Here is a 53494-nt window from a genome sequence, read left to right as displayed (position 1 = left end):
TGGGGTAAAAGTGGTATAATGTTTGTTAGATATTGATGCCAGACACTGCTTCAAGCTCAGGGATCCCCCTACCCTAAAATGGGTATTCTGAGATCTCCCAGGGATGAGCCCAATAATTTTTTCAAATGGGGTTTGATGGTTACTTGAAAACTTTCTTTACTTGAAACAATGATTGCTGATTTGCCAGGTTTGGGGAGGGGGATAGCGAATTTTTTTTAGAACAAACGAGTATAATCTCTTGGGAGATACATATTCTAGTCTTAAATGGTGGTGAATCCATAGAAAACGCAGTTTTGTGAGAAAAATTTGATTTTTGACTGGCTGATTTCCTTTTTGCCTCGAGCCTGACAGGACAAGATAAGGATTTCCGTTAAGACTGGCTCGACGAACATAACGTATAAAGTGGTCAAGGCCTTAGAAAAAGGTCCTTTGGCAGAAGTAAAAAAGGGGCTAGGGTATAAGCACCAGAATAGACTTGAAAAGAGAATCAAGTGTAGTCAGAAAGAGTAGTGCGCATCTAAATAGCGAAAAATAAAAATTTCGATTTGCTTCTTATGATTTATGTTGGGTAGTTTAAACGAGAAACAGTGTATAATCTAGAAAATTATTATTGGTATAAATAATTTCAAAGGTAATGGAGAAATCTGTAAACTTTTTTGACAGATTCTTTTGTATGTATTTTCGAGTTGCTGGCTATTCCCGATCTTTATATATCTTTTTGATCTGGTTGATCTTTATGTATTAATTTCCTCATCTACTTCAGCGTTCGATATTAGGTTTCTCGGCTGTACTTCATAGGAAATGAATTTTTGTTTTCGACATTTGAAAGTTCATGTCTATTGAGATTTGAAGTGAACATAAAAGAAACAAATTGAACTTCTGTAATTAGTTATTTTCTTGCTTTTTCCAAGTTATATCCTTGTGTGTTACAAGTTGTGTGTTGCACTTTTTATGGTTTCCAGGCGTTTACCCCCCCCCCCCCCCAAGAAACCGCCCCAAACGGTAAGAACCCATCCCGCATATTTAACCTTCCGAAAAATACCGGCCCCCTTTCGAGGGGGGGGGAGGGTTTTTCAAATTTTACAATTTGAGTTGAGTTTAGTTGGGAAGTGCTAAGAAGAGTATGCGCATATAGTTCTTGCCAGACAATTTGATCCTTGCTGAAAGGAAATTATTCCAGAAATGTTTTCCTAATTGAAAATCCCCTCAACCCCCCCCCCCCTCCCCCTATAGAAAACTTTCCCGAGAAAAAATGTCAGTATGTTTCCAATAACAAATACTATCTGGAAGTAGTGGACAAGGTACAAAACTTAAAAAGGTACTTGAACTACAATGGGATTCTCTGATTGTTTTGTAGTTTGGGGGAAGGAGGTACCTCAAAGGGTTTATTTTAATGCCTAAAAAACTCCAACTCACATTGATCCATCAGAAAAATAATATAGACTTAGTTCTAAGGGAGAAGCAAGACAAGGGTGAGGTGGAAATTGATGCATAATCCCCAGGGCCATACCCAGGATTTTATTTCGGTAGGGGGTTTTCAAAGGAGATGGGTCAAAAGAAACTTAAAAAAAAAGCCTGAAAAAGTTAACCACAGCCGGTCCAGGAGTGAATTTTTATATCATTTTCTTTCATTTCATTGAATTGCCTCGTTTCATAACAATTTATTTTTCAGGTCCTGGTTGAACTTCGCTGAGGTAAGGATGCTGGGACTGTTTTGAAAAACTGTTCATTTTAGTTCTATTGATTTTTCCTCTCGTAAGTTGTTTTTTCTTATTTGTATTGCTGAGGACGGTCCTTGGACATAGGGCCGAAATATTCGTTCTAATTTGTTTCCCACTGTCTTCAAAAATTCCCTATTGTTCTTCTTGTTTTTGGTGTATGTGATGGAAAGGCAGTGTGGTCTTCGTCGTTATTTACGTCTCGCATATGGGGAGCAGTTGACCAATGCTATATTTTACTTCATTAGTTTAGGCAAAAAACATGCTAATATTATTAACCAGCAAAAGTTCTTGGAATCTTGCAAATTCGAAAATCTTATTCCCAAGTCTTTAAGATTCAGATTACACTTAAATACCCGAAAAGAAGAGCGATTTGCTCATACATTACAATTAAAACATTAATACACATCATTAAAGATAAAAAACAAAAAAGATACATTATTTCCTCTGAAAGGAAATCTCTAGAAAAGTTTTTATTCGAAAATTTGTCTTCTGCTGATTTTATTCAAGTTGCTGGATTGGAAAGAAATTTATTTAGTCATGATTTCCGTTTATCAAGGGAACGACTTATTAAAAAATTGGAAAACCTACGAAAGGAATCATCGATAAATAACCTATTTATTCTCCAAGATTCACTCCTGGACCAGCTAACTTGTCCTCTAGAACGCTTGAACCATTGGAAATTCAAACTCTCGAAAAAGGTCCAAAATTCTCTTTTCTTCCAAAACAAGTTCCTGTGACGGTTTTGATTTCCTCTCTAGAGTCGTCCTTGCACAAATTTTATTCATCTATTTCCAACCCAGACGAAGTTAGGGCTTGTCTTATTGATACTCTTTACAATAATAAAAAAAGGCTAATCCTCCCGCCAATTTAAAACCAGATAATTTGTGTGATCTAAGAATTCTATCCAATCTCCGCAAAGATCCGTCCATTATTATAACTAAAGCAGATAAAAGCAATTCTTTGGTTTTCATGGATACAAAAGATTACGACACAAAAATTTATGCACCTCTAAATGACAAAACTACATATAAAACTATAACCCACGACCATACTGATCAGTTTGCTAACAAGATTATAAAAGAATTAAAAGATCTAAAACAACGTGGTAAAATTACTCCACAATTATATAATACATTTTTCCCCGAGGCAGCTTTTGTCCAAAATTTTATGGTCTACCAAAATTACATAAGCAAGGCATTCCTTTAAGGCCAATTGTAGCTTGTACGAAAGCCCCTGCCTCCAACATTGGAAAATGGTTATGTACAGCCTTCAAACCTTTGCTTTTTTCTCAAAAACCTTATATATGTAATTCAGTCGATTTGGTTGAAAAACTCAAAAACGTAAATATTTCAGAAAATACAATTATCAGTAGCTTTGACATTGTGTCTATTTATACAAATTAGAAAATAAAATAAACGAAAATTATGTCTTAATAGAGATTTCAGCAACAGGATTAGATTGCGACGTTTTAATGACCTTGGTTAAACCTTGTAATAAGTATTCAATGTATTTCCAATTCCGTAATTCTTTCTACCGACAAATAAATGGCTTACCCATGGGTGCGCCTCTTTCAGGGTTACTAGCAAATATTTATGTAGAGCATATTGAAAATTGGGCATTAAATTCAAATTTTTTTAATCATATCTTCTGGGGACGTTACATGGATGACGTAATTTCACTTTGGAACTATGGGGGAAAAGGAACTTAGGGGATTTTTAGATCACCTTAACACATATGATACAGAGGCGCTATTTGGGCCAAATCTTGGGGTGGGCATGAACTCCATCTTGCCCCCCCCCCCCCCCCGGCTCACTTCATGTCACGTAAGAAAAAATGTGGGTTTTGGCAGCATATTGATTGAATATTCTAAGTAAAACGCATTTTCAGCACCCGTGTGTTGCTTGGAAATGTACTGTAGCCGAATGTGCCACACTGACCTCTAAGATTAATTATAAAATCAAAGATCACAATCAACAAGGTTAAGTGATTAAACTGAAAGAGGAAAATTCAACCAGACTACAGGCTCACCTTCCTCAGCAAGCAATTTTCTTATTTAAGTAAGCAATACGTCGGTGAAAGTAATCTTCATTAGCATGCTGAGGGTTGTAACCAAAATCTCGTTTTTCCTTCAGCAGAAATCTTCCGGATCAAATATATTTACAAAAAGGAAAAACATAACAAGAGAAAAAAATATTACAACACTCAAGGTAACAGGGAGAACCGCCAAGGTTTCATCTTTGCAAAATCGTCAACACGCTGGTCGTAGTCAAATTTTTTACAGAATCCTTCTCTGCAAACATCAAAATGAGGTGACTGAGACGATCGTCTCCTGTTGTAGACTCCAGGTAGTTTTTTACTATTTTTAGGCTAGAAAACAAACGCTCATTCCTCGCTGTTGTCACAGGAAGTGTGGCAGCAATACTAAGTACTTTAATTACTTCTGAGTAAGCCACTGGTAATGCCTGAAGATGGTCAACAATGTATAGGAAGTTTTCTGGCTTTTTCTCCTCATCAAGCAAGAAACGCCAAGAGTTTCGTCAGCAAGAAACGCCTGACAATGCCAGCTTGAGATTGCCGTTGGCCTACAATCTGGGGTTCGACCAGTAGAGGATGTCAAGCATCTCTAACTTCCATAAGGTTTATGTGTCTCAAGCATGAAAATGTTTATTTACACATATGATACAGTAAATGCACATAAGATGAGGACAGAAACAGAACAAGAACTGACTCGAGTAATCTAAAACGGTGGCTTATATTCATTAAAACAAGGAAATTTACATCAAAACATTTGACAGGAACTGATCTATTTTAATCTGTCAACTTAGAGAAATTACTGAAAATATTCAGAATTTATTATATTAATATAATCATCTAGGAAATGGGCATTTGACAGAACTTGAGAATTTTATTATGTATCTAACCTACTTTCAAAGTTTACAATGATTAATAGCATATAGCATAATTGCCCAAGGGTCGTCAGGTAATTAACCTCTTTGGTTAATAGGCGTGCAGTAATTTCAAATCAAATGGACAGATTGGATTATTAGGGCTGGCAAAGGGCCCTTTCTGGTAGAAGCTTGGGCCCCCTGGAAAATCTGGGGTGGGCATTTGCCCACCCCTGACCCCCCCCCCCCCAAAATGGCGCCTCTGATATGATAGGAATTAGGAATTTACAGTTTACCTTAGAAATTGAAAATAAAATCTCATTCCTAGATGTTCTAATTACTCGTAACTTAGATGAACTCAATTTTATTATTTACAGAAAACCAACACAAAACAATAGATATTTATATTTTGAATCAAACCACCCCCCACAAGTTAAGAGGTGTCGTAATATCTCTCGTAGATCGTGCCCTGAATATTTGTTCTGATTCCTACATCACAGCTGAACTAAACTTTATCGGGGACATACTTTTTGGAAATGGGTATCCTCTTTTATTTATTAATAATACAATTAACCGTAGAGTGAAAAGACCCTCCCATAAAATAAACGATAATTTACAATGTGAAAATCCCAACAAGCCCCAAAACATAATTTACTTCCCATTTATCTCAAAAATCACTGGAAATCTTAAAAAAGTATGTACAAAAAATAATCTGTATGTTGTATTTACCAACAACTTGAAAATCATAAATCTCCTAGATTCTGGTAAAGATAAGGCTCCAGTTACTCGCCAAAGAGGTGTCTATCAAATACCATGTGACTGTGGCAAATTCTATGTAGGGAGAGCCCACCAGAATTTCGAGAAAGGCCTACAGCAACACAAGGATGATATCACCAGAGCTTATATTCACTAAAACAAGGAAATTTACATCAAAACATTTGACAGGAACTGATCTATTTTAATCTGTCAACTTAGAGAAATTACTGAAAATATTCAGAATTTATTATATTAATATAATCATCTAGGAAATGGGCATTTTGACAGAACTTGAGAATTTTATTATGTATCTAACCTAATTTCAAAGTTTACAATGATTATTAGCATATAGCATAATTACCCAAGGGTCGTCAGGTAATTAACCGCTTTGGTTAATAGGCGTGCAGTAATTTCAAATCAAATGGACAGAATGGATTATTAGGGCTGGCAAAGGGCCCTTTGTGGTAGAAGCTTGGGCCCCCTGGAAAATCTGGGGTGGGCATTTGCCCACCCCTGACATCCCCCCCCCCGAATGGCGCCTCTGATATGATAGGAATTAGGAATTTACAGTTTACCTTAGAAATTAAAATTGCAAATAAAATCTCATTCCTAGATGTTCTAATTACTCGTAACTTAGATGAAGTCAATTTTTTTATTTACAGAAAACCAACACAAAACAATAGATATTTATATTTTGAATCAAACCACCCCCCACAAGTTAAGAGGTGTCGTAATATCTCTCGTAGATCGTGCCCTGAATATTTGTTCTGATTCCTACATCACAGCTGAACTAAACTTTATCGGGGACATACTTTTTGGAAATGGGTATCCTCTTTTATTTATTATTAATACAATTAACCGTAGAGTGAAAAGACCCTCCCATAAAATCAACGATAATTTACAATGTGAAAATCCCAACAAGCCCCCAAACATAATTTACTTCCCATATATCTCAAAAATCACTGGAAATCTTAAAAAAGTATGCACACAAAATAATCTGTATGTTGTATTTACCAACAATTTGAAAATCATAAATCTCCTAAGTTCTGGTAAAGATAAGACTCCAGTTACTCGCCAAAGAGGTGTCTATCAAATACCATGCGACTGTGGCAAATTCTATGTAGGGAGAGCCCACCAGAATTTCGAGAAAGGCCTACAACAACACAAGGATGATATCACCAAAGGTCTGAATTCTAGTAATATTACTTCTGTTTCTTTCGACTCTGCTTAAGTAGCCAGGTTTTCAAAAATCCTAGCCACAAAATACTTTTTGAAGAATCCGCCATTATTAGCAATGATCTAGACATAAAGCAAGTAGTTCGAGAAGCAATTGAAATCAGACTTAAGATTGATAATAATATTTCCTTAAATAGGGATTTAGGAGAATATTCACTGAATGCTTTATGCACAAATTTAATTAAAAATGACCTTACAAAATATTTAAAAAAACCTATAGATATTAACACAGAACCTGTCACAAATAGACCTATAAGATCAGCAGCGAAAAATGCTAGGCTGGTATTAAAAACCTGTTTTTGAATCATTTTCTTTCATTTCATTGAATCGCATCGTTTCATAACAATTTATTTTTCAGTCCTGGTTGAAATTTGCTGAGGTAAGAATGCTGGGTCTGTTTTGAAAAACTGTTCATTTTAGTTTTATTGATTTTGTCCTCTCGTAAGTTGTTTTTTCTTATTTGTATTGCTGAGGATGAGGGCTGAAATATTCATTCTGATTTGTTTCCCACTGTCTTAAAAAATTCCCTATTGTTCTTCTTGTTTTTGGTGTTTGTGATGGAAAGGCAGCGTGGTTTTCGTCGTTATTTATATTTAGCTAAGATCAAAATTGTTGGTACACCCTCTCGGTAAATTTATAGCAAACAGTATTACTGGCTTTCATATAAAGTGAATATACCACTCGATGCCTTTTTATGCTCTTTACAAATATAATAATCGCTTCTACCGGAAATTCAGATTTAAGCACTTTTTGACCTCTTAAAAATGACCTAAATATGGGGTATAAAAAAAGCTGAGAAAATTGGTCTCAAACCTTAAATACTTTTATAACATGGATCTCATACATACTGTTTCATTATAAATCCATTTCTTTTAACGTTATATAATCCACAATCACTGATTTTCCAATGTTAATTTGGATAAATTGATTTTTCCAATGTTATGACGTTTTCTTCTTCCTTGACATTGAATTTTAAATAAAAGCATGCGTTTTTGGTTGAAAATATGAAAGCCGGCTTTTATGAACGCCAGTTATACTGTTTGGTATAGATTTACCTATATTAAATACAGCAATGGTTAGTTTACGTATTTAATATATGCTCTGCTTAACCCCCACCCCCCTGATGTGCAAATATATAGCCTAAATTTGTTTCTAAACTATTACAGATTTGCGATTTCAAATATCCTATTATTTTGTAAAAAAAAACGACCGAAAACGCATGCCTTAAATGAAATTTTGGCAACAAGGAAGAAGGAAATGCCATAACACTGATAAAATTTATTTATCCAATTTAATCATGGAAAATTAGTGCTTGTGGATGGTAATGGTAATGGTAAATGGTAATGGTAAATGGTGATGGTAAATGGTAAGTTTGAGTCCAATGTTTTAAAATCTGAGACCAATGTTTTAAGCCTTTTTTATACCCCATAATTAGGTCATTTTTAAGAGGTCGAAAAGTGCTTAAACCTGAATTTTCGGTAGAAGCGATTATTATATTTGTAAAGAGCATAAAAAAGGCATCTAGTAGTATGGATGTTTGCTATAAATTTACCCCCCTCTCAGTTCCGGTATTCCAAATTTGTCACTATCGATTTTATAATTATAAATGTTTATTCAATACTATTTTAAATATCATGGTGCAAACACAAGAAAAAATTAGAGACTCGTACCTATCCATGCTCAATTTCTGGCGTCTCCTTCTGACTCGCCAACTCCATATTCCTTAAATATAAATCAAATTAAAACACAAGTTTCTAATAAGTCAATTTTATTCAATCAGTAAAGCAGAATGGATAACACGGAAAAAATCCAATTATCGGAGAGCAGCAGGTCACACAAACATAAACACACCAAAGCCGCTTCATAGTATTATAATGATAATGTTATAGATACTTTCTCAATAAGAAAACAAACAGAATAACAAGAAGAGAGAAACTAATTCCAGAATCAAATCCATATGAAAGGACTGTCTGAATTACTAACCAACGTAAAATCAAGAAAAACTCTAGAAAAATAGTCCAACTGTGACCATCATTTTTATCAGCGGTCACGCATCTGTCCGTAAGGTGTACTGTCATATGCTCCTCAAGTTTAGGTGCTTCTTCTAGCTCCTCTTGCTCTCTGGACTCGATGGTTGACTGTCCTCATCTACTGTTGTCACGTAATCCGGCTGTTGTGTTTTGTTGGATCCCCCTTGGCCTGTAAAAAAAAATAATGTACTTCTTTGTCCAGTAAAGAAAAAATCAATGGAAAAGGATGAATTATCGAGCAGAAGGCAAAGTTCTCTACGGCAAATATCCAACCTCAATCTATTTAGCTGTTGAGGTTGAATGTTTATTCAATACTATTTTAAATATCATGGTGCAAACACAAGAAAAAATTAGAGACTCGTACCTATCCATGCTCAATTTCTGGCGTCTCCTTCTGACTCGCCAACTCCATATTCCTTAAATATAAATCAAATTAAAACACAAGTTTCTAATAAGTCAATTTTATTCAATCAGTAAAGCAGAATGGATAACACGGAAAAAATCCAATTATCGGAGAGCAGCAGGTCACACAAACATAAACACACCAAAGCCGCTTCATAGTATTATAATGATAATGTTATAGATACTTTCTCAATAAGAAAACAAACAGAATAACAAGAAGAGAGAAACTAATTCCAGAATCAAATCCATATGAAAGGACTGTCTGAATTACTAACCAATGTAAAATCAAGAAAAACTCTAGAAAAATAGTCCAACTGTGACCATCATTTTTATCAGCGGTCACGCATCTGTCCGTAAGGTGTACTGTCATATGCTCCTCAAGTTTAGGTGCTTCTTCTAGCTCCTCTTGCTCTCTGGACTCGATGGTTGACTGTCCTCATCTACTGTTGTCACGTAATCCGGCTGTTGTGTTTTGTTGGATCCCCCTTGGCCTGTAAAAAAAAATAATGTACTTCTTTGTCCAGTAAAGAAAAAATCAATGGAAAAGGATGAATTATCGAGCAGAAGGCAAAGTTCTCTACGGCAAATATCCAACCTCAATCTATTTAGCAAGGTCAGTTTTGTATAAAAGTGCCCATTAAGTTAGACTTTGATACCAAATAGGTCACAACTTCTCTAATATTCGTAAAGATTGTGAAATTTTTACTGAAAAACCACTAAATAGCAATTACTACTGATAATGCTACCAAGAGCTCTCTGCAGCACCAGGCCACCCGAGGCCAACACAGCTGTGCACACTCCTCCTTCATCCCAGTCTACTCAAAGCCTCCCCATTTAAACCCTCCTGAGAAGTTCCGACTTCCTTTAAATCCTTTGTTACGATGTCATCCCACCCAGGGAAGGCCTGCTTTTTGTTTGACTTAAGATGGGTGGCCAAAAAGTAAGCTATTTGGTAATTTGTTATCTTTCATCCAAAAACATTTCCTGGGCCATCTTAACCTTTTTCTTATTGTGGCCCTAGATAGCAGGATAAAATCATTTTTTCGAACAGCTTATTTTGAAATACAGTCAGTGAAACAGGTACCCAAAGTAATCCGTAGACATTTTCTCTGGAAAAAATCTAACGAATCCTCCTCCTTCATCCGATGAAACCACGTTTCAGAACCAAACTTGACGACTCTCATCAATGTAACATCCAATATTCTAATCTTGGTATGCAGAATTATCTTCCTATTCTTCCAAACTTTTTTTCAGCTGTCCAAAAGATCCCTGGTTCTTGGCTACTCTACTTTTAGCATCTTCACTGCATCTACCATCTTAACCAATATAACTGACCAGGTAAGTGAGCTCATCGACCTAATCGATCTTCTCCTTACCCAATATCAATGCTCTACCCTCTTTAATCCCTATTTTTAAGTGACTTCGTCTTCTTGGCATTAATTTTTAAAACCATTTTTGCACCCTGGACTCTTTAGAACTTTCAAAATTAATCAGTTTCCCTAAAGTTTTCATCAAGGACACTGAAATCATCAGCATAATTTAAGTTTAGGAGTGTTTTACCTTCCCACTGGACTTCACACTCTTTCATATCTCTTGCAGTGTTCTTTAGGGCAAAGTCCTAAGACCGAAACAATCCTAAATAGTCCTAATAGACGGCAGCCGTGTTGTACTTCTGGTTCAATCAAAAAAAAAAAAAAACAGATAATAACCTCATTTCCTGCCAAGACCGTAGCTACGTTGTTCTGGATTATAGCACTAATCACTTTAATGTGATTATCTGGTATACCATACACGGATAATACCTTCATTAAATCTCTTCTATCAGCTGAATCAAACGTTTGCTTATGATTTATAAAACTGAGAATTGAAGGTGTTTGATGACTCAAGTACTTCTCAATTATTAACCTGAGAGTGAAAATTCGGTCGACATATACGCTTCCATCCTTAAACTGTGCTGTTCTGCATTGAAAATATTATCAATACGTCTAAAAACTATCATCGTACCAAGTAAGTCGCTTCCTATAGAAACCGAACAGATGCCTCTATGATCACCACACTCTCTCTCATAACCTACACCTGATGCCTTATTGTTTTTTCTTATCCTTTTTGTACTGTCGCTAATTCTTTCTCAAAAATTAATCTTCCTTCGGGTGCAAATGGTTACAAGCTTTTTTTTCTGTGTCATTTCCTGTAAGTTTATCACGGCTTAGGACATTTTTATATGTTATTTCAATCTCTTTTTAACACTTTCCTTGCCACTAATTGAGGCCATATCTTCAAGATATAGATATATCATTAGATATATCATATATTCAAGATAAATATATCATATCTATCTTCAACTGGGACAACGCTACACTGACTAGTTTCTCTCAATTTTGTCACTTGCCGGCCCAAATTTAGCTATTATACCGTCTGGCTGTATCTTTCGGATCTTTGACAATTTTATTTCTGAACTTGAAATTATATCTTAAAGCTTTATTTACTTTCTTTACATTCCCCTTATTCTAATTTGATCTATAACACACACAGTTCTTGTACTTCTCTTTTTTAACAAACTTAAAGTGTTTTCCCTAATATCCCCAGCTGTGTTTCTAGCTTTCCTCCATAAGACAGCATCTGCTACTTCACAAATTGTTCTGTTTTTTAGACTTTACAGTTTCATATTCCCTTGTTCCTGGAAAGTTTTTCTGAAATTCTAATATTGTACTATATCAACGTCATAACTTCCTTGGAGCTGGGTACCTTTCCAAGATTTCAGCTTTAGATAAACTCTAGACACTACTAGGCCGTGACCTTTACTTTTTAACATCAATAATAGCAATCCCGTTCACCCTAGTATCTAGTTTCAACCCTACCAGTCTTAGATTTACAGTATCGTATTAAATAATGTGGCTGTCTTACCCTCATGCGAGTTCCTTGTTAATTTATGGGCTATTTTGTGTCTAAGCACTGTATTGATTATAACCAGATTTTTAAACCTACAAAACTGTAGCCGTCGATAACAATTACTATTATCCTTTCATAGATCAGATTTAAGTAGCCTAGGATACTATTATTTCCTATTATGACCAGCCTGGGGATGAAGATACCCTAGTAAAATATCATGTTTCTACCTTAGCACCTGTCTATTTATTACTCTAACTGCAAGTAAAACTAGTTTGAATTACTACTGTCCCTATCAGTCAATCCTACAGGAGCATTTACTACTACGAATGATACCTTGCACTGTTTAGAAGAGCAACTAGAGCCCGATTATCAATACCTTCGTAACCTAAGCAAGACTTAGAAGCTCCCTTATTCATCATGAATCTAACTCCCTGGCTATTTACCCTACCCGTCTTGCCTAAGCAAATAAATTAATTCTATCTGACCTGATTTTATGTTTTTGTTCCAGGGATGCAAGTTCGTTCAGCTCCTAACAAATCAAATTTGAAACTTCTATATGTGTCAGTCAAAATTTCAATACAATAGTTTTTCTCTGCCGTTGTTTCTTTATCATTAAAATTATTACGGACACAGAAAAACAAGTGGGCTCCACCTAAGCTAGTAAGGACTTTTATATCTCCTTTAGTCGACGTGAAACTTTTAAGCCATTTTAGAATCGGAGAGAAATTAACCTCTGGGATGTCCAGTTGAATGGAGGATTCTATGGTAGGGTGTAAATTCTTTGCCCTGCCTGGCCATTGCATTGTTTAATATACTTGGCTTATAGAAAATAAATCATAAAACATTTAGTAATAAGAAAATAATAAGTAAAAGTCCTCAAGAATGCACCAAAGGACTTGAAGTGGCAGTTTTGTGCCTTAGAGGAAAGATATTAAAATTATTTTGAGTGCTTTTTCTTTTAAAGGAAATCTTTCCCAAAAAGGGCAATTTTTGAAAAATATTTCCAAGCCTTTTTTCAGCTATGAGACAATTCTTAAAGGAAATTAATTTCCATCTTAATATTATTCCAAAATCGAGCTTCAACGTTGAGCATAAGAAAATATTACGATAGAAGAGAAGAGCAAGAGTAAAGGGTTTACAATTAATATAGGAAATAAATAAATTAAATTACGCGTTGCAAACTTGTAGCCTCCTTCAATAAGAAAACCGCAGCGGAAAGAGGAAAAAAAACAATGAAGCCCATTTCTAATTAATACTTTTCCCTAAAATCTATCCATACAGTCTATTATAGAAGAAAATCTGAAAATGATAAATCGGTTCCCATCATTCTCAAAACTTATCATAGGCAGCGCAATAGTAAACTGCAAAAACAGAACATTAATTTTAGTTTTTTTGTCGACAAAACTAAAGTCACTATGTGTATACTGCTACTAATACTACTGGTTCAGCTATTACTACTGCTGAGGCTAAGTGTATTTAGGTAAAGCTTTCAGGGAATGTTTAGGTGGCTGTTAAACTAAATCAAAAGACACTGTGTTCATGTTTGTTGTCGAAACAAACAATATATGTACCATATATTTCGATATGGAAATATATCCATAGCGGCTAATAGGAAAAAGTTGCAAATTTCAGGGTACATTGAGGGGGATGTTAACTAACCAAAAAGCACTACGATAACGCTACTATCGAGGCTAATGATATTAAGGTGAAAATTTCAGCGAATGTTGAAGAAAAAATTGAATTAAATCAATGCACACTATGCACATGCAGGGTGTCAATAGAGAATATATCCAACATCTAAGGAACAGCTTAGAATATAAAGGCTGCTACTGCTGAGGATATGGAGGTGATAATAATAGGGGATTATGGGGGGGATTTGGATTAATTCAAAACACACTAGGTGCAACAAGGTTGTTAAATGCGAATATTAGCAATATCTTAGGAATGGATTGAACTATTAAGTTGAAAGATACAGGGCATATTGTCCTGGAATGTCGAATAAACCAAAAGTTAACATTTGCAAGCTACTATTGCTACTTTTATGGCTAGTATTGCTACTACTTCAACTGTTATTGCTATTACTGCTACAACTACCACTAAAACTAAGGGGACGAAGGTGAAACTTTCCGGGAATATTAGAGGAATGTTGAACCAAATCGAAGCACACTCGGTGCATGCAAGTTGTCAAATGGGCGTATCAGCAGTATTCCATGAATGGTCTAGGGTATTAAGATGATTAGGGTATTAAGTTTGAAGGCATGTTAAGGGGGATGTTGAACAAATGTAAAGACATTATGAGCATACAGCAACTATTGCTACTACTACTAAAACTGGTGCTGCTGCTACTACTGCAGCTGCTGCTACAACTACTACTGTAAATGCTACTACCACTACGACTATCACTGTTCCTACTGGTACGACTACTACTACTAGTACAACTTGATCTTTGAGCATCACAGTGAAACTGTCAGGGAATATTGAGGAGGATATTGAACTAAATCGAAATACACTATGTCGATACGGGTGATTGAAAGGGTGTAACAGTCGTTTTCCAGGAACAGCTAGAGTATTAAGTTGAAACTTACAGTGTATGCTGAGGTGGATGTTGAGTGACCAGAAGGTATTATGTGCATGCATACTACCACTACTATTTCTACTGCTACTACTAATACTACTACTAAGGCAAAGGGTACAAAGGAGACTTTCTTAGGAAGTGTTAAGGGGGATGTATAATTAACCTCAGACTTGCTAAATGTATACAGGCTGTAAAAATGGCGCATCAGCAGTATCCCAAAAATGGCATAAAATGTTAAATTGAAACTTTCAGGATATGAAGAGACATACGCTAAAAAAAGGCACTATATGCCTACTACTAGTAGCCTACCAGTAGCACTATTACTACCATTAGTAATAGTAACACTACTGCCAATTTTATTAGTACTTCAATTAGAAGGGCTAATAATTTATTAATTAGTAAGGCTTAATAATTATCAAGAGGGCTCATTGATAATGTCTCAAAAACAGCTCAAAGTATTAAGTTGAAACTATAAGGTTAAGAGAAGGGGATGTTGAATTAGACCAAAAAGTCACAACGTGAATACTATTGCTTCTACTACTGCTATTACCATTACTACCTTCTCTAATGCAACTCCAAATACCCCTGCTATTACTTCTGCCTCTATGACAACCACTGTTGCCAATTACTGCTAAAATTTACTAGGAAAAGTTTCAAGGAATGATAAGGGTGGTGTTGAACTGAATCAAAAAGCTCTACGTATATGTGGGTCATCAACAGGGTATATAAGCGATATCCCAGCAATATATTAGGGTATTAGGCAGAATCTTCCGGGGCTACCTACCAATATTACTTCTACTTTTGCTACTACTGTAGACTTACTTTACTTTTAGACTTAAGTCTCCTGCCGGGCACTGCTCGGCGTAGAGAGTGACGCCTGCCTCCTCCACCCACTTCGGTCCATGGCGAGTATTTGCTCTTCGCCCTGTCTGATGTTTGCCATCGCCAAGAACTCGGACAGGCTGTCGGACGAACGTTTCTTCGGTCGGCCGCGAGGTCGCTTCCAACCAACTTTGATAGAGTCGAAGTCATAGATAATCTTTGCGGGCAGATGTGGTGGCATTCGAAGCAGATGCCCGAACCATCGTAAGGTTCGCTCGGCTGCTTGAGTCGAAAACCAAGACTGCTTTGTGAGCTGCAGAAGCTTTTCATTGCTGACAAAGTCGGACCAACGTAGGCCCTCAATCCTCCTCAGACTCTCTGCATTAAATACGTCTATTTTCTTGAGGGTTGCAGCTGATGCTTGCCATGTCTCAGCTCCGTAAAGCATCACAGAGCCGACTAGAGCGTTGAGGATCCGCAGTTTCGTTGTGCGAATGATATTTGGTTTCAAAGTCAAGACATTCCAGGTGGCTATTCGTCGCTCTTCGGTCCATAAGGTTTAGTCTTTCTGACGTCGTCAGCATGTCCATTGGCGCGCGATGGTCGAGATCTTAAAAGGGAATCCGGGTCCGAGGCTATATTGTCACTTTTCGTAGCACTTAATTTTCGGGTGGAGGGTCGCTAGCCCAACCGACCCTAGGCCTGGAATCTGATTAGAGCTAGGTTAAACCTAGGTACTGAGATTCTCGGGGTGGGCTCCACCCGCCACATGAGGTTGCGGCCGTCCTGATCGGGGTGTTTAGTTAGGGGAAAAACCCCATATCCAGAGGCACTTGGTCAGCAGACAGAGTCTGCTGACCACGGCTCTACTACTGTAGAGCCGCAATTATTTGATCCTTGACTAATCGAGACATTCTACTGGTTTAATAGCCTAATACGTACTTGGTAAACTTCGTGATAAACTGCTGAATGCTTCCCACAAAAAAACTTACTTCTAAAAAGAATACTTCTGCTCCTTGGTTTAAAAATTCGACAGATAGTGTCGCACTCATGGTATTTTCTAATGCTGTACTGCTCGTCCTAACACAGATGAAATAGTCCCCGATGATATTGAGGCCATTTTTTGTACACCGCTTCTGCAACCCATGGATCACACTATGGTAAAAGAAAAACCTGAAGCTAAATAACAAAAGAAAATTTTTAAAGAGCCTCTTAATGCATTTGGTGAAGGAAGTGAGAGAGTACAGGCTCAAAAATGCAATAGAGAATGTCGTTTACATGTCAGCTGAAGCTGACATCCGTCCACTATGATGAGTTCATAAGGAATAAAACAACTCCAAAGCTCTTCAAATAATCAAATAAGATAGTAGAAAATGGAGAAGACTACTTCATATATTCTGACGAGTTAATAGGGAATAAAACTTCTCTAAAACCTCTTAAGAGAATCAAATAAGATTCTTGAAAATAGAGCAATTTACTCCATTTGCTATGATGAATGTACAGGGAATAAAACATCAGCAAACCTCTTTAGAGTACGGAACTAGGTACGAGAAAATAGACCAGACTGCTCCGCTCGATATGATGAATTAAAGGTGAATAAAACCTCTGCAAAAAATCCTTAGAGAATAAAAAATAATGCTGAAAACTTGAATAGACTGCTCCATCTGGCAAAAAAATTTACAGGGAACGATACCTTTCTAAATCCTCTTTAGAGAATCAAATAAGATGCATCACTCAGCTCGTTAAGATGAGTTTACAGGGAATACAACATCTACAAAGCTCTCTAGAGAATCAAATAAGATGCTAGAAAATTGTGTAGACTACTTCGTCCATTCTGACGAGATAAAAGGGAATAAAACTTCTCTAAAACCTCTTCAGAGAATCGAATAAGATAATGGAAAATGGAGCAGACTACTCAGTCATATGATTAATTTACGGGGATGAAGAATAAACCTAAAACTAAAAATTAGCCAATTATACACCAACCTTTCAATTACCAGGTACAAACTGAAAGGAAGAATACCTTTTCTTAACCCTTTCGCGACCGATGGGACCTTACAGTCCCGGAATTTAAAAATACTTTGGGCGCTTCTAAATTGATAGATAGAGTGATAAAACCTGTTTCATCGTTTTCCGCCTTTTTTTTGCTTGTCGATTGATGGGTAACAAGTTCAGGTTGTGTTCAGTATGAGTTATTCAGCTGATGGTGAAGTTTTGCTGCTACTTTTTTTCAAAAAAGGTAAGAAGTCGTTTTTTTTATTTGTGATAGCAGGCTAAAGCGTTGTATCAGATCCTCTAACTGACCAGATCCAAAACTGCAATAGCTATTGGTAATGTGTAAGGAAACATTTTGGCATAAAAAAAGTCCGATAAAGCCCTTTGGGCGACTGCTGTAATGGATTCTATTTTTGGGACCTTGCAGTCCCAGTGGACAATGCCTTTGTGTGGTGGCGACATTAAAGTCTCGGTGGTCAAAGTTGATTAGAACGACATTTTCGAAAATTAGCGATTTCTAAAGCAGCAGCACTCTTGGAATTGTTTTATTGCTGTTTATTTTAATTTCCCGTGGTCTGTGACGTTTCTTTTGGATGACCTTGCAGATAAAAAATCAGCAGTCTGCCTCTATCTTTTATTTCTTTTTGTCTTTTATTCACGCCTTTCCCTCTTTTATTCAGGTCAAGATTAAACAAAGAAAAAAAAATTCCTTTTGTTGGTTTCTCTCTCTCTCTCTCTCTCTCTCTCTCTTTCTCTCTCTGTCTCTCTCTCTCTCTTGTATTATTTTATTGTAAAGTTAGATCTTGTTCCAGGCCATGCGAAAGCGAATATCTACCAGTCAATGTACCATACTGAATGTCTTAGAAGAGATGGGAAGCGATCTTAGTGATTTGGATGAAGAGGATGTCTGGTTTCAGCAGTCTGAAGAGATAGAGCTGGATTTACAGGAAAACACCGACACAGAAGACGATGCTATTGAGCAAGACCTGATTGGCATGGCGTTAGCTATATTCTCCCAAGTTCGGACTTACCAAATGCTGGAGAAGACTCGACAGCCACTTTTCCAATCCCAAACGATAGAGATCCTTGGCTTGCTGTGCCTTCAACTTCATCAGCACCTGTTCTGTCTCGTGCAGCTAATCAACCAAAAAAAAATGTTAGACCGCCGGCAAGGAAAGCAAAAGTCAATGAAAGGCAAAGAACATGGAAGAAAGTTGTCGCACAAACCCATCAGTTGAACTTGAAGAGTCCTGAGGCTAATTTAAAGGAAATAGGGCGTGAATCAACTCCTATTTATTTTTTTCTTACCTGCTTGAGTAATGAGCTTCTTCAGCTCCTTGTTTTTCAGTCAAATCTTTATTCTGTTCAGAAGGGCAAGAATCTCAACATAATAGACAATGAACTTAAGGTGTTCTTAGGGATAAATCCATTAATGGGGTACCACCAACTTCCAAGCATGAGGGATTACTGGGCTACTGATCCTGACCTTGGCGTCTCTTTTGTATCGTCAAGGATGTCAAGAAACAGATTCGAAGATATTCTAAGAAACTTGCATGTCAGAGACAACCTGACAATCACAGCTGGCCAGAAAGACAGGCTTTTCAAGCTGCGATCGATGATTGACCTGCTAAACTTCCGCTTCAAGCAGTTAGTGAAGCCTGGAACTTACCTGAGTGTTGACGAATCCATCATTCTTTTCAAAGGACGCTCCACACTAAAGCAATATAACCCAATGAAGCGGATAAAAAGGGGCTATAAGCTTTGGTGCTTAGCCTGCATGAGCGGTTATGTCTACAATTTTGAAGTTTATCAAGGAAAATTCCAAGCTATCAAAGAGGATTTAGGATTTGGACTTGGCGGTAGAGTCGTGAGACAAATGACTGAATGTCTCACCAAGAAAGAGCATATTGTCATTTTTGATAACTTTTTTTCGTCTGTCTCTCTTCTTGAGCAACTTAAGGAAGATGGTATTTTTGCGTGTTGTACTATTCGCTCAAACAGGAAGGGGCTTCCTGTCCTTGCACCCGACAGAGCTTAAATAGAGGAAGCTTCGACCAAAAACATTGTGGTTCAATTGGTTTCTATAAATGGAGGGATTCCAAGACTGTTCTGTTTGCCTCTAACTACCATGGTACAGAGGTAGCCTCTGTAAAAAGAAAGAATTATGATGGATCTACCTCGGTTATCACAGCCCCTCAAGTAGCAAAAGATTATAATGACCATATGGGTGGTGTAGACCTTTCAGACCAGAAAAGGGCAGCATATGGAAGAGATAGAAAGTCGTTAAAATGGTGGCATCGACTTTTTTGGGGTTTTGTTGATTTGACACTCTGTAATGCCCATGTTTTGCACAGTCTCCTTTTTCCCGAAGAAAAATTGACACTGCTCGAGTTTCGGCGAAGGGTCGTGAGAGGACTCGTGTCTGTGCCACAATTGAAGAGGAAAAATGGAAGCACTTTTCAGAAGGCTGTTGCAGTTAACAAGAAAAGACGAGGGAGTTGCGGTGCCTCGGTTCCAGACGATGTCCGTCTTAGTGGTCTGGGCGATCACTGGCCTAAATTTGTTTCTCAACGCTCAAGATGTGAAATGTGTTCTCTAAAGCAAGTTGAATCAATACCACACTCAATATGCTCCAAATGTGGGTGACGTTGTGCGTCAACGAACGGAAGAATTGTTTTGCTGAGTATCATCAATGACTGAGCTTGAATTGGCATTGCAATTGAAGTTTTATATTCTGAATAAACGATTTTTCTTTTACAAAAAATTAACTTGCTCAGCGGGACTTCTCAGTCCCTTCGGCTAGCATTCGGTTAGATTCATTTGCCCAGCGTGACTTCAGAGTCCCGCTTTGAATAGATTTTTTAATGCTCATTTTAGAAGGTTTTTATGAGCATATTCAAGATCAGCGTGTCTTTTTGGTCAGGAATCATATATTTTTCGTCATTTTTTTTTCGAAAAACGAGGGCTTGGTCGTGAAAGAGTTAAACACTCTAAGATTATCAGCAAAATAAGACACTTCTTGACGAGATTTGGCTTGCATTGCCGGACTGCTTTTATAGCTCGTAAGATGCATCTTGTAGGAGGAACTTTGTTAAACTGATGAACAAATTTTAAGTATGGTTGTAGCTTACCGGAAAAAAGAGGGACCAGCTCGACGTTTTTTGAGCCTGGGCTTCTCTGGAGAGTAGGCCAACAGGAAGATGTTAATTTCATAATGGCAGTACTTCCCAAGTAGAATGATACGAGCATCAATGTAGGCGGTACTGCCATGCAAGTGACGACTACCAAAGCAATTGCAAGCATTACTGCTCCAAATCCCAGGAGTGACGCTGAAAACGAGAGTTTGGAATATTAATTCTGAAGAATTTGTAGATAAAGAATAGAATAACATAAAAAAACTTTTTTACAAAATTCACCTTTAATATCATTGTTATGTATTTTTAGTCAACGCGTTCTAAATTACTAAGTTCTTAAATGGAAATCTAAAGTGTTCTTAAATGGACAACACATTCTTGGTTAGGCTTGATTTTGTCAACATGTCCCCTTCATATATTCAGTAAAACCCGACTGCCTTACTGCATTCCTAAGTCGTAGTTGCAGATGCAGCTGCAACCTATTAAAGAGCGAACTACGACCCATAGTAATCGAACATTTATTTACGGGCTTAGGAAAAAAACTGTCTTGCGAGAAAAAAAAATCCTATTGCAGCTGATCCAGGAATGGTACCTAATTGTGGAATATTTAGAGCATTTTGAAGAACAAAGTCTTTGAATTGATGAGCAGAATTTAAAATCTAAGATGTGTGGAATCCGAAAATCGGTAAGATTATTGAAAAGGTGTAGACTTTCTGTTGTCAAATCGAAGAAGTTTAAAATCTAAGAATTTTGTAATTTAGAAATTGTTGGAGTTTCTTGAACAGAGAAGGATTTGAATTGTCAGACTCTAGAAATTTAAAACCTAAAGAATGTGGAATCACGAAGTTTGGTGAGCTTCTTGGAAGGGTTAAGCATTCGAGAGGCAAAAATTTCTATATCTTTCAAATCATAGAATTCAAAGTCCAAGAGGTGCGGATTTTGAAAATAAGCGAGATTCTTAAAAAGGTATTGGCTTTGAGACGTCGTTGAGTTCTATAAATTTACAGACTAAGAATGTTGGAATCAGAAAAATGAGGAATTTCTTGAAAAATGAAGTCTCTGATTGTCAAATTATAGAGTTTAAAGTTTGAACTCTGTAGAATTAGTAAATTTGGCGCTTTTCTTGAAAAATGGTATATTGATGATAATTTGAATGGGGTGTGTCAAGTTCCCGTATTGCCTGTGTTGAGCTTTCTGTATTGATTCAATGGGGTTGTATTTCTGATAAGCTGAGTTTTTTCGTGCTTTGTGTTCAGTTTAATGTCCCGATTAGCTTTGCTTTTTTTTCCTGCCCTTGGTCAGAAGTTAACTTGGTTGGTTGAGCTATCTATCTGGAGCCACCTAATTTGAGTCTAGTGAATCTGGGGTTTACAATGTAGGGATTTTTATCTCGAAGCATTTATGATGAAAGTTGAGGCACTGGGATAAGAGGATTAAGTTTTAGGACCTTTGAGTTCTTATTTTAATTGTCCTGGCTCATTATCTCAATTTATGATTATCCCTAAGTTGAGGAATCTGAAGTGGGCTAACTTTTCAAGTTTAAGTTTTGTTTTGTTAATATGTCATTAGTAGGTTAATTGTTTGCTTTGAGGCTTCCTCGCCTATTCTTAGGTTGCCTATTAACTTTTGTTTGAGTTTAGTGAACCTAGCCTTTGGCGCCTATACTTAGATCCCTCAACTTAGCACCTATTACCTTTTGTTTGAGTTGAGTTAACCTAGCCTTTGGCGACTATACTTAGGTTGCCCATTAACTTTTGTTTGAGTTTAGTGAACCTAGCCTTTGGCGCTTTGAATTTCTGGTGGTATGACATATATGGTGAAACTTCACAAATCGAAATAAGTAGTTTGATTTTGGGCTTATAAAGTTTCCTTTTATTAATTTTCCTGGGTTTAGTTGGCTTTTTTTAGTTATTCTATTTCGTTTTATGATTTTGCCTAGTCTGAGCTATCTGAGGTTGGCTTAGTAAAATCGATTTCTTTCATGAATTGTGTTTTGTCAATTTCTCTTTTTATAATCTTGACTATTTTCTTGTATCTGTGGCGGGCTAATTTAATTGAGGACATGCTGTTTTCGGTTGTCCACGGAGTCCCGTACTGTGCCGGTGCTGAGATTCTCTCATTGAGTCTAGAAGGTTCAATTTCTGACATTTTGAGTTTTTGTGCTTCTTGTTTTTTTTTTTTTTTTTTTTTAATAGTTTGATGTTGTTTTTTGTCCTCGGTAAAAATGGGTTTTAAGTATTTTCTGTTTGAAGGTGGAATGATTTGAATTTTAGAATCTGCTGTTGCAATGAGTTTAATGAATTTAGAGGTGGGTACTTCAAGTTGCATATGCTATATTCTCTACGAGGTTAACAGCGGTTATTTTCGGTGTGTTAGCTTTCTCCCTTGAATTTTCTTGGGTTAATTTCTCATTATATGTTTTTGGCTTCCCTGAGCGTTTTATATGTTTTGACTTATTGGTCGTTTTATGGTTTTGACTATGTTGAAATGTCTTAGCCATGGCTTGATGCCCAGCTTGATTTTAAGTGGGTTAGTTATCCGTGTTATAGTTTTGAGTAGGCTGGTGTGTCTGGTATGGATTAATTCGACGTTTTAGGGTTTAGACTAGGTTGAAATGTCTTAGCCATAGCTTGAGGCCCTACTTGATTTTAAGTGGGTTAGTTTGCCGTGTTATAGATTTGAGCAGGCTGGTGTGTCTGGTATGGATTAATTCGACGTTTTAGGGTTTTGACTAGGTTGATATATCTTTGGTAGGTTAAGTTGTTGTATTATAGTTTTGAGTAGGTTGGGATATTCAATTTGTTTGAGAACTTGGTGTTTGACTTTGGTATGCTGTTTCCTATATTGAGTTATTTGCGTGTGTTGTTTGTGTGTACTGAGTTTCTTTATTTAGTTGTCCTTTATTTAGTTGGTTTTCTGTATTTGACCTTTTGTTTTACGATTTTGCCTATGTTGAGCTGTCTGTGCTCGGTCTAGTATATTCGATTTCAGCGCATTAAGTTTCTTTCATAAATTTTGTCAAGCTAATTTTTGGTTTTATAATTTTTGCCAATGTTGTCTTGTCTGTGGTGGGTTAATTTGCTTTAGCACTTGCTGCGCTTTAGTTTTCAATGCTGAGTTTCCTGTATTGAATGGAGTTTAGTGGATTTAGTGTTAATCTTATTGAGCTTTTTGTGTTGAGCCATTTGTGATGGGTTTCAGGTAGGGAGATATTTGGTTAGAATTTAGCAGTGTTGACTGTTGAGTTGCCCTCTCTCGGTCTCGCTGCTATTTCTATTTATAAAACAAAAACAAAATCATATTAGAGTTAAGAAAATAGATAAAATTTATTGACCGGATTTAATGATCTGAAGCTTCTAGGTTCAAGTGTTTTTGCCGCTCAGTTTTCGTAAGATTTTTGGGGGAATCTCCGAAAATCAGGGGATTATTTGCTAGTTAAGTTTATTAACAAGAACAAAACTTAAAAAATACATACACATATACAAAACATGAAAAACAAAGTCTTTCAACTAAATCTTATAGCCTGCCTATGAACTTGTAAAGGCAAGAGAACTCAACAGTAGAAGTGTAAATAGAATGAACTCTCAGCTGCCATTCTTGGGAGACATTTAACAGCAGCCACTAAGCGGCCTTTGAATCCCTGTGCTGTTTTAAAATCACTTTCTGTGAATAGTCTGCGCGACAGAGGAGTGCACCTAGCACTTTGACAGTAAATCACATTAGTCCAGTTTTTGTTATGAAAATAATCATTCAATGATCTTTTATTGCACCCCCCGGAATTTTGTGCCCCTAGGCATGGGTCTAGTGGACCTATTATTAAATCCTAGCCTGAACAAGGAGCAGAGCGGGGAGAAATTGGGAGCTGGTGCATGTATATCTGTAGCATGGCTCTAGAAAGAGTAAGATAGTATGAATATTTATGCATAAGATTAGAGATGAAAAGAAAATATAAAATTCATTAGAGAGAGTAGAGAGTTGGGACAGGAGGGTGCATATTTTAACTATATTTCCTGCTAAGATGAGGTATCACTAGTAAGTAAAATTAGGCTTGTGGAGAAAGATAAATTCATAGTAGTTGATTAAAGCAGTGGCGTAATATCTTCAAAATCCCTGGGGGGGGGGGAGTTGAAGCAATTTTTGCCAAATCAATTACCAAATCAATGAAAAATGAGCCATGTTGTTTTTGAGCCATGTTGTTTGTTTTTTTCCCCAGGGTTGATTGTATTGACTCAGTGGTCCTAGAATGTCATGAGAGGGCTCAATCTGATGGAAATGAAAAGTTCTAGAGCCCTTTTTAAGAGACCCAAAAATTGGAGGGCACCTAGGCCTCCTCCCACGCCCATTTTTTCCCACAGTCCGGGGTCATTCTTAAGGAATTGGGGCAAAATTTTAGCTTTAGATCAATTTAAGCCAAGATCAATTTTCGTCCGCCATCTTGGATTTCGAGCCAGGTAGCGGCGTTCCGAAGAAAATTTCGCTTGAATAATTGAGCCATATTAGAGCATAGTGTTTCATGCATGTGTGATATAGCTATAATAATCTTGCTGGATTATTCATTTTTCAAATAAACGCCTAGAGAAAAGAGAAAGAGGGAAAGCAAGTCACCAGCAGGACTTTTACCAAACGAGCAACGAATTCTCTAGAAGTGACCAGAGAACAGTGGCAGAAATTCTCAAAAATGTCCGTTGTGGGAAAGTTTTCTTAATCTATGAGGTCGATTGTGTTTGATTTTTGTTTTTTTTAATGAAAATACCAAAAGAGGATAGCCTATTTATCAAAGAAAACACACACAAAAGTATTGTTAGAAGTTTAGGGTGGGAGGGGGGGGGGTTGAAAATCTAGAAGGCAAAACACCCCTTCCATTTCTCAACTGGCACCATCGAGAGAGAAACAAAGGAAATACTAGAATTTTTTTTGACTCGATAATGTTTAACTTTTTTTATTGGATTAACATTTTACACGGTAGAAACAGTCAAGTTAACTTTTTGTTCTTTTTACTGGCTAAAAAATTTTCCTATGTAAGCCAATCAAGTTTTAAAGGGTGGGGTCATTTGCTTCCCTTTCTCTTATAAGCTTAAGAAATAACGTCAGTGTCTTACGAGGATACGTCACAGCCGTAAGCCAATGACACTAATACACTTTTACTTTTACTTCAGAACTATAGGGAAGCAATCTCTCTTTTCTTTTTCGTTAAAGTGTCAAGATGCTGATTACTCTAGTCTATTCGAGATGTGGCTCAACGGAGGTGAAGAATAAAATAAGTTCACTGCTACTACAAAAAATTCTGTTAGGCACCAAGTCGCCTGAGGCCAACACAGCTACGAATACTATCCAGCCTATTCAAAGCCTCCCTCTTTATATCTGTCCAGGATTTTCCCATTTCCCTTACATCTTTTCTAATGACATCCTCCCATCCTGTTCGGGGACGCCCTGCATTTCGTTTGTCCCTAGACGGTTAGCCAACAAAGACAACCTTTGGCAATCTGTCATCCTTCATCCGCAGAACGTAACCTAGCCATCTCAGCCTTTCAGAAGATAGCGACATTTTTACATAATGGCTGGCATACTAAACGGGAAAGAAGGGGTAAAAACTTAGAAATGAATGTGTCACCGCATGTCTGTTGATATCCTTGAAGCCGTGGAGTTAAATATATAGCAGTGAAGAATACTAAACTGGCTGACAGCATCGGAATTTTGTCTCGACAATGTTGATGAAAAACTGCACTGTAAAGCAGAGCTATCAATGCCAATTATAAACAGTATGTTAATGAAAACATTAGCTTTGAAACGATTCCTTTGTAATGTCTCGACAACTATTTGTTCCATATGGTGACACCCTTGAAAATAAAATTCTTGGGAAAAATGACTGCTAGGAAAGCCAAAATTTGATTCACCTTGATTTTGGAAATGGGGGTTTGGAAGCCTTCGATCAGAGGTTTCCGGTCATGGCATTCACCATAAATTAAAAAATACCAAAAAAATTAAAAACAGATTAAAAAAGGAAGTTGAACTTAATTATGGGTGCAAGAACATTATTGGTAACTTTCGACCCTTTCTTGTGTATTACTGAGTAGTCTTTTCATATTTCATATTAGCCTTTCAATATTTTTGCAATATAGATTTATTTTATTGTTTTTAATACTTGCACTTTAATTCATAATTATAGTACTGGCACTAGAGCTAAGGGTACAACTATTAATCAATATTTCAGTTATAATGAGCTAGCGCCCGTTCTTTATTATAAAGTATTAAATAAAATAAACAAGTTTTTTAACTGCAAGTAAGGAGCAACATTAAAACTTAAAACGAGTAGAAATTATTCCGTATATGGAAGAGGTTGTCCCCTCCTCAACGCCTTGCTCTATAAACTTGCTAAATCTTGCTAAATAAACTTTTTTTTGAACGTTTTTGAATTAAGCATGTTTTGATTTTGGCTCACCGCACTTGAATAATTAAAACGAAATTTGCATAGCATATTTTTCTGGCTAAATAGCTTTCTCTTAATTTTGATCGGACAATTTTGATAAAAAAAAGAAGTGGGGGGAGGCCTAGTTGCCCTTCAATTTTTGGTTACTTAAAAAGGGAACTAGAACTCTTTTTTACGAATGTTTTTATTAGTAATAAATATACGTAACTTGCGAATTAACTTATGTAACGCACTCCTATATTTTTTTTACGTATAATGAGGGGTTCGCCCCCTCGTCAATACCTCGCTCTTTACAATAAAGCTTGAATTTTGTCCTAATTCTTTAAGAATGACCCCTGAATCACAAAGGCCGTAGAATAAATAGTTGAAATTACTAAAAATACTTTAGCGTAAAGAGCGAGATATTGTGGAGGAGACGAAACCCCTTATTTACGTCACAATTTTTGTTGTTTTTAGGTTTTAATGCTGCTCCGTACTTCCAGCTCATTTTTTTTAAATTTTTTTTTCGTTTTTTTTTTAATAATGCTAGAAAATCCTCCAGCCCCTTCATGGAAATTCTCTTTCCTCATAATAGCTTCTCCCATCGAAAGGTCCTCCCACGTAACTCCCTATCCCGACCCACCTCCCCCCAACAACAACACGAAAAGTCCCTCTGAAAACGTCTGTATACTTCTCAATAACCATTATTATGTGTAAACAATGGTCAAAGTTTGTAACTTGCAGCCCCTCCCCTGGGGCTTTGGGGGATTGAGTCACCCCGAAAGACATAATAATTAGAACTTTCGACTATGTTGAACAAAATGGTTGTCTCAGAATTTTGATCTGGTGACTTTGGGAAAAATGAGCGTTTGGGGGCCTAGGTGCCCTCCAATTTTTTCGATCACTTAAAAAGAGCACTAGAACCTTTGATATCCATTAGAATGAGCCCTCTCACGACATTGTAGGACCACTGGGTCGATAAGACCACCCCTGGCAAAAAAAACATCAAATAAACACGCATCCGAGATCTGTCATTTGGCAAAAATACAAAACTCCATATTGTTGAAGGTAGGACTCTTGGAACTTCTACAATAGGGTTATCTGATACGTTGAATTTGATGTTGTGATTTTCGTTAAGATTCTGTGACTTTTAGGGTGTCTCCCCTATTTTCTAAAAAAGGGAATTTTGTCAGGCTCATAATTTTTGATAGGTAAAACTAAACTTGATGAAACTTATATATTTAAAATCAGCATAAAAATGTAATTCTTTTTATGTAATTATTGGTATTAAAATTCCGTTAATTAGAGTTTCGGTTACTATTGAGTCGGGTCACTCCTTACTACAGTTCGTTACCACGAACTGTTTAATAGCATAAGTTATTTTAATAATGGGTAGTTCAAAGCCTGTGTGGCACAGTGGATGGCGTGGTGGAATGACAAATAAGATTTTTTTTTCAAAACCCCTAGAAATTACCGCATTTTACCCAACTATGTCTACTTGCTTTTTATAATGGTAAAAATCCGATTTTGTAATAGTGTACTTTTTGTTTTGATCTGACTCTATTTTTAGGAGTTATGGGTTATTATATTTCTTAGAATTGGTTGTGATCGTCTCTTACTAGGATGCTAGCAACCGTTGCAACCCAGATGATAGCTACCGCTGCAGCCCAGACATGGTTCTAATAATACTATGACGACATTCATTATCTAACATATGACAATGCAGTTCTTTGTAAAATAACATTGATTTTTTAAAATATTATATGTTAATTACAAAACCACGTAGATGTGATAAATTCCTGATGTTATAATAACATGAGCTACTGCAGTGTTATTAAAAAATGCAGTTTTTCGTACAAAATTGATTATATTTTAAAAATTGTTTTTTTTTTAATTACAAAAGGCACTAGATGTGGCAATTTCCTTTAAAATGAGCCATTAATCAGCTCTCTACGATACTCCAGTCCCTGCTATCTGAGGAAAAGAAAAAAGAAAAACAAAAGATGCCGCGTATGCAGAGTATCGTCGTTGCAGACACTTTTCTTGATTTTCGAGCCAATTTATTTTCCTTGTTGTTCAAGCCAAGGGATGGCAAGTTTCCTAGATAAGGGTTTTGTACAACGTAGTCTCTAATAGCGTACTTCTTGTTTTGATCTGACTCTACTTTTAGATGTTATGGGTTATTGTGCTTTATACTAAGGGACGTGGTCGTTTCTTACTAGGTTGCTAGCTACTGCTGCTACCCGGATAATTCTCAAAGTGAAAAGAAATAAAAGCCACCCCTTTATATTTCAAATCTTGCTCATATAGACAACCTAGACACGACTTCTGAGAGGAATACAAAATAAAACTGAAAAGCACATAAGTGGATATTAAAAGAATAATAATTTATGGTTATGATTTTTTGAAAGCTCACCTGCAACAACAAAAAATGAGATAAATGCAGTTGCTAAGCCAAATACCATGAAAAGCAAAAATGTACCAATTGGAATACTTGAAGAGGCACCAATAGAAACCATAACTATGAAAGGAACTGGACGCCCTTTTGCAAATTTAATGATCTCGTTCATAGTCTTGTCTAGGTCCAGTCCCATCTTGGACATAAGGTTTGCGACTTTCCCCTCTGAAAAAAGGAGTAAAATATAATTTTGGATTTCAAAAAATAAGATAGTTATCTTAAAAACAAACATTAGATGAAAACTTTGAAAATAGTTGCAAAGAATAAATGTGATTCTGGGTCAGCAACGGGGTGGGTTGTCGACTTTACCTACAAAGCCTGGTGGTTATAAGTACCAGCTCTAGGCCCTTTTCAGAGTCATCATCATCGTTGTAGAGGATTCTTAGGTGACTGACTGTTCCTTAATTTCTGACGAAATGTTTTTTGCTTGTATCACCTAAACAGTTTGAAATTTTCTAGGATCGTGATTCTTTTCAAGACCAGTGGCATATCATAAGAAAATTGGTGATAATACGATGGTTTCAACAAAGAAATCCGAAATTTGGTGTTTAAAAGGTCTACCTAAAGGAGATGTTCTAAAAAAGCTACCTGATTGTGAGGAGCTAAACTTAGTAAGAGTTACAAAGCACTGTACAAAGCCATGTTGCAAATATCTAATCATAATTCCGATTTCATTTAACCCTGTCTTTGTGAAAACTTTGGTTATTTATTATCATTTCCATAGAAGTCTTCTGATAACACTGTTCAGTTTATTAAACCTGTTCATAAGAAACTAGTTACAAAAATTGTTTTAGAGCAATTTGATTTTATGATCTTTTTTCTGCATCAAGCTATCCGTAAGATACTTGACAAAGTTTATAAACATTTTTTGTTTTGTTTAGCTATTTTCAATGTATATGTATTGTTTATCAACTTTATTTTCTCTCCCCTCCCTCTTTTTACACAAAAAAGTGATCCCCTTGAACTTATTTTAGGCCAAAAGTGAAATACTAATACCTAAATAATTAATGTGATAAAACAAAAATGATGTGAAGTAAAAACGGAGGAGGTGTGATTTTTGAAACCTCTACTCATCCTTTAAACGATGATAAGACTTCTTCTTTTTTCGGTAATATTGGTAGTCTGACAACTGATTGATTCCCACATAGCCACTCTAAAGGATTCGAATTAAAAAGTAACAATGTGATGATCTTCTTAGTCTTGCCGAAAGACGAATACAATTTTATTACAAAAAAAAATATTCATACTACTGAAAGAAACATTTTTATTAAAATATTCAGGTTGAATAGGTGGGTTGATTTTAAATCAAACAAGTCAAAAATTAATGTAATTTTTGGCCCGCTATGCAGCTTCACTGTAAGTTTTAAGCCTAACTGCGAAAAAATTGTCTTATTTTGGGGCGTCATAAATTAATACAACCAAAATGTTTTCAGAAAGTATTGGCTTCGTTGAGATCGAATTTATTGAATCTACATATCGTTTAAGTTGCAAGATAAACTTTCGGGGGTGCAATAAGTGCCCCCAACATAAAATTTGTTTTAATATTAGGCCCACCTTAGTCCAGAAAATTGAGAATGTAAAATTCAAGCCGTTCTAGAAAAGTTTTTTGCCCCTGTGTCAGGCCACCTTTTAGGCAAACAAACATTTGTTGATTTTCTTTGTGTATTTAGGTTACACTGGTCTGAGGATGTGCGAATACAAGTTTCAAGCTAATTAGAAGCATATTTTTGTCCATTTTCGGACCTCATTCATGGGAAAAAGAAATTTAATTTTGAATTTGTCTGCATTTCGGTTCTTATGGCTAAAGAACTTGTGAATAATGGTTTTTAGCCAGCCAATAAATCTTTTGGTTTCCAATTTTAATGGGTCCGGGTCCCCAATCTTTGTTGTACATCAGAGTTTCCTTGGCCCAAGGACTCTAGGCTGTAAATTTTAAGCTGATCAGAAAATTAAGTTTTAGAGTGCATTTTGTGCCCCTTTTGGGGAGTCCATGATCAATACCCAAAATTTTGCTTTCTGTAAATATCTTTCCCTATGGCCCAGGGACTTAAAGTATCAAGGATAAAAACAAGAAACGGAATTCTTTTAACTGGTTAAGTGGATATTTACATAACCATATTCATATTAAACGATTAAAAAAACCTGAAGACTCAATTTTTAACAAAAAAACCCTCCATTTGCAGTAATATAGTTTTGAATTTAGCGGGCGCCAAGTTTGAAAATAAGGAACTTGTGAAAACCAGCAGAAAATGCGCGAAAGAAACGTATCATCATGAAGCTCTAGAGACTGTAACTTTCCTAGTTTATGTAGCAAGAGACAGACACTGCCATAAATCTAGGCGAAGCATTAATATGAACATTATTAAAATTATTCAAGATTCTAAATCTTCAAATTATTAGCTAATCGGCTTAATTACAAAAACATCTTTTCAGAGAGACCCATTAGACTATCCTATTCTATTATATTTGTCCCTTTAGATGACTATTCACATATCAATAGAATTCTAATTTTTGTCGGGTTTAAAAATTCCACTTTAATTGCTTAATTTTTACTTATTCCCACTAGCCTGTGTTTGTTCAATGACTCGATTGAACATAACGGTTGTACCCCCTATTGACTGCGGTGTTGCTCCACGATCAGCTACAGATAATGGTTCGTTTACACACTGCATGATCCGTCAGTCAAATCAGGAAGGATTGTTGGCAAAGTTTTTAAATGAACAAAACAACGACTATGGAGCATCACAACCTTTGTTGTTTCAGACTGAATTTCTTTCTCTTTTTGTATTCTGTACCTCCTTCGCGGTATAAGTACTAAAGCGAGAGTCAAATTAGCCAATATTCTTCTTTTAGAACTTGTCGTTGTCCACGCTGATACATTTATTTGAAAACTTTGCCCTAAAACGTAGCGTTTTCTGAGCCATCGTTACGGATACGGACGGAATTCCGCACGGATTTCCGTAATGTGTAAACTAACCCTAAACTGGATGCTGCAACCGCTTAGATGGGATTGTTTGCAAACAAAAACAGTTTCGCTTGTTTATTTTCACGCTTAAAATATGAAAACAAAAGAGAGGACTTACACAACGAAAAATCCTTTAAAGTTGTATAGCAACCAAAGGAAAAATCACAGAAAACATGGATAGACCAAAGATGAGCCCAGGGGACAAAAATGGTTTAATTTTGATGTCCTTGGTACTTTAAGGCTGCAGGATGGTAGGCATTCGGAAAAACAAGTTATTTGGCCATTTTTCGGTCCCATTTTCAGACTAAGTAATGTTTGTTTTCTTTTCCTTTTCTTATATTGGGAACACCATGGCCCCAGAGTTTGCACAGACATCTTTCAACGAGACTAAAACAAAAAATTTGGCCTTTTTTTGGCCCAGTTTTCGGGAAAGCCAGGGCCCAAACATAGTCTCGCTTATAAAACAAAATTTTGCCACCTCTGGATTCATTTTCTTACGAAGTATCACTGTTATTATTATTGTTTTAATGGGATAAAAACAAGGTAAAGGTAAAGGATTTACCTTTACCTTTTAGGGACGCTATAAAATACTACCGAAGGGCTCTGGAAATGTGGATCGGTTGAAATAAGCCTACCAGAAAGATGTGAATCAAATCAAGAAAAAGTGTTTGATCTTATTCCAATATGCAATAGTTTACAAAGAAGAATCCGATGAGTCAAGGAATCAAAAGCCTTACGAACATCCAAAAATAAAGCTGCTGGGATATGACCAGAATCTATTACCGAATAAATGAAATTCAAGAAAGCTGTGCGAGGCTGCTCCGTAGAGTGACTCGCTCGGAATCAAAACTGGAAATCATGCAAAAAATCTTTTGCATCCAGAAAACTAAGAAGCCTGGATAGCATAGCCTTCTCAAATAATTTTGCTGAAAAAAGATAGGAGAGAAATTGGCCTACAATTAGCAGGATCACTCCGAGAACCACCTTTATACAGCACTATAACCTCAGCTCGCTTGAGAGATTCAGGGAAAATTCCCTTCTCGAAAGACAGATTGACAAGCATAGTCAATGGTGACAGAATAGCAGGTAGAATGGCACGGATAACCCTTATAGGAATTTTGTCTGGTCCTGAAGAGGATGATCCTTTAAGAGCATTCACGATACGAGCTACCTTAAATTCAGAAACAGAATTCAAGACCATCGACTTTAAACATGAGGGTCCAAGATAGGCTCTAACATCGCGACGAGAAGATGCAGAGCTCACAGAGGAAGCAGTTGCCTTCCCTATATTAGCAAAATAAGAGGTAAGCTCTAGCTGAACATCTGCATCTCCATGGACGTTTCTACCATCGAGTATCAGCATTGATGGAACTGAAGGTAGAGGAGGAGTAGGTCTAAGAACTGAATTAATTAAGTATCATGTCTTCCTAAAATCCTTCCCACATTCTATAATAATACTGAGACTTTGCCTTCCGACACAGAGAATTAAATATACTCCTATAGGCCTTGAATCGTTCGAGATGAGCTACAGATGATGAAGCCTTGTAAAGCTTCCACAAATAATTTTTCCTTTTCCAGCTTTTATGGAGACCTGAAGTCATCCATGGATTCAGTGGTGCTATCCTTTTCGAAGTATGGGGTGCTGGACCCTGATTGCAAATTTCCAGGATTCCTTCTTTTACTGAATCATAAAAGGAATCAAAAGAGCGGTTAAAATTTGAATCAGAAACCAAACTATCCCATGGTAGATCAGCCAGACGAGAATTAAGTAGACTTAGCTCAGTATCACCATAACGAAAAAATGGAAGATTAGAAGGTGATGCTATATGCTGCACTTGATCAGCACTCTTATATCGGGAAATAGCGGGAAAATGATCAGAAATATCACTAACCAGAAGCAAATTATCTAAAACATCTAGTGACGAAAAAATATCAATAAGAGACGCATGCGTGTCAGTAACTCGGGTTGGTATACAAACTGAAGGTAATGTACCCAAAGAGAGCATCATTGACAAAAAATCAGTAGTTGAAGCAGAATTTTAATCCAGCAAGTTGAGGTTAAAATCACCCATAAGGATTACTTCATAGGGATGTTTTTGGACTGAGTCCAAAACTTCTTCAAGAATTTTCACAAACGAAGGAATAGACCCACTGGGGGACCTATAAACCAAACCCACAGCTAAATACTTTCGCATTGATTTAATCTCAATAAAAAGGAATACATAGATTCCTTCCTCACTTCTGCTCAAATCACTTCGGACATTATATGCAAGACAATCAGCAAAATAAAGGACAAGGCCATCTCTTGCCATCTGTTTCCGATTCAGCCTCTCCATCCTATATCCTGGAATATCTAAAAGTTATATCCTTTTTTGAATCCAGGAAAGTTTCATATAACATCAAGAGATGCACCACTTACGATCCTTTTCAACTCATCAAAAGACGAGCAAAGTCCCTGAATGTTAAGATGAAACACAGAGAAAATACATCTCGTTTAGAGGAGGCAGAACCATTTAATTGCGAAACATACTTGCTTTTATAACCCGAATTAGAATCATTATTCTTCTGATTTTTACTTCCAATTTAATTATTAATTATATTTCAATATCTAAAGGATTATTCTGTAATTCAAGTAAACGTTCCCCCAAAGAGTTAATACCACCCTGGCCACTAATAGAAATCGCCACATTACTCACGGTGGATGGTAGCTCCCCTCCACGACCAAACCCACCAGACCACAGGTATAAGGAAAAAATATAAGGAAAAAAAAGGAAAAAATAATATGATCAAGTTAAGGATTAATAAGAAAAAGCAGGGAAAGAGAATAAAAAAGAAACAAGGAAAATCTAAGGAAGAAACAAATAATCAGCACTGGAAATATAGACCATTCAATCATAAACACAATAATAATATACGCAAATAGTCAGTTTGCGAATCACTATAAACGCAAAAAAAAGTTGTTCTCCATAAGGGGGGGGGGGGGAGTAGCCAACGAGACAAATCAGAAAAAAACAGCGATAAAAAAAATAAGCAAGATAATTCACAAAAAAGATCAAACAACGAAGACTACAATCGAGAAATCTAAAAAAACGATACTAATCTTGAAGGTCTTCAACCTTCCAAAGCCTCCTAGAAGTAGCTTCACCTGGTAGGCGAGCAAAAATACGGCCTAGGTCCGACCAAAGTTTTTTGCTCCGAACTTATCCCTAGCAATGTCTAGGATAATCTTGCGCTACTTCGTGAGATATTCATTTACAAAAACACCAGATTTCGCTAGCTTAGACTTCGCTTTAAAGACAGTATGCGTAACAATTTGACGATCCAAGGGGCAAGTCGACTTTCATCTCTAATCTGATCTGTAGGGTTGGGTAAACGAAAACTTTGTATAGAAATAATTTTCTCACTCATAAGAGCACTCAAGCCCATCTTGTCCTTTATAATATTGTGCATTGTTACTTTAAGGTCAACACCAGGGGCCTGTTTGACCCCTACAAATACAAGGGAATCAAGCTGAGCTTCTTGTTGATATTCATCAAGTCTATCTTCCATTTTTTCAATACGATATTCAAGCGACTCTATTTGAGCTCTTAACCCCTTAAGTACTTTGCCAATCTTACGAAATTTTCCATTATATTCTACTGATAATCCATCATAAACTTGGGATATTATCTGTTCAGCGGTACCTGGGTTGATACTATTTTTTGTGCTACCTTTTCTGTGACTAATTTCCCGATGTCTTTGAGCATATTTTGCTTTGTCTGTGCTAACTCTTATTCCGTAGAAACTAACTTTTCAACAAGAACAGCTACCGATGATTTTTCAGAATTTAAGCCAGTTATAGCGGAGGGAGCTGTTTTTGAATACTGTAAGTAGATTTCCGGGAAAATCTCCGGTTCTTGAAATGCCTTGTTAACGTTCCGTTCTGTTTTCTGTGATGCTACTTTAGACTTTCCCGCATAGAGAACTAAATTTACTTCTAAAACTGTCTGAAGATCGTGGGATCCATAACAAAAACTAAAAATTTTGGTACTTTTTCTAATTGGGTATTAACGTCTACAATTCTTACTGGCCAAAGTGGGTAATTTCTGAATTTTGCCAACGCCAAGTCCCCTTTCTTGAACTTGCTCATTTTAAACTTCAGAACTGGCTAACTTAACTTAAGAAAAATAAAAAGTCAAGTATCAAATTTCAGACCTGCTAGAAATTTCTGCCGTAATCTTATATCCAAAGCTGCTATCCAGGAAACATATGACATCATTGCAATACTATCATGTATCTTCTTTGCTTTTTAAATGCATATGAATGTGAGGTCATTGACATGAAAAATACTTTTTTTTTTCTTTATTTAAGGCTCTAAAGTATTCTCAGCCGAAGGCATCACGTCCTGTCCACAACCATCAAAATACTGCCAGGTCCTACCGGTGGGGCCTATGTGCCATGTCGGGAATCACGGGTCTAGCTCTCCCGTGGTTTTTATCCAAAAGTTAGTCCTCAAACTAGATTAACAAATATGAAACTACATTTTGGGTAACTGCATATAATCCTTGCTTGGGGCCAAAGAGGATGATTTCACTTGTCTTTGCGCCGTGGCCATGGTGGCCATAGGAGCAGTCATGGATCTCCTCAAGCCATAAGTCTACTTTTAACCAGAAGGCTCTGCTCTGGCAAGCAAACAGGCAGGCACCACGATTCTAGGCACCATGGCACCATGATGATCGTGATTCTAGATTAAAATCTAAAATTGCTTAAGATTCGCAACGGTTCTTTAGCCCCATTATTATATCATCTTTTCTGAATACTAACAGAAGATTTAGATATTCAAAAAGGATTAATTTTCCCATGGGCAAAAGGGCTGCCATCTAACGTTATAAGCTATTCTTCTTTGTTATTTTGATTAAGATTTTCATTTCATTTCCTGTGTTTGGGAATGGTTTAGAGGGAGGGAGTCATTGATCGTTCTGAAATTCTCTATTGTTAAAGAGTCATGGGAGGTTGCATAGAATGTGTAACCTCCCATGATAGCCCCCTATCATTTGGTCCTTTCAGGATAGTGATATTAGAAAGTTAGCTCACTGGAAGAAAATCCAATTTTGGACTGATGCATATACAATTTCCATTTTTTACACAGATCAATACTTCCTACCGAGCTGAATAATACCTCTCATATTGCTTTTTTTCGTGGAAAAATTCATTCATGAGATAGATTGTTTCGAAGATTTTGAAGGGCTGCTTCAGTGTAGTACTGTACATTAGAGAAAAGACAATCAGATAATATGATAAAATTCCTACATAAAAAGAACTGAGTTGTGATTTGGTTCAAAACTAACTCTTGATTCGTTAACTGAATCGAAGCTACGCTTGGTGTTTCCCAACTAAATTTTTATCCCCCTTGTTTGAATTTGGAAACTTGTAATGATTTTCCAATAATGTGTGATTTCCAATCAACATGGTTGGAGAATAAAGCAGGCCTGTGTCCCTTCCAACATCCAGCGTCCCAATAATTTTGCTGAGGGATGGGCATGTTACATCTTTTTTTATAAAGATAAATACTTTCGACTCATATTTTTGGAGGTATGAAATGGCCAAAGACTGCAACGACATCCTTACCCCACCTGTTACCAACTTTTTAGCACAAATATGAGCATGCTGGAGGTATATAAAGGGCCCAAGACTGCACCAACATCCCTTGTCCCACCTGTCACCAACTTTTTAGCACAAATATACACATGCTCCGCCTAATTTTAACATAATATGCAAACATTCACCATCAGTATAATTAGTGGACCAAATTACATTCCTCCAGCAATCCCCGTCCCTAGAACCGTCCTTCCCTAGGTTTCCATCGTAGTAATACTGTTCCCGTACATAGTATTAACTAGTTTAAACTAATTATCTGGTATAGTGCACAAGGGAAAGATATTTGTTAAGACTTTTCTATCGGTCAAATTCCATATCAGTTTTTTATCGATAAAACTAAGAATAAAAAGGGTTTGATACTTCAACCGCTTCTGAATTATTAATTAAGAGTTAAATATATCTGTATATATTAAATATAGTTAAAATATAAATATATAATAACTAAGATTTACAATTGGGTCAATACATCCTCTCCCGTTTCTAAAGCCGCATTTTTCGTTTTTTTTTTTATTTTATTAATTAAATCTCTTCGTCTTACAAGAATCATCATACTAAGCAATTTGCTTCCTAAATACATTAAGTTTAAAACTATGGAACCTTAAGCCCTTTTAGTTACCTTTTTTTACAGTTAGAGCACTCAAACTTAATATCTTTTAAATTTCGAAATAAAAGGAATGGAAAAAAGCCAAGATATTTCTCAATATGAAAAACTGTGTTAGGCCTATTGATCACTTACTGATGTTCTTTCTGATATCACCAACATCCATTCTATCGGATGTATTTTTATCTTTTTGACTAAAAACTTCTTCCTTAAGGTCAGACTACCAGACAACTGAAAAAAGAGGCTTCTCTATGTCTTTAATAAAAAAAGAAACAAATCTAAGAATAAGGTAATGAGAAACTTTTTTTTAGTAAAAACTAAATTGTAACAGCTAGAAAACAAATAGCCATTAATGTAAACCGGGCAAACATATTAAGGAGGGTGAAATATTTATTCATAAGACAAGTGTCGAGGATTTTGGCGTTACTAATAAGCTGGATTTTATCCCAGTTCATTATTTTGACATGGATAATTTATTTATTGCAGGTTGGCGAACGTGACCCACGAGTTTCGTTTGCATAACCCGCCAGTATCGCTGTTTATACCAATAATAGCGTGGAATTCTGATTTAATAGAGATGATCTGGTTTTCATTGGCTGTTAGTGACGCTTTGACTAAAGGTGTAAAATTCAGCTTTCCATTTCAATAGCTTCTTGTCAGTGGAAACCACCTCTGATTAGTTGAAAGTGATTTTAAATTCTCTTTTGTCCAATTAAAGGCCATTCCACGCTACAGTTGGTTCAAATGTGAGACAGATGATACACTTTCTAATACCCAAAATGCACGCGCCTGTGCTTAACACTGCGCAAGTACTCTGGTCCTAAGAAGCGATGCTGGATATTTACGTCTTTACAATGACTATGATGTGTTAAACAATGTTCACCGCCATCTAAAGGGGTTACATTCCCTAGGGAACCTTTTTTTTGGCCTGTTAACAATGTTTATACATTTATTTAAAAAATGAACCCAATATCTCAAAGAATCCATAGCAAAAAATTAACATTTAAAAGACATTGTGTGCTACTTCGCAGTCCCCTAGTCAGTATCAAATTTAAAATATCAGATATATTTTATCAAATTTCGACAATTTTGTCTAGAGTAATGAATTTTTCGATTTCAGCAATCCAAATATACAGCTTTTTATTAAAACTAGAGGTGTTAGTAGTGTGTGGGTAAGGACAAGACAATCGCTCGCAAAACAAATTTCTGAAAAAATCAAATCGACCTTCTTCAATTACACAAACGCTCTCATATAGATCACCACTAATGAGTATTTTGAAATATGATCAAACTTACACGTTTATATAGGCGAAACACGGTCAATGGCATGTTTAAGCAAATTTAATAATTTTGTGCACTATGGGAAAAACTGCCTAATGAACAGCACGGCCACCATCTTCGTGTAGTAGTGGTGCCCATGTAAAATCCCTCATTTGTAGCTACATGTCACATTGGGTACAAATGTCTCATTTTGTGTCTATAAAATCTTATTTTATAGATGTCACATTGTGAAGTGGAATAAACGTTACTTCGTCTTGGGGAATAAAATGAAGAGATCTGAAAGGTCCACCGAAAAACGCAAACGGAATATAAGGGACATCATGAATGTTGGGGGTTTGGTTTGAAAACTCCTTAGTGTTTTTGCGAACTACTTAAAAAAATCTCTGGATAATAAGGTTTAAACGAAATGGATATTATTTAGTTTGGTATATTTGGTATAATGGGCTTATTATTATTAAAATAAAGCAATCGATTAAAATAATCATCTCTCCTCCCCAACCAAGCTATAAAAAATGGCTAAAGGTACTCTTGTGGGATGTGTCATAAGCCTAGTTCTAAACAGCCTAGCCCTAAACAGATAAACAAATATTTTTGTAAAGTGAAAAAAAAATTGTTACGTGCATATACACTAATCAGTTTGTCATACACTGATAAACAGATATCTTAGACAACGGTAAACATGCGAGAAATAAGCTGATATCTCTAAACTATCGTGAAAACTCCAGAAATCAGTCACTTACATGGAGGCACTTTGCATCTCTAACTGACGCTATGCTGTTAAGCGTTCAACTAACTTGATTATTTTAAAATAATAATTGTAAGACTTGTTTTAACTCATTACAAAACTTGCTCCCCTTAGAGCTTAAATGGAAGATAATTAAAGTCTGGTTATAGATAATTATTGTCTTCGCAAAAATAAAACTGAAATGAGAAAAGTCATTTCATGTAAGATGAAACAAGTCATGATAGGAATGTTCTAAGATTTAAATAAAATTTGCTGTTTGTCCCTTGGATAGAAACAAAGGATCGGACTCTTTGCGTTTATTGTGCCCATTTTAGTTTCGGTTAAACAGCCCTTCGAAACTTCAACGACCTCCACCTTTTTCTACACTATGTAATGCTAAGGTTAAAACTATGTCTCTTTGGAAAATGAGCTACATTTTAAAAGTTAATTTGTAATTCAAGCAATTCAAGGATAAAAGTTCAAAAGAAAATATTTACAACTGGCTTTTGGGGTGGTGTTGGGGTATTAACACCTAATTGGTGGGGGTGCTTCACGCCCCCCCCCCAGGCCCTACCACGCGCGTAAGTCGTTACGCGCCATATTAGTTACGCGCCATTGTAGTTGTGTCACTGTGTCCCACCTGTAAATATATATATATATATATATATATATATATATATATATATATATATATATATATATATATATATATATATATATATATATATATGTGTGTGTGTGTTTTTAACTACGTAAAACTTGCGAATATACAACATTCTTCGCTGTCCCATTGTCTGTACAAATAAATAGATTTTCAGGTTTACCGACTCTTGAACATGCAACATATAATTGTCCATGGGAAAAACAATCCGTATTCAGATCTATACCTCATTATTCTAATGATTGCCCTTGAGGTTTGTTGATGGTGATTGCTAATCAAACATTCCCTGTGTCCCCATCGTCATTTGTATATCCCCCCTTTGACCCCCGGCGTCCCCGTTGTAGTTTTGTTCCTGTGTCCCAGTCGTCATTTATATTCGACAAACATGACGTAAGTTGACACAAAAACATGACGTTAGTCGACACACACGTCCCAGTCGTCATTTGTGTCCCGGTGTCCCAGTCTGTAATTGCTCTTTGAGGATTCAGACGTCAAATGCGGACAGACAGACAGACACACAAACAAACAACTTATTTTATACATATACTAGCTGTTGGGGTGGCGCTTCGTGCCACCCCAACACCTAGTTGGTGGGGGAGCTTCGCCTCCCCAAGCCCCCCACGCGCGTAAGTCGTTACGCGCCATATTAGTTACGCGCCATTGTAGTAGTGTCCATGTGTCCCACCTGTGAATATATATATATATATATATATATATATATATATATATATATATATATATATATATATATATATATATATATATATATATATATATATATATATATATATACTAGCTGTTGGGGTGGCGCTTCGCGCCACCCCAACACCTAGTTGGTGGGGGCGCTTCGCGCCCCCACCAACTAGGGGCGCTTCGCACCCCCACCAACTATATATATATATATATATATACTAGCTGTTGGGGTGGCGCTTCGCGCCACCCCAACACCTAGTTGGTGGGGGCGCTTCGCGCCCCCCCCCCAAGCCCCCCCGCGCGCGTAAGTCGTTACGCGCCATATTAGTTACACGCCATTGTAGTTGTGTCCCTATGTCCCACCTGTTAGCTTTTTAGCTTTTTTAGTTTTTTATTAGTTTTTAGTTTTTTTTTCTTTTTAGGTTTTTTGTAGTTTTTACCTTTTTTTAGTTTTTAATTTTTTTTTACTTATGTCCTGGTCGTCATTTATACTCCCTGTGTCCCGGTCGTCATATATATATATATATATATATATATATATATATATATATATATATATATATATATATATACTAGCTGTTGGGGTGGCGCTTCGCGCCACCCCAACACCTAGTTGGTGGGGGCGCTTCGCGCCCCCCCCCCAAGCCCCCCCGCGCGCGTAAGTCGTTACGCGCCATATTAGTTACACGCCATTGTAGTTGTGTCCCTATGTCCCACCTGTTAGCTTTTTAGCTTTTTTAGTTTTTTATTAGTTTTTAGTTTTTTTTTCTTTTTAGGTTTTTTGTAGTTTTTACCTTTTTTTAGTTTTTAATTTTTTTTTACTTATGTCCTGGTCGTCATTTATACTCCCTGTGTCCCGGTCGTCATTTGTGTCCCGGTGCTTTGTTGATGGTGATCGCTAATCGAACATTCCTTGTGTCCCGGTCGTCATTTATATTCCCTATGCCTATGTGCCGGTGTCCCGGTCGTCATTTGTGTCCCGATGTCCCGGTCTGTAATTTCGTCAGTCGAAAACATGACGTCAGTCGACACAGAAACATGACGTCACCTGACAGATCCACAGACAGACAAATTATTTTTATATGTATAGATATATATATAAATATATATATATTTTCTTTTTAGTTTTTTTGTAGTTTTTACCTTTTTTAGTTTTTTTCTTCTTTTGTATTAATGCTAAAGCCAAGGTTCAAACCTGGAGCCTCTCGGACCTAGAACCTGAAACATAACGCTTTACCAGCTCAGCTACTTCGGCTTGAATTCATTCGTTTTGAGCAGCTTCCTCGGGTGTTGCCATTGTAGGTTCTTCAGTCATTTTACAATTAGAAATTTCTCTTTCAACGGTCTTCTTACAATTAAAAATTTATCTTTGAACGATATTCTTAAATACCTGTGTCCTGGTCGTCATTTGTGTCCCGGTGTCCCAGTCTGTAATTTCTCTTTGAGTGTCCCGGTCGTTATTTATATTCCCTCTGTCCCGGTCGTCATTTGTGTCCCGGTCTGTAATTTCTCTTTGAGTGTTTATTCTTTTTAGTATTTTTTAGTTTTTTACATTTTTTTTTTCAGTTTTCTTTTTCTTCTTTATTTTTCACCTTCACTATGAAATACATATCGCCGAACCTTTGTTTTTTTTTAACTAAAATCTGGTAGGCATTGATGACCTTATCCAAGTCAAAATCCCAAACCCAATCATCATCGCTATCATTTTCAGTTTTGATATGTTTTGACTCTCGCTGTCCAGGGGGATCTTCATCTAACTGCGCGGTTTTGCGTTCTTTAGCCTCAAGCCTGTTTCCTTGCTGTTCTTTTGATTCCTCGGCACGCTTTCTTTTCTGACTTTCTCTATCAGCAGCAAGTTTTTTGGCATAGACTCTTTGAGCATCTTCATCGGCTTTTGCCATGGTAAGTTCATCAGTCATTGTAAACTTAAACATTAATAGATTTCTACGTGAACATATGTCTTAAATATCTTGAATGACGTCACCGTCAAAGCAAAAATGACGACAACTAATTTCATGACGTCATCCGACACAGAAACATGACGTCACCTGATCCACAGACAGACAGACAACTTATTTTTATATATATAGATAGATAAGATATAATCTGGCGTAACAGACATAGTGTAACAGACATAAAAGAAAGACAACTTATTTATATATATATAGATTTTTATGTATATGGATACAGTTTCTTCTTTAGTTTTTTTTCTTTTTTAGTTTTTCTTTTTTTTTAGTTTCTTCTTTTTATTGATTTGTTTTCTTCAATTTGTCAATGTTCATTCTAACATTGACACTTGGAAAAATCTTTACGTGCCAAGTATGCTAAAGCTCCAACAATTTATATTAAACCTCAAAATTGGGGTATCTGTTTTAAGGTTTTCGAATTACTTTAATCTATTGTAAAAATATATTGAAATATTTTTGGAATTCCCAGTTTTTTTTAGTTTTTTCTTTTTTTTAGTTTTTTAGCTTTTTTTAGTTTTTTTTTTAGTTTTATATCTTTTTATTTTTTTACGTTTTTTCTTTTTAGGTTTTTTCTTTTTTTAATTTTTTTAATTTTTTTTTTTTTAGTTTTTTCTCTTAGTTTTTTTTTAGTTTTTTACCATTTTTCTTTTTCGAATTACTTTAATCTATTGTCAAAATATTTCGAAATATTTATGCAATTTCCAGTTTTTACATTCTAGTTTGTTTTCTTTTATATATATAGAAGATATAATCTGGCGTAACGGACAGACAACTTATTTTTATATATCTACTAGCTGTTGGGGTGGCGCTTCGCGCCACCCCAACACCTAGTTGGTGGGGGCGCTTCGCGCCCCCCCAAGCCCCCCCGCGCGCGTAAGTCGTTACGCGCCATATTAGTTACGCGCCATTGTAGTTGTGTCCCTATGTCCCACCTGTGAATATAGATATATATATATATATATATATATATATATATATATATATATATATATATATATATATATATATATATATATATATATATATATATATAATATATATATATATATATATATATATATATATATATATATATATATATATATATATATATATATATATATATATATATATAATATATATATATATATATATATATATATATATATATATATATATATATATATATATATATATATATATATATATATATATATATATATATATATATATATATATGTTTTTAACTACGTAAAACTTGCGAATATACAACATTCTTTGCTGTCCCATTGTCTGTGCATATAAATAGATTTTCAGGTTTACCGACTCTTGAACATGCAAAATATAATGGTCCATGGGAAAACAATCCGTATTCAGATCTATACCTCATGATTCTAATGATTGCCCTTGAGCTTTGTTGATGGTGATTGCTATTCGACCATTCCCTGAGTCGCCATGGTCATTTATATATCCCCCTGTGCACCCCGGCGTCCCCTTTGTAGTTATGTCCCTGTGTCCCGGTCGTCATTTATATTCCCTGTGTCCCGGTCGTCATTTGTGTCCCGGTGTTCCAGTCTGTGATTTCTCTTTGAGTGTCCCAGGCGTCATTTATATTCCTTGTGTCCCGGTCGTCATTTATATCCCCCTGTGCCCCCCGGCGTCCCCATTGTAGTTGTGTCCCTGTGTCCCGGTCGTCATTTATATTCCCTGTGTCCCGGTCGTCATTTGTATCCCGGTGTCCCGGTCTGTATATACATTCATTTTTTAGTTTTGTTTTTCTCCTTTATTTTTTTCCTTTTTTCTTTTTTTTTCTTTTTTAGTTTATTTAGATTTTTAGATTTTTTAGTTTTTTTATTAGTTTTTAGTTTTTTTGTAGTTTTTACCATTTTTTTAGTTTTTTTAGTTTTTTTTTTTTACTTATGTCCTGGTCGTCATTTATACTCCCTGTGTCCCGGTCGTCATTTGTGTCTCGGTGCTTTGTTGATTGCTAATTTATATTATATTTATATTTATATTTTTTATATTTATTAATATTTTTTTAGTTTTCTTTTTCTCTTATTTTTCAGTTTTTTCCTTTTTTTTAGTTTTTTCTTTTTTAGTTTTGTTTTTTTTTGTTTTTTACCTTTTTTTAGTTTTTTTAGTTTTTTTAGTTTTTTAGCTTTTTTAGTTTTTTTATTAGTTTTTAGTTTTTTTTTTAGTTTTTGCCTTTTTTAGTTTTTTCAGTTTTTTTTTAGTTTTTAGTTTTTTACCTTTTTTTAGTTTTTTTTAGTTTTTTAGCTTTTTTAGTTTTTTTTCTTTTTAGTTTTTTTTTGTAGTTTTTACCTTTTTTAGTTTTTTTCCTTCTTTTGTATTAGTGTGAAATAATTCAGACGTCATATGCGGACAAACACGACGTCACTCGACAGACAGACAGACAGACATAACCCACAAACAACTTATTTTTATATATATTTATTCATATTTTTTTAGTTTTCTTTTTCTATTTTATTTTTCAGTTTTTTCCTTTTTTTTAGTTTTTTTCTTTTTTAGTTTTTAGTTTTTTTTAGTTTTTTACCTTTTTTTAGTTTTTTTTAGTTTTTTTAGTTTTTTAGCTTTTTTATTTTTTTATTAGTTTTTAGTTTTTTTTGTAGTTTTTGCCTTTTTTTATTTTTTTCAGTTTTTTTTTAGTCATTGGATTTTTACCTTTTTTAGTTTTTTTTAGTTTTTCAGCTTTTTTAGTTTTTTTTTCTTTTTAGTTTTTTTTGTAGTTTTTACCTTTTTTAGTTTTTTTCTTCTTTTGTATTAGTGTGAAATAATTCAGACGTCATATGCGGACAAACATGACGTCACCTGATCCACAGATCCACACACAGACAACTTATTTTTATATATATAGATTTTTTAGTTTTTTCTTTTTAGTTTTGTTTTTAGTTTTTTACCATTTTTGTTTTTTCGAATTACTTTAACCTATTGTCAAAATATTTCGAAATATTTATGCGATTTCCAGTTTTTACATTCTAGTTTGTTTTCTTTTATATATATAGAAGATATAATCTGGCGTAATGGACAGACAACTTATTTTTATATATATTGTCAAAATATATTGAAATATTTGTGCAATTCCCAGTTTGTTTAGTTTTTTCTTTTTTTTTAGTTTTTTAGCTTTTTTATTTTTTTTTAGTTTTTTATCTTTTTTATTTTCTTATGTTTTTTCTTTTTGGGTTTTTTCTTTTTTTTATTTTTTCAATTTTTAATTTTTTTTTTAGTTTTTTCTTTTTAGTTTTTTTTTAGTTTTTTACCATTTTTCTTTTTTCGAATTACTTTAATCTATTGTCAAAATATTTCGAAATATTTATGCAATTTCCAGTTTTTACATTCTAGTTTGTTTTCTTTTATATATATAGAAAATATAATCTGGCGTAACGGACAGACAACTTATTTTTATATATATAGATATATATAAAAATAAGTTGTCTGTCTGTGGATGTGTGGATGGGTCAGGTGACGTCACCTGAAAAAACTGGATCAGGTGACGTCAAAACTGAAAAAACTAAAAAAAGGCAAAAACTACAAAAAAAACTAAAAACTAATAAAAAAAATAAAAAAGCTAAAAAACTAAAAAAACTATAAAGGTAAAAACCAATAAAAAACTAAAAAAAAAACTGAAAAAACTAAAAAAAGGCAAAAACTACAAAAAAAACTAAAAACTAATAAAAAAAAAGTAAAAAAGCTAAAAAACTAAAAAAACTAAAAAAACTAAAAAAAGGTAAAAAACTAAAAAAAATAAAAAATAAAAAAAAAACTAAAAAAAGGAAAAAACTGAAAAATAAGCTAAAATAAAGGTAAAAACCAATAAAAAACTAAAAAGAAAAAAAGGAAAAAACTAATAAATGACGACACTCAAAGAGAAAGCGACCAGGACAAAAGGAATGTTCGATTAGCAATCAACAAAGCACCGGGACACAGGGAGTATAAATGACGACCAGGACATAAGTAAAAAAAAAAACTATCTATATATATAAAAATAAGTTGTCAAACTAAAAAAAGGCAAAAACTACAAAAAAAACTAAAAACTAATAAAAAAGCTAAAAAACTAAAAAAACTAAAAAAAAGGCAAAAACTACAAAAAAAACTAAAAACTAATAAAAAAAATAAAAAAGCTAAAAAACTAAAAAAACTAAAAAAAATAAAAAAAGGTAAAAAACTAAAAAAACTAAAAACTAAAAAAAACTAAAAAAAAGGAAAAAACTGAAAAATAAGCTAAAATAAAGGTAAAAACCAATAAAAAACTAAAAAAAAAACTGAAAAAACTAAAAAAAGGCAAAAACTACAAAAAAACTAAAAACTAATAAAAAAAGTAAAAAAGCTAAAAAACTAAAAAAACTAAAAAAACTAAAAAAACTAAAAAAAGGTAAAAAACTAAAAAAAATAAAAAATAAAAAAAAAAACTAAAAAAAAGGAAAAACTGAAAAATAAGCTAACATAAAGGTAAAAACCAATAAAAACTAAAAAGAAAAAAAGGAAAAAACTAAAAAAAATTTTCATCTAAAAAACTAAAAAAAACTAAAAATGGTAAAAACTAAAAGAACTAAAAAAGAAAAAAATAAATGACGACACTCAAAGAGAAAGCGACCAGGACAAAAGGAATGTTCGATTAGCAATCAACAAAGCACCGGGACATAGGGAGTATAAATGACGACCAGGACATAAGTAAAAAAAAAATTAACAAAACTAAAAAGAAGGTAAAAACTACAAAAAAACTAAAAAGAAAAAAAACTAAAAACTAATAAAAAAACTAAAAAATCTAAATTTTTTTTTTTAGTTTTTTATTGGGTTTTACCTTTATTTTAGCTTATTTTTCAGTTTTTTCCTTTTTTTAGTTTTTTTAGTTTTTAGTTTTTTTAGTTTTTTACCTTTTTTTAGTTTTTTTAGTTTTTTTAGTTTTTTAGCTTTTTTATTTTTTTTATTAGTTTTTAGTTTTTTTTGTAGTTTTTGCCTTTTTTTTAGTTTTTTTAGTTTTTTAGCTTTTTTATTAGTTTTTAGTTTTTTTTGTAGTTTTTGCCTTTTTTTAGTTTGACAACTTATTTTTATATACCATTCTGTAAATTTACCGCTAAGTGAACAACAGCTGGACTACGTTCATGTATCGGAAATGAAAGAATTCGCCAAACAGCTTCATTACTGCTTATGTATCTTCCAGCCTGATATTGTACGATTTCGTCGATATCTTTGATTTCAGGCTGCAAGCCAAAAACTGCCATGTCACTGCCTTTGTTGACGTATTTATATATGTATTTGATTGCCTTTACGGAGTTACAGTATTCAACGTTTATGTGTGCATTCAATGTTTTTGATAATAATGGGGAATATGGAACAACCCACTGGTTATCTACTTCGATGGTGGTACCGTTACGCTTCTTTATTATTGCTGTTTTACCGCCATCTTCAGTAGATCTTCTTCTATATTGTGGGTAACCATCATTGCCAGTAATTGTGTTGGATCCTAAAAGTCGAGGATATTGCTTTGTGCACCTTCCTTTGGCCATGCATGGTGAATTTTCGTTCAGTGCACCGCAAGGTCCATGTATCATATTTTTTACAATAATATCATGTAACCCCTTATCGACATTTTCATCAGGTATTTCAGCGGAAATCACGTCATCAATTTCGTTCGAAGTAATTTTTTTATGTAGCCAGATTAGTATATGTGCGTGTGGAAAACCTCGTTTTTGCCATTCCACTGAGTACATCCAGCATCGCACTGACCCAAACACTTCAAGTTTTACTATGTAGTTTATCAGTGATTTCAACTTTTGCCGGAAGACACGGGCCGTAATGTCATGTCTATGAACCGCCGATTGTCCTTGAAGTAAAAACTGCAGTATCTCGTCCCAAGATTGATTACATGTAAATGTAATAAATAAATCTGGACGACAATAGAGACGAACATACGCAATAGCATCTTGAGCATATTCATGCATATGACGGGGACTGCCAGCATATGACGAAGTTAAAATTGTTAATCTTTCAACGTTTGTGATATTACCGTCATTTATAACTGCATCTCGCAAATGAATGTATTGTTCAGAGTGGAGCTTGGTCTGATTCAGGCGGATATATAGCAAACGTTCTGATTCAATTTTAGCATACATATCAACGACGAATTGGTGAAACAATTTACGGCATTTTAAAATATAATTTTCTTCATCCTGCCGAATCATTAGTCTATAGGAATAATAATTCATTGCACTGCATTTCTTATTCATTTCTTGTTAGTGGCTGGATTCATCAGTTTAATATTAAAGCGATAGCCGTCGGCTCCATCCCAAAAAATGATAGGATATTGTAGGGCATCGTAGCATCGATGAGTTTCAGCAATTCTTAACAACTGAGCGTTTCGCTTATGAAGAATATCTCGAGGTAAAAACTGATCACCGACCACAACGATTGCCACTTCGTCGATAGTTGGAGCATTGTATCTACGCACATGTTGGCCAGGAGGCGTTTTGTCAGCGGAAATAACAATTTTATGCGTATCAGTAGGCATCAAATCGATGGCTGTTTTGAACAGACGCACTAAATTATTATTTTCGTGGAAAAGATGTTGCAATTGGGAAACGATAGTCCTTTCAACGTTGAGAGAAATTTTGCAACGTGCATTCAATTCAGAATTTCTATCACTGATGAAGTACAATTGTAAAAATTTATGATTCTCGCCTGAGAATGGTAGAAGGGACCCTGCTCTATGATAAATTTGCCCTTTTACTTTGAAAGTAGACATAAATTGATCTGGATTTTCGATTTGGGCTCCAAACGACGTCATTTGGAAACATGAGTTATATTTTCTGATTTTTGACAAAAAACGCTTAGATTCTGACGTAGTTCCAGTAAGGAAAGTCTTCAATGGCTCTGGTGGTGCAGCCAATAGAGGAAGTTTAACTTTTCCTGAGGCGCAACACATTCCCATTGTTTCACCATTGAATTTCAAGGCCTTGCAATAGGAAAAAATTTTAGACATAGTCCCGATTTGAACACATCCACTCAAGCTATAATTATCGACTGGGCTGTACCTGAATGCCAGGCGATAACTTTCAGGTTGCTCTGATTCCTCGGCACGCTTTCTTTTGACATTATCTTTTGAATCCGCAAGCCTGTTTTCACGTTGCTCTTGTGATTCCTCGGCACGCTTTCTGTTCTTACCTTCTCTATCAGCCGCAAGCCTGTTTTCTCGCTGTTCTTGTGATTCCTCGGCACGCTTTCTTCTCTTACTTTCTCTATCAGCCGCAAGCCTGTTTTCTTGCTGTTCTTGAGATTCCTCGGCACGCTTTCTTTTCTTACTTTCTCTATCAGCCGCAAGTTTTTTGGCATAGACTCTTTGAGTAGCTCTTTGAGCACTTTCAACATAATTATTCCAAGTAGACATCTTATAATTTTCACTAATTCGTGACGAGTTGAAGTCACGCGTTGAATAGCAGGAACCTAACAAAAAACAAAACTAATTCTAAAATATTCAGGTAATTTTCTATTTTGAAATAAAAACTAAAAATTATTGCTCAGACAACATAAATATTTTTGATGTTTACATAATAGCTTTATTGGTTCTTTATTGGTTATATATATAGATAAATTCGGTCGTTATTTGTGTCCCGGTGTCCCTGTCTGTAATTTCTCTTTGAGTGTCCCGGTCGTCATTTATATTCCCTGTTTCCTGGTGTCCTGGTCGTCATTTGTGTCCCGGTGTTCCGGTCTGTAATTTAATCAGTTGACAAACATGACGTCGTCATAAAAAAAATGACGACAACTAACTTCATGACGACATACAGCTCAATCCTAATGACGTCAGTCGACAGACAGACAAACAACTTATTTTTTTATATATAGATGTGCCGGTGTCCCGGTCGTCATTTGTGTCCCGATGTCCCGGTCTGTAATTTCGTCAGTCGAAAACATCACGTCAGTCGACACAGAAACATGACGTCACCTGACAGATCCACAGACAGACAACTTATTTTTATATATATAGATAGATAGATATATATATACATATATATATATATTTTTTCTTTTTAGTTTTTTTGTAGTTTTTACCTTTTTTAGTTTTTTTCTTCTTTTGTATTAATGCTAAAGCCAAGGTTCAAACCTGGAGCCTCTCGACCTAGAACCTGAAACATAACGCTTTACCAACTCAGCTACTTCGGCTTGAATACTTTCGTTTTGAGCAGCTTCCTCGGGTGTTGCCATTGTAGGTTCTTCAGTCATTTTACAATTAGAAATTCCTCTTTCAACGGTCTTCTTACAATTAAAAATTTGTCTTTGAACGATATTCTTAAATACCTGTGTCCTGGTCGTCATTTATATTCCCTGTGTCCTGGTCGTCATTTGTGTCCCGGTATCCCAGTCTGTAATTTCTCTTTGAGTGTCCGGTCGTTATTTATATTCCCTCTGTCACGGTCGTCATTTGTGTCCCGGTCTGTAATTTCTCTTTGAGTGTTTTTTCTTTTTAGTATTTTTTAGTTTTTTACATTTTTTCTTTTTTCAGTTTTCTTTTTTTTTCTTTATTTTTCAGCTTCACTATGAAATACATATCGCCGAACCTTTGTTTTTTTTTAACTAAAATCTGGTAGGCATTGATGACCTTATCCAAGTCAAAATCCCAAACCCAATCCTCATCGCTATCATTTTCAGTTTTGATATGTTTTGACTCTCGCTGTCCAGGTGGATCTTCATCTAACTGCGCGGTTTTGCGTTCTTTAGCCTCAAGCCTGTTTCCTTGATGTTCTTTTGATTCCTCGACACGCTTTCTTTTCTGACTTTCTCTATCAGCAGCAAGTTTTTTGGCATAGACTCTTTGAGCATCTTCATCGGCTTTTGCCATTGTAAGTTCATCAGTCATTTTAAACTTAAACATTAATAGATTTTTACGTGAGCATATATGTCTTAAATATCTTTAATGACGTCACCGTCATAGCAAAAATGACGACAACTAACTTCATGACGTCAGTCGACACAGAAACATGACGTCAGCTGGCCGACAGACACACAGACAGACAACCTTTTTTTATATATATAGATATAGATAGATATAATTCGGCTTCAGTAAAGTGAAAATGACGCAGTATCCTTAGACTTTTACAATTAGGTGAGGGGGAAGGGGGCAGTACCCAAACCCTTGTTTGGTGTGATTCTTTTTCCTATTTTAGTTTGATTTGAACGTTCAATTTAAGCTTTAGTCGTCTTAATATTTTTATTTTCAACATTAAAGTTTCAAAGTTCAACATAACCCTGAATATTCGCTGAAAGTAGTCACAACTACTTTCATTAGTCATTTCAGCAGTCATTACTACATTAGTAAATAATATAGATCAGTAATTGAATGAGGCTTTAACCCTACTCATCCACACAATTACATAGCTCAGACAGCATAGCCATACACAATCAACCATAAAGAATGATCCATGGACAGGCAGTCGTGTCGTAAGTAAGTATAAGTCGTCATTTACCAAATATTTAAAACAGTAAAAAAAACAACAAATAATTCAGAGGCAACAACCCAACACAAGGGCTCATTAGGAGAATACACACTTGCCTATAGGATTTCGGTATGTATTTTTTTTTTCGAAAACAGCTCCATATTTTTTCGGAAAAATAGGCATTATGGGAATATTCTGGCCTAAGAAAAAAACGATTTAAGCTTATGA

General features: G+C 35.4%; 1 protein-coding gene across 2 annotated transcripts; it reads right to left on the bottom strand.

Annotated features, from left to right (window-relative positions):
- Positions 1-8970: 8970 nt before the first annotated feature.
- Positions 8971-40587, bottom strand: LOC136039309 (uncharacterized). 2 transcript variants are annotated; one of them, XM_065722917.1, is made up of 5 exons: positions 40534-40584; positions 38648-38743; positions 29268-29474; positions 20443-20640; positions 8971-9521 (listed from the first exon to the last, which is right to left on the bottom strand). In XM_065722917.1, the coding sequence occupies exons 2-5, from the start codon at positions 38676-38678 to the stop codon at positions 9427-9429; spliced, it is 531 nt and encodes a 176-aa protein (XP_065578989.1). In that variant the 5' UTR covers positions 38679-38743; positions 40534-40584; the 3' UTR covers positions 8971-9426. The 2 variants fall into 2 exon arrangements, with proteins under 2 accessions (XP_065578989.1, XP_065578990.1); XM_065722918.1 differs by lacking the exon at positions 38648-38743 and having other exon boundaries at positions 40534-40587.
- Positions 40588-53494: the final 12907 nt, after the last annotated feature.

Source organism: Artemia franciscana, chromosome 19, assembly GCF_032884065.1.
Source record: "Artemia franciscana chromosome 19, ASM3288406v1, whole genome shotgun sequence".
Taxonomy (NCBI): domain Eukaryota; kingdom Metazoa; phylum Arthropoda; class Branchiopoda; order Anostraca; family Artemiidae; genus Artemia; species Artemia franciscana.
Note: the sequence above shows the minus strand (reverse complement) of the source record. Positions and strands in the feature narration are given on the sequence as shown.

Excerpts from the sequence above, each read along its gene's own strand:
- LOC136039309 (XM_065722917.1), bottom strand. The coding sequence starts at position 38,678 with ATGGATGTTGGTGATATCAGAAAGAACATCA. Across the intron at positions 29,475-38,647 it reads TGATATCAGAAAGAACATCA|AGGGGAAAGTCGCAAACCTT; the intron begins GTAAGTGATCAA and ends TCCTTTTTTCAG. Across the intron at positions 9,522-20,442 it reads GCTGGTCCCTCTTTTTTCCG|GCCAAGGGGGATCCAACAAA; the intron begins GTAAGCTACAAC and ends TTTTTTTTACAG.